The following is a 72,089-nucleotide window of genomic DNA, read 5'->3' on the forward strand; positions in this document are numbered from 1 at the left end:
CCATCAATTTTCATATTAAGCTGATAAAATCGGGTCAAAAAGCTGATCAAATCAGGGGTAGCTAAAATCGGGGCTGATAAAATCGTGTCTTCACTGTATTGAAGGTGTAAATAAAAATGTGAGAGTACAGAAAAACAGCGTAAAAGAGAAATGTGCGATAAACTAACAAATACATTTCGTGAGAATGAGTAATACAAATTAAAAATTTCATTTCAAAGTTTCAGAGGGACTTTTCGGATCATATGAAAGTGAAAGAAGCAAGAGTTTGTATGTAAAAATAAAATAAATTCCTTGTATTTTCTGTTTATGTAAAATCAATAGGTCTACGCTACAAAGTTTACATAAAATAATTAAAAAAAATGTGACGAAAAGTTGAAGTACCGCTTGAACATATTTTCTTTAACTTGGCTTCACGCGATCTTATCTTAGTACTACTCACTATAAGAGAAGAGATTGAGATAATTAGCTGGGCTTATTTGTTGAAATTTTTTGTATTGTAATGTCAGACACTGTTCTAAATATTTCCATGGGTGAACTATTACTATATTGCTTCGAAACTTCGCTGCACTTATCATGAAGACAAACAAAAAATGTTAGGAGATTAGTTCGGGACAGTTTGCGGAAAGGAAATATATGTTACAAAACTAAATGATTGATAATAAAAAGCAACTTTTTAACTTAGCAAAACAATACAGCATAAGGATCCAACAATGACGCTTTTCCACAACATGGATGGGCGTTGATGCCATAAATAACGCTACGGTGAACGTGTTGCGCATGAAAGCTTTCCTCATTAATTATTGTATATTCCGTCTTTTATTACTACTTTTACTATTGGTGTGTATGGATTTATTCTTGTGAGCACTACTTCTTCATTTACACCGACTACTGCACAGTAATCAATCGCAAAATTTATTGGAAAACCAAAACCGTACTCAAACTAACATTACATATAATTGGCGTGCTTATCTATGAATGGATCGTTGAATTCCGTTTCTACGCCCAATCTCTATTTTAGTTTATTTACAGTAAACCTTACGTTGCTTTTGGAACGCAAAAAAGGAGACAGAGAAACGCAAGTCGGAAGAAGAGAACACCTAATGAACGCTCGTCTGTTTTTTTTATTTTCTTCAAGTATCTGCATTCGTACAATATATGTATCCGATTCCAAACTGTAGCACACAATAACTTCAGCATGTCGGTATGACGATATACTGAATTTCCGTTATCTCAAAGCTGAATAAGAATAGTCGGTTCAAATGCAACCACGCCAACATGAATTAAAACATGTGCCATTTAACAGCATTCCACGTTACGTCTTTATGAACTTTTTATATTTATAATTTTTTTAGCATTCTCTTGTCTGCATTCGCCATGTATCGGTTACAAATGTTTAGTAAACTAAACAGAACTAACACTACCTCCGTTGGTCTGTTATGATTCGCCGTTTCCGCTATCGTCGCCATCGGCGAACGATTCCACCGACACTTGATCGTCATCCTCGGTGTCTAGGTCATAATCATCGTCATAGAAGTCTGTCATATCGAGCTGAAACAATTAATAGAAAATGATTAAAAATTTGATAAGCTGTTCTAAGAATGCTACCTATTGTCATGTCCTACCTAAATACAATGTTATATATCAGGATGGAATACACGTAGGAAACTGGATCATGAGGGGGGGGGGGGGGGTCACAACGACGTTCAGGCATGTGGGTTTGGACAGGGTATAGGTTCTGGATTTAAGGTCAGTAGGTGGCACATGTGCCTGAAAAGCCGTTCTTATCGGATCACAGACGTATCTGCTTTGACCTAAACACCTAGACAACTTATGAAACTCTTTGGATCCCAAGAAAGATGTATTGGGGAATGTATATTAGGGTGGCATTTATTTTCGTGGTGTTGGAATTTTTTCCATCGCACCGCCCAAAAATAAATCAGAGAATAAAAATCCAACCATATAAACACGTACGCCAACGCGAATGCAAATTTATATGGGAATCACGTGCATGCCTAATTCAAAACTTCATAACTTTTTTCGAAAAGCTTGAAAATTTTTTAAAACTTGGATACTAAAGTCAACAAGAAATCTTTTATGTATAATGGTTGCTTTTTAGTTGAAGGACAAAACCTATGGAAGGATAAAACTTATTACAAATGTACATACTAAACCACTGTTAAATATTAGAGAATATACCTACGAAAGCACAAAATTATCGATCTAAAGAAGAATTTGGAATAATTAAAAGACTAACTCTTTAATGTTTAAATAATGTGACATTCTGACAATGCTATCATATTCCAAGGATCACATGCAGCACAGCATCTTATTCAGAAATAAAAGATCCGACATCTGTATAGTTAAATTGTATAACATTCTGACATAATAATACAATTCATAAGAAATACGAATAAAACCCCACAGGGCTTCAGCATTTCCAAATCATTACACTGAGGTCGTAAAACTCGGTTAAGTTGTTTCATAGCTCTCTATTGGTTCGCCTGGACCAGCGTCAAATTCACAGCTCATAAACAAACCGATTACCGGCAGTGACATATGATGCGTAAAAATGCAATTTGTACAACTTGTTACATTCGCCCGTTTCTGTACCATGTCTCCTCTTGTTCGGCATTACAAATCGGGCGTTTTTCTCTTTCTTCTCATGCGACTTGGTAAATCCATTTCTGTTTGTGTATTTGACTGTTCTTCGTGTTCACAAACCTACAATCAGTTGCGGTTCGCCTTTGTACCTTTTTGCCGACTGCAATACACTCGGGAGTCATTAGTCCCTGTTCTTTGCAATAATCCGAACGATGAACGGTTAGAATGAAAAATTTTTCTTCGTTAGTAGAAGGTTCCTACATGATTCCATCACAAACGTAGTAAGGCAATCGTTCAAGAACGGCGTGTGCCTCATTGTGACTATGGTTGCATTGTGGATTCGTTTCGCTCACCAGCCTCATAAACATAGCTCAGATTTCTGTAAAGTGATAAAGAAATAACGAAACAGATTTGACTGCACCGTGACAAAGCATAATAGATTCACTTTTTTAGAAAAGTCGGATTGTCAAAAATGTTCGAAAATATAATTTATGGGTAATTGGGGCCCTGAATTAAATTTCCATCAAAATGAGACACTAGTTTGAAAATTGGGTGAGCAACTTCAACACGTGTCAACGGAAAAAATCTATTTTTAGAGTGGTCCTAAGCGATGATTTAGCAAAGGTTGTACTAATTAATTGAAATTAGGTGAATAGAAAGATGCATAATTCTTAAAGATGCACGCCATTTTTTTAAGTTCACTTCAAATATTTCTCAAACGTAAGCGTATTCCGCTTACGTTTGAGAAATATTTGAAGTGAAATATTTGAAGTGAACAACATATTCAAAAATAGCACAACAGAATGCCTTGGAGCATTATACTGTTCGTTTGAAACTAGGTTTGTGCAAATCGGTTCAGCCATCTCTGAGAAACTTTTGTGGGTTTAAATGACGCACACACAAACACATATTTTACATACAAAACCAGACATCGGCACCGAGAGAAATTCCGCCGCCGGTCGATAATATCCAAGTAGAACTGGGAGTATGGTGAGTCACAGTTGGGAACTACCCGAGTAGATCGTGATCAGGTTGGGAGCTGAATGACTCATGGAAACAGGAGCTAAATGGGTCATGAAATCTGCAGCTAAACGGCTCTCTGAGACGAGAGCTAAATGGCGACGTAATAGAGAGAGATGAAAAGCAAGAGAAAAGTCGAAAGCTAAATGGCTCAGAGGTCGAGGTATTTCATGGATCAAGTGAGGCTCCGAGATAGCTGCGGAAAACTTCTAATCAAAAGAAAGAGGTCCGACGAAAGCACAATGCCAGCTCCCCACGAAGAAACACCTTGATGTAGTTCCGTGGGGAAGAAGTGCTAAGAAAGAGTAAGCAGTATTTTAGTGGTTAGATACGATAGTAAGTCGTGAGTCCCAAACAATGCCAATACACTACAGGCCAGGCTTTTGAAGCTTTTTAAACCTTGCTATAAAATAGTTGGATTTATTAGAAATTTAATAGCAGCCGATAGGAATGTTGTAGCTTTCATTTAAGACTAAGTTTATGAAAATCGGTTCAGGCATCTAAGAGAAAAGTGAGTGAGATTTTTGGTCACACACAGAAGCACATACACACATACATACATGGTGGAACAAAAGGCTAAGCATCCTCCGGCTGCCTGCATAAAAGCCTGAAGACGCGTTCAGAGAGCAAGCTCTGAAACAGTCAGAGAAGCGTGTAAGGTAACATTCCGGGCGGCCATGGCAGCTTTTAACTGCACGATAGTGCTAAGCAAGCCCACCTGCTACAAGGAGCTGTACAGGGAAATAGACGCCAAGCCTTGGGGCACTGCTTATCATGTCGTTATGACCAGGATCAAGGGTCCAATGACACCAGTCGAAATGTGCGCCGTCAAACTGAAAATTATCGCGAAAGACCTTTTCCCGAAGCACGACCCAACCGCATGGCCACCTACACCATACGTTGATGCAGACGGTGGAAATGCAAATTTCCAACAACGAGCTCTTTATAGTGGCAAAAGGGCTGAAAGCGAAGAAAACTTCCGGACCGCATGGTATCCCCAACGTGGCACTGAAGACTGCGATCCTGATGACCTACGCTGAAAGTGAAGACGGACAATCGCAGAGGCAGCTTGAGTTCCGGAAAGGGATATCGACGGTGGACGCCATCCGCACAGTCATCATGAGCGCGGAGAAAGCATTGAAGCAAAAGGGAAGGGGTAAACCCTACGGCGCCGCCGTGGTAATGATAGAAGTGAAGAACGCATTCAACAGTGCTAACTGGAGGGCGATTGCTGTAGCGATGCACAGAAAGCGAGTTAGGGACTATCTGTGCAAGGTTCTGAAAAGTTACTTCCAGAACCGAGTACTGGTCTACGAAAGGAACATGGGGCAAAGGTCGATTAGGGTCACGGCGGGAGTACCTCAAGGCTCCATACTCGACCCAACGCTCTGGAATATAGTGTACAACGGAGTGTTAACATTGGAACTGCCCGGGTAGTTGAGATCGTCGGCTTTGCAGATGATGTTGTCCTGACGATAACAGGCGGGACCCTTGAGGAGGTGAAGATGTTGACGGCAGAGACAATAGGCATCGTGAAGACCTGGATGGCTGACGTCGAGTTGCAGTTGGCTTACCACAAGACGGATGTAGTGTTAGTCAGCTACCGTAAAAAAATTCAACGTGTCGAGATCAATCAATCCCATCGATGCATGCGCTGAAGTACCTGGGTGTAATGGTTAACAATCGGTTAAATTACAACAGCCGTGTCGACTATGTATGTCAGAAGGCTGTGAGGACAACTAACGCATTGACAATGATCATGCCGAATAACGGAGGAGCAAGAGGCAGTACGAGACTTCTCCTGGCGGATGTCTCATTCTCAATAGCTATGGCGTACCGGCCTGGGCTGCTGCGCTGAACTCAAAGCGGAACCGAGCGAAGTTGACAGGCACGTTTCACCTAATGGCTGTTCGTGTCGCAAGTGCATACAGAATGACACCTTCGGAGGCGGTATGGGTAATTGCTGGGATGATTCCCATCTACATCACTCTGACTGAGGATGTGGAATGCTACCAGCGGAGAAATGCACGTAATGCAAGGAGACTGGTCCGAGCAGACTCATTGGCTAAGTGGCAGCAAGAGTGGGACAACGCGAAGAAAGGAAGGTGGCCCCCCGACTTATCCCAAATGTGTGCTTGGGTACATAGGAAACATGGAGAGATTTTTTCCATTTGACGCAGTTTTTGTCCGGACATGGATGCTTCCGGAAGTAACTGCATCGGTTTGGACAGACTTCGTCATTCCTTTGCCCGGAGTGTGTGAACGTGTAAGAGACACCGGAACACGTATTCCTCGAATGCCCTAGGTTCGAAAAAGACCGAAGGGGTATGCCTGGTATAACAGTGGACAACCGGACGTCAGGCTTCACGGTAATCGCTGAACCGACCTCTACACCCTACCGGGTAGCTCGTAAGTAGGCTAGACCCACCGCCGGTGATTACACTGAGTAGACCGCGTCGAATAGATAGCAGTGGGTCGTTGGGGCACCAGTGAACCGGAAGCTACGCTCCACCCAGAGTCGCGGGACAAACTTCAGCACCTACTGGCTGGCCCGTTGAGTAGGCTAGGTCCACCGCCGGGGACTAGATCGGGGCAAAGCGGTGAGCTAAACGGCTCACGGAAATGAGCATCGGTATCCGGTAGAAATCTATCACTGGGGAATTCACAGTAGAGTATATGCGCCGCCGAGGACCATCAACCTATATCGTGACCTCTCTCTCTCTCTCTCTCTCTCTCTCTCTCTCTCTCTCTCTCTCTCTCTCTCTCTCTCTCTCTCTCTCTCTCTCTCTCGAAAAAAACTTCCGTACCGAGAAATTCTGCTGTCGGGGAACTCCGTCAGAGTAGTGTAGTTCACCGCCGGAAAAATTGGAGTAGATCTCGATGAAGCTGGCAGCAAAATGGCTCCAGGAAGTGGGTCTCGGTGTTGGGAGAAATTCCTACGTCAGGGAGCTATCGGTCGTAGTAATGTGAGTTCACCGTCGGCAACAATCCGACTGATACAGCCAAGAGCTGAATGACTCACGGAAACAGGAGCTAAACGGCTCATGGAATCAACATCTAAACGGCTCACGGAGACGAGAGCTAAAAAAGCGACATAATAGATGGAGACAAGAAGCAAGAGAAGTGTCGAGAGTTGAATCAAAGCTCAAATGTCGAGCCATTTCATGAACCAAGTGAGGCTCCGAGATAGAGCAGAAGAAAGAGGTGCGCGATGAAAGTACAGCGAGCCCTATCCCCGAAGTAATTCCTTGATGGAATTCCGTGGTGAAGAAGTGGTGAGTAAGGAGTTTTTAGTGGTTAGGCACGAACGGGAGTCGTGAGTCCCACACAGTGCCAATATACCAATTCACTACAGGCCAGGCTTTTTAAGCATTTTAAAACTTATTATAAAAAATAAAAAAACAGTTGAAGCGTTGAAGCATGAGTGCAATCACCTGTACTTCAGTGCAGATGAAGTGATAGCGGCATTAGTAAGATCGTGCGATGCAACCATGTCAAGAGAAGGTAAACCAAGGTACAGTCGCCGCCCAACCTTCTGGTGCAACTCGGCCACCTACGCGCATATTGCCACCGAGCTCGGAGAAAAATGCAGAGAGCCCACAACGTCTCTGAAAAAGCTGCTCTAAGACCAGCGTATAAGGTGGCAAGAGCAGCACTTAACAAGAAAATCAAGCTCAGTAAGAAAGCCTATAGGAACTTTACCGCAACGCCAATTCAAATCGGTGGGGCGACGCCTATAGAGTTGCCATGGCGAAGATAGGAGGACCGGATAAGTGCCCGGAGAGGATAAGAGTCATCATAGAAGCGCTATTTCCACAACATGAACCGACGGCCTGCCGTCCATACGGTTCTAAGTATGACTACAAGGAAGAAGCTCGGGTAACCAACAAGGAACTGAAAGTGGCGGCAAAAATTTTAAGAACCAAGAAGGCCTCAGGACCAGACGATATTATTAACGTGGCTCTGTAAACAGCAATCCTAACGAACTCGGATATGTCTAGCACCACGTTGCAAAAGTGTATCGACGATGGTAACTTCCCCTACATCTGAAAGTTACAAAAGCTGGTGTTGTAGCCGAAGCCAGGTAAGTCCCCCGGAGATTCTTCAGCGTACAAGCCGATATGCCTGTTAGATACAGTCGGCAAGGTGCTTGAAAGAGTAATCCTTAGCAGGCTTACAACATATATGGAGGGAGAGAATGGCCAATCACTGTGGACGCCATACGAACGGTCGTGGAAACTATGGATGATACTATGGAGTAGTTACGCTGGATGTAGAAAAACGCCTTCAATAGCGCTACAGTTGTGCTGCAATCGCCGATTCGCTGCACAGACTTAGAGCTTCCAAGTACCTCTGTAGGATTCTGAGAAGCTACTTTCAGCAACTTATCTACGAAACTGACGCCGGACAAAAGTGTGACCGTGACAGCGGGCGTTCTCCAGGGAACCATACTTGGTCCAACTCTTTTGAATGTTAGATGAAGTTGAATTACTCGCAACAGAGGTGGTAGATGCTGTGGAAGACTGGATGAGTCAGAAGCTCTCCACAAAACCGAGATAATTTTGATAAACAACCGAAAGGCAGTGCAGCAGGCGAGAATTTCGATCGAAGAATGTATCATCAACTCAAAGCGAGAAGTTAGACAACTGGGACTGGTGATAGACGACCGGCTAAGCAACAATAGCCAAGTCGACCACGCATACGGGAGGGCCGTAAAAGTTATCTCGGATTATGCCCAACAATTCGGCGATCAGTAGCAGTAAAAAGCGACTACTGGCGAATGTCTCCACATCTGTGCTCAAATACACAGGATCTGCATGGGTGACGGCACTGGAGACGAAGAGAATCACGTCTCGCTGAACAGCATGTTCAGGCTGATAGCCACGCGAGTGTCGAGCGCGTATCAAACTATCTCGTCAGAGGCAGCCTGATAGCTGGAACGGTTCACATAAACCTTCTACTCGAAGAAGATAGCAAGTGTTGTCGGGATCGAGACACGAAAAGAGTTCGTAAACGAGCCCGAACTGATACCTTAAGCAAATGCAATAGGATAACGCTGTAAACGGTAGATGGTCCCATTGACTAATTGTATGCCTGTCGGTGTGGGCGAATAGAGCGCGCAGTAAAGTGAATTTCCACATGGCGCAGTTCTTCTCTTTATAGCTGTTTCAAGAAGTATCTAAATAGGTTCGGTCACGCGAGTTCGCCGTTATGCAACACGTACGGTTATGCAGAGAAAACGTCTGAGCACGTGGTCTTTGAATGCCCGCGATTCGAGCACGGGCAAAACAAAATGAGAACCGTTGTCGGTGGGGACGTTAACATCAACAGTATTGTCCAAAGTATGTGAGTGGACAAGGAAAAATGGGACGCGGTTGACAGAACAATCGTTCAGATCATATCAGCGTTGCAACGAAGATGACGAGAAAAGCAACAATCGGCAACGTAGTAGTACATATGGCTTCGTCGTCGTCGTCGAGGCACCGATGAACCGGAAATTATACTGCAACCGGAATCGCCGGTCCGACCTAGGCACTCGACAAGTCAGTCGGCTTAAGAGAGATAAAGGAAATAAGTGAGCGCAACCGGAGTAGGCTAGATTCACCGCCACGGGAATAGACTGAGCGCACGAGTCGTCAACGATAGGTCGTCGGGGCACTTGAGAACCGGAAGTCATCCTCCCCCCGGAATCGCAGGACTGACTTCAGTACCTAAATGACCAGCATAAAGATAACGATTTCGACAGAACTTTCGTCGTGGGGAAACTTCTCTTTGGGAGTAGGATAGGCCCATTGCCGGGGATTAGTTCGAGTAGCTCGTGAAATAGCACCGGCAAATGGTCGTTGAAGCGCCTATGAACTGGAAATTACCCTCCACCCAGAATCGCAGGACCGACCTTGGCATCTGCCCGGGTAGTATTGGTTTCAGAAGATCTTCCACTGTCGGGGAGCTCTTCGTCGGAGTAGGAAAGATCCGCCATTAGGGACTATTCCAAGTACACTCCAGTTTTTTTACGCGGTTTTTTTTGCGCGGTATTTTTACGCGGATTTTGAAATTTACGCGGTTTTCATTTACGCGGTTTTAATTTACGCGGATTTTGGAATTTACGCGGTATCCATCAACGAGGTTCCCTTTATCGCGGATTCTTAAATTAAAGTGGTCTTCATTTACGCGGATTTTGAAATTTACGCGGTTTTCATGTACGCGGATTTTGAAATTTACGCGGTTTTCATTTACGCGGATTTTGAAATTTACGCGGTTTTCATTTACGCGGCCTGTATCTCCCAAGTAAAAAAAAACCTGAGTGTAGTCCGTAGCGAATCGCCGGCTTGAATCGTTAGGGCACCAGTGAACCGGACGCAATCCTCCACCCGGAATCACTGGTCAGACCACGGCACTCTGCCGGACTACATCGAAGCATTCTCGTCCGGCAACGGATGCGGGAAACATTCTTTTGGCGGGGAACTCTCCGCCGAGGCAGGCTAGCTCCATTGTCGGGGACCACGCCGAGTAGCACCGATAGCGACAAACCGCCAGTATAGGGTCGTCGGGGCACCAGTGAACCGGAAGTCACCTTCAATCTGAATCGCTGAATCGACCACGGTATCCAACTGGTCAACACAGAGAGGAGCGCATAAAAAATATCCATCATGCCGAGCAGGACTGATATAGCGGTTATAAGACCAGCGAACTAGCACGACCAGCTAGACCTGGAATCAAGCGATGCCAATTTAAGCCAATATATTCTGATTCCTTATCATTGAAGGTTCATAGTTATCTTTCCGTTCAGAGTTCCTCACTCTGGCAGAAATCGGTAGAATGGTACATGACACTCGGCACTCAAGGCCTCGGGTTAAAAGTCGATTTTCAAAGTAATTGCTATACCTTTCTATTGAGAAAGGCAGAACACATACATACACATACAGACATTTTGCGGTCTCGACGGATTGAATCGAACGGCATATGACACTCGACTGGGAAGCCGATTTTTGGAGTGATTGCACAACCTGTTTTGATATGAATAGCAAAAATATCGTCCATTTTTGGCGATACAGAGAATGTTAGTCTATTCAGTTCAGTTTCCATTTGAACAACACTTTTCTAAATTTTCATGGCACGATATTAAAAATTGGTTGAGGGACAATGATTCTTCAGTAGGCAGCAGTGTACCACAGAACTCAAAATCTCCTGGGCCAATCGTTCACAATGGGAACCGATTCCGGAATACGGAAGTCTGAACCAAACAATTTTACTAATTATTAATGGCATGCGTCATTCATCATGTGACATCAAACTCTGCGATCTATGAAGAATGTCACATTTGAAAGGATCTGGATACAGTTTCCCACTTAACGACCGGTTCCGGTAATTCAGGATTCCACTTCAAATTGCATCTACTCGGTTTTCTGTAGACTATTTAAGCTCAATTGAAATTAACATATTCTTCAGATAGAGTGAGTCGCACGAAAGATACATTCAGACATAGACGTTTTATAGATATGGGTTGCGCATTATGTATTCATCGCGTGTCCCAGATGGTTTAAAAATTAATTTAGAGTGTTTAAATATACAATTTGTTTATTTTCACGTTATACTAATGCCAGTACTGAAGCTAAGCTTTGGAAATTTAAAGAAAACGGTTTACGTTAGCCTCAAGCAGCGTCCACTGAATTTTAGTACAAATTCGGGACCGGTTGTCTGACCAGATCGTCAAATACAGTTTATGAATTCCGGATCCTTTGCAGCAGGTTTGGCCGAAATAGGCTTAGAATTTTGATAATCAGAGCCAATTTTGAACTACCATTGATGAGAAATTTTTTTTTCGAAAAGTAAAGCTACTGCTTTGACCAAAAATTTTCGCCATCTTCTTATTAGGATCATTTTAACTTTTTCTATACAACTTCGAGCTAGTCAAGTGATCATTGATAGCAAACTCAATTGGAACTTACATTTGGATCGAATCATAAGTAAATAGTAACGGAGCACTGTCCAAGTAGATATTATCTAAAGGGGTTATAAACCTTTTTATTTTTCAAAAAGTCGAAAGATTGTTTTACTATTATCTGAAAGTACAAATCTTTGAGAATATTTTCTTAATTTTTATAAAGATCTGAGTAATAGATCAAAAGTTACAGCGCTTCGAAGCTCGCTTCGTGTACCAAGAGCAGTGGAAACTTGAAATTTTAAACTCGAAATAGTGTTCTTTCCAAAAATGGATTCTCCGTGATCAGGATTGCCTAAAAACTACTCAAATTATTTTCATTTTTTTTTTTTCAATTGCTCGTAAATAATTTTTTCGTGCCATAACGATTCCTTTTTAATGCATAATTTTTTGTCTCATAGATAACAAATTTTTAATTCAATTTTTAGAGCTTAAAACATCGATTTTTTTAGGAAAAACGTTCCCGTATGTAGGAAAAATTTATTATTTATTCAAATAATCGGTCAGGTACGAGAAATACTCCTATACTAATGGATTTCTTTTTAGCTTTGGGATTTTAGTTGATCTGTTGGACTTCCATCGGGATCAAAACAAGCCTCTTAAATAAAGAAAAGGATTTGGGGAAAAGCCATAACTCCGACAATTATCAATATATTTTTATAAGCTACTTCTTGATTTTTTTCGTTGAAAAATGTACTATCAGATGTAATAAAATCACTGCTTAAAAAAAGGTGCCCGTCACAATAAATCAAAATATGTTGATGTTGGAGAGATTTTTCAGAAATCCTTAGGATATTCTTAAAGATTCGTTGGATTTGCCAGGTTTTTATTCAACGTTTTAGAATGTTCTAAAATTTTAGAGAACATGTTTGAATTATGTATAATTTCCCTGAATTTGAAGAAATTTGTGAACATTCTGCAGTTCAGAGAAATTGTTTAAATGCGAATTTGAAGTATTTTCCTAAATTCTATAGGACCTTTGAAGGCCTATCGCTGAGGTTTTCAGAAGTTCTACAAAAAAGCTATGGCTGATCTTGGTATCGTACAAATTGTTCTAAATACTAAGTTAACTATCTCCCCAATTGTGTAGGACTTTCCTGAACCTCCCAAGGCGACCCTAAAGCTTTTCTTCGTACTTGATAGATTTCCATGATTGATTTATGGCTTAATTCAAAATATTTCACTGGAGTTTGCAGGACTACGCAGAGAATTTTTCCAAATCATGCACAAGATCCCTGGAAACCCATAGAACGATCATAAAATTGGTCCCATTTTGTTTTGGCTTGTAATTTATCGAGGCAAAATGTACGTACTATCGAGGGTACGAACTATTACCTGAAGTCAAATAAGACAGCCTTTAAACTTATGATAACATATGGTTGGTGTTAAATCGGACCAAGTCGCAAAACATAAAAAAATGTGATATTGATAGCATTGGATACAGACTTTCTTCAGCTACATTCGACTTTTGCCAGATTTGAAGTATGTAACAATAAACAAGAATTGTGGTATAAAGTAGTTTCCAATTATCATGTAAAGGATGATGCGATTCAAACTTTAAACTTGTTTTTCTCAAAACCAATGAATTGTCACTTAGTCCGGTCTGACTTAACACCGACCATATTATGCTAAAATTTATTTTGAATAAAGAAAACCGTTTGACTTATTTCGATATCAGGTAGGAATTAGCTAACTAAAAAATTTGGCTAATAATTCATGTTAATTTACACGTCAGATTTATGTGCCAGCAAATAGTAACTATATGTGTAAATATGATAGGTTTTACGAGTAAATTTTTATCAGTGTACATCGCCGATTGTATACTATTCCCCTGAAAATCATTCCCCCAGAATTCCACCCCCAGAATACCATATCCCAGAATATACTATTTCCCGGAATGTACAATTTAGACCTGTGCGCCGCCGCGCCTCGCCGCCGCCGGTAATTTTTAACATACGCCGACGTCGAACAGTAGACCGGCGGCGCGCCGCTGATTCATTTTTCCCACGCCGACAATTTGCGAACTCCAAAATTGTTGACTCATAATTTTATCCACAAATCTAGGAGCATTGTCTATGGACCGAATATACGAGTTAACTGATTCATGTTTTATCACATCTTGAGCATTATTTGGGATTAGTGGTTGTCAATTGGATTACAAAATTAAAATGGTCTTGATATTTTCTCGAAAACCATCACACGACGCTGAGAATATTATTCATGGATCCATTCTTGCTTCGTGAACTGGATAGGATTCCGAGTATAGAGTAAAGTGCCTATTTTCACCATACTAAGCAGGGTGCCTCACTAATTCTTTAATTTCTCGGCCTACAATCAATGGTGTGCGTAAACATTGACATCAACAGCTTTGCTTCGTTGTTAAGAACCAATATAATAACACAAATGCGCTGAAAACAGTGAAATTATCGTGTTTGAGCGCAACGAAAACTCGAATCGAGTGTCCCTTTTGTTGCGCTACCATTTGACTCAATGCGTTGAACAAAGATGGCAGACACTGCTCTAACCAACGGCTTCGACTTCTAAGATATAGTTAATGAAATTTGCGATTTTGTGCTTGATTCCTAGTATGCTAGTCACGATTCACCAGTCGAGCTCGTGAAAAAGTGCGATTCTGAATGCCACCCTGCTCTCTGGTCTCGGAACTTCTGCGTGAGCTATTGTGTACAACTGCTAGCAACCAGTCTCATAGGCGCGAGCATTAGATACAAGGAAGCTACTAGGACCTGCAACCTTGTTATTTTCTTGTTAAGACTCAGTGTAATGTTGGTAATAAAATGAAACTTCACTAAGCACCAAAAATACATCACACAATTCATGTCCGTGAAATAATTAAGAAAACTAAAGGCAATGGAATTGGTGTAAAAAATCCGACGGTAAGCTCAACACTAAAATATCACGATACCACGAAGAGAATTTTAGTCTTTTTTAGTCGATAACGTTAATACAAATTAGTGTATCCTCAAGTTATGAACTCGAATCATGAAAATAGTAAACGTATTCAGACACAACATTAGAATATAACGCCATTTTTGTTTCTTTTTTCGTGTGAACTAGTTTTGTGAAAACACAAAATTGTTTTCAATACGAGGTTCATTGATTAAATCGTTATCTCATTTTTTTCTCAAAGAATTGTTGGGCAGAATGGAGGAGACACTGATCTTCGTCGCGAGCGGTCGACTCTCGTAGCGCTCCCTTCGCGTCGGTTAATTTTAATTATTTGCAGCACAGTTTGCTGCCTTTTGGTTATCGAAAGTGTGAATAACGGTGCAATTTAGCGATGATGCAAAGTGAAGTGGCTTATAAAAGCATTTTTCGACTGACGCGAGGTGTGACAGTTTGTGAAAATCTAGCTTCGGCAAATGAAAGGGAATCTTCCTCGCATTACGGGCCGTCGATTCCCGATGCAAGGACAGTAAAAGTGCACAGAAGACATCTAGAAGCGCAGTGTGCTTTCTAGAAATAGTGAAAAATGGTTTTTCAGAAAGTAGGATTCAATCCGAAAAGTGAAAAAAGACGGCGATAAGGAAATTTGACATATTCAAATAATTGGTGTTTTACCAGCGACTAGCGACTACCAGGTGTCGCCCCAAAATTCTTCACCTGAAAAATAGGTGGCAAACCAGCCAATCGGTGCTCAGTTAATTTCGTCCGCGTCCCTTGTCACCGGTGTCGGCGGTGCTATCTTTGAATATTCTTGGATATTCAACTGTTTTTATTGCTTTCTTATTTTATTTCAAATGAGTAGAGGTTTTGATTCTTTTATATTCGGGATTGCAGATATTTTGTCGCATGTAAATTTTGGGCGTTCGTTGATGTGATGGCACTGTAAAAAAACACGTGTCCGCCGGTCGGCTAACTTTTCTTTGGACTGAGCAAACTAATTTCTATGTTTGGGGTTTGTTTTACCAACGGGGGAACTGATCCACAGAACATTCAATGTGCTTTAGGAAAACACATGGCCTTATTTGAGTGGAATGATGACTTCAATCATGTATAATGTTTGAGAATTGACAATTCGCGAGAGGGATCAGGGACCGGTTGGCAATTATCTTCAGTTATGTCCGCACGAAGAATAAGTGTTTTTCTGTCATGTTCATTGGTTAGCGTTCAATTCTATCTCATGCCCCCACGCGAGTCTGGGTCTATTGATGACATTTGGTCCTTGGACAGGCGACGACTGGGTGCTGTTGGCCGTCTGCCGGTGGTGGCAGAGTGAGGGGGTGCGAGCGGATCTGGCCGGGAAGACAATACCGTAAAGACGAATTGTTGTTCGGGTCGATGCGTACTGAAGGTTCGCCGCATCTGTTTTGGTGATCTTGCAAGTCTAATTTCAGGTTCCGTTGTTGGTAGCAGGCCCCTGCATCGGGTTAACGATTTCCCTTCAATGTTCGATATAATCGTTCGTATACGTGTTCACAAACAGTCCAATAAGGAAAATTGGAAATACTTTCGTTGATTTATAACATCTCGAACTATCATAACTCTTTGTCTGTATAACGTGTTATCACTCGGTAGTTTGCAACCCAAAAATATATCGTAGAGAAGGAATAGCAAAATTAGTCCAAATAATGTCGCAATAAATAGTGATCCGGCCCATTACGCAGATAAGATTAGCTTTTCTAGGCAATACTCCCACGGTCGGCTGTGTGGGGTTGGAAGCGAATCCTAGAGCCTATTCCCTTTCAAACCACTAACTCCGCGACACCTATGGAAGAGTCTGATGAACCTTCTGTATAAGATTCCGCATTTTATTCAAACGATCGCCGGGTAAAATCAGCACCGACACGATAGAAACCACGAACAAATTCGTCGCGTGATTGAATATTATTAAAAAATATAAGCAGTGCTCCTTATAGACGGCTATCCGGAGTTCAAGGTGCTCATTTTGCTAATCGTATTAATACAACAAATGATAAATTTCCCAAATTCTCGGCAGCTGGCTGCCCAGAGCAATTATTACATGATAACGCTACTGACACATTTACTAACAACCCCTTCCCGTGATACATGTGGAGATGCAGAGGATTCCTCGGTCTCTAGTAGCAACATGTATCGGACTAACATTCCTTCCTTTCCCAGAAGATCTGCATTCGGACGTAGCCGGCGTCGGTATTGATCAGCATGCAGGGATCAGAATAGATTGTACAATGTGGCTCATCATGTTATTCCCAAGCATGTTGTTCCAATGAACATTTTGCAACCTAATTTGGTTCTGGTCAATAACGGAGTAGCAACTACGGGCGATCTCTTATGCTTATGCTTATGCAAAGAATTGTTGGGCAGAATGATCTTGACTTTTCGCGACGCTGGTGCACTGAAGTGGCGATGCAGAGGGTAAGATTTATGATCTCATAAATTAATCGTCGTGTGGTCGTGCCTAACTCAGAAAAGATTTTCAGTGTCAGTTGCACCAGACCGGTATCACAGATAAATAGACGTAACACGAGATGAATTTTCATCATAATTTTTGACACTTCGATAGTCTGTGTACATATAAAGTGTTTGTAATTTTGACACAGAGTTAAATGCGTTACTTATAGCGTTTTTGCTAGACCCCGAAACTGAGTAAGGTTCTAACCCCAACCGCTGTCAGTTCATATATTTTGACAGCAGTTGGGGTTAAAGCTGACTCAGTTTCGCTTCAAGCAAAAACGACATTAGTTTCCGCACCAACCCGAAAATGTTACCGCCTTTTTAATTTCATGCAAACCAAAACAAAAACAAATGGACCGGAAATGTGAAATGGATTCTTGTCGAAGTGCCCAAAGCAGAGTTTCATAGGTTACCACACGATGCCGATCGGCGAGTAAGAGCATAATAAGATGTTACTAATTTAATTGATTCGGTGTATCGAATCTAACCGGAACTGATAGAGGAATTGGCGGGGGCAGGAGCTACGAAAACTGAAGATAGGCTCAGACCATTATCAATCAGACATTTTTAGTGACCCGTTTCAACCCAACAGGAGGTAAAACACAAAGTCGTGGAATTATTATGAATGATATTAACTGTATATTTGAGTTTCGTCAGGATGCAGATCTGTATGATACCAGCACATCGAGCATACTTTGCACTCAAGATAGAAGCAAATCTTCCGTTGAAAGGAAATGTAGTGCCACGGAATCGTATGCCTTATCATCGTGGCGATTTTGTACTTACAAGAAGTAAAAGTAAACGCCAGCCTGGAAAATGAAGTAATGTAATAGGTGTCCTTACATGATCATTAAAAGTGACATTTCTGCGCAGTAATGCAGTAATGAATACTAAATAGAAACAAAAAACATTGAAACGATAACAGGAATTGATTTCCTCAAACTATTTTACCGTTGGTTAAATTCCGAAGATAGAAAACAATAAATGATTATGATGGGACGTAAATATGCAGTCGTTGCTCTGCATTCTTGAAATTTGGCCATTGCAACCATTATTCCATGAGAAGTCGTAGTATGCGACATCGACGATTTTTCTATTTCGCTCTTCAAATTTGACAACTGTAAAAATAATCCCACCTTCCACTTATTATCTTGCATTCGGCTAGCAGGGTGGGCACTTTCAGAGCTTCGGTTGAAAAAAAAAATCATTTGACATGGTAGCGAGAATCACATTTTGTGCAATGTGTTCAACAGATGTCGCTAGTATACCGTGGGCGATGACTTTTTTTTAAATTTTCTTCAAGCTGTTAGGTCTGATTGTATGTGGCTGTATTCTGCGAAGTCGGTTACAAAAGAAACCGAAAATTTGAGAAAGGAATTGCTCTGCCAAGAGTTTAGTTAGTTACATACATACGATATACGCCGGCGCGCCGCCGATAGGGTTCGACGGCGTGACGCCGCCAACGCCGACGCCGCCGACCAGAAATGTCGCTTACGCCGCCGCCGATTAAAATACATCGGCGAACATGTTTCCGCAGAATTTCATCCCCCAGAATACACCATTTCCCAGGAAGTTATTCCACAGAAAAGTTTTACGTTTGTTATTGATTCGATATTTTTAAACGTACTACTCGTTCCCACTTCTATCTGACGACATTCTTCGCTTTCGATTCGGTCACATTTGAAATGATTTGCATTGTGTTGAGACCAGAAGTTAGGATGACATTATTTATTCCGAATTAAAAATTTGCTAATTCATGCTGTGTTGAATATTGCAATAAAGATTTGGTTCTACGACTTTCCCCCAAAAACCATTCCACAGAAACTAAAATACCGAATTGTGTTCACCAAAAGAGCTGTTCTCCATTCCCTCGAAACCCTCCTGAGATGTAACCATTTCCCAGTCATTTTTGGTAAGATGGGGAAAGAACCCATATTGCTCATACATTTGCGTACGAAACAGGTCCAATACAAAAGAAGAAGAAATGCTCTTAAAACTCAACAAACTATTTGTCAAAATGTGCATTCATTTTTATTTTAATATAGATTCAAGAAAAGCTCGAATTAAAGAATCAACACCAATGATTGAATAAACCGACAGACGCAAAAATCACAAATTTACGTGCAAGAGATATTTGGCATAAAGATTCAAAGAACTGCTCATGTTTGAAAGAAGGAATCAATTCCGAGTCGACCGGTTATACGAGTGGATAGAAGGCTTGCTTGCAAGGGGCAGCCGCTTTCAACGGCACGTCATCAGCACCTTTACACCACATCATTTCCTTAAATTAGATAATGCGCAAAGCTTTGGCTTCACCACTAAAATTTAGTAAAAACAATAACTTTTCAGGGGAATGTAACGTTCTGCGGGATGATTTTCTAGAGAATGGTACATTCTGGATGATGGCTTTCTAGAAAATTGTACATTCTGGAAAATGTCTTTCTGGGGAATGGTACATTCTGGAGGATGGAATTCTGGGGAATGGCTGTCTGAGAAATGGCTTTCTGGGGAACGGTATACAATCTACATCGCCACAGTCTTATTTCCTCACAAAGTGTGCACAAAGAACGAAATACACCAATGAGAAATAGAGCACCACAAAAACACTGCGATGTGCAGATCATCCGCACAAAGAGAATCTTGAAAACGAAAAAGAGGAAGAGCTGTGCACCAAGAGATACACTATTTCTCACAAAGAGTCACCTTGAAGAGCCACTTGTTTGTGCCTCCCCTCACTGGCAGACAGGGAGGAACGCGAATCAAACCATAATTCAAAAGAAGTGTGATCGGAAGACCGTTTTTAGTATGTTTTTTGTTGCCTTTCCTGCTTCCGTACGCGGGGACCAAGATGCACACAGAAGAGCCTCTTTATTTCTACTCTTGTATGTGTGCAGCCATGAAGTAGAATGCACACATGGACGCAACACACATCGGAGTCATGAGGTTTAATGTAAAAGAGAAGAGCGGTGGTTTGCATGAAAAGTGCAAAGAGCGTTTTTTATTCTCTTTAGGTGCATCGCATCCCTGCATGGCCATATAAACACCACTGGGGCGGTCAAAACCGACCGCTGAATTGTCAAACAAACATTTTGTGAATTGCTCAATACATATTGGAACGGTTCATCCTAATCCTTCCCATTTGAAAATCTGGTCGAAATATTTCAATTCTACACCTTTTGTATACATTTCATTGAAAGAATAAAAAATACCCCAATTTACAACACCCCATACCGATAAACTTTCATCCATACTTGATGATTCATAAAATTTGAATAATTTGAATATTGATTCGGTATTCACATTTAGTCAAATTTCTTAAAGGTTTTTGATACTGCGGCATCACTGTGTGTTGGTGTAAATACCACCGGTATCCGCCTACCCCTTACACACTTGGTACAGTTATGCGTAGAACGTCAGTATGCAGTGTGGCTGAAATGAAGTGTTACCAACCCAGAAGGCTAAAACTTTTCTGCGTTTAAATATTTTTAATACGTTCAAAGGAAATGATGCCAAAGGCAGAATCCATTCACGTTGGATTGTTGGCCTTTTGTACCTTGACTATGGCCCTAACACTACCAGAAAACGTATCGCAAAAGGCCGAATGTTACCTGCTGAGGTTTTGACCCATTGACGGACAATAATAGTTTTCAGCCGACTTGGTAGTTACTCACACAATACGCACAAAGAGCGAAATACACCGAAGAAAAATGGAGCACTAAAACACTGTGATGAGCAGAACACCCGCACAACGAGAAACTTTAAAACGAAAAGTGGAAGATCTGTGCTCCAAGAGATACACAATTTTGTACTAAAGGTTACCTTGAAACGCCACTTCTTTGTAATCCATTGGCACGTATTCATGAAGATAGGAGCAATCAAGCCGCCTTTAACCATACCATGAATCGCTACGTCTACTTCGTTGAAAAAATAGTTTTGCTCATCAATATAAACTGTCGATTGAAAGCTACCTTCATCGAAGCCGAAGAACCACCGCCAAAGCCACCAAAAATGCAAGTACGGAGTACCAGCATTACGAACCAGTCACGTGAAAATTTCCCGCCGATGTTGAAACAACTAAGGTGGAAGTACTGTGGCGATCATCTCTATCTCGCTCTGGAATCATATCACATTCCTAACTTACCAATCTGAACCCTCACAAAGCTACAAATAACTAATCACACGATCGGTAGATACCAACCATGCACACACACTCTCATAACTCTCCGAGCTCTCGATCGAAGCAGTTCGTTTTCTGGTGCTGTGCATAAAGTGAACAAGAATAAATTGTCAGTGAAGGTCAACCATTGTTCGAGGCAGTCTTTGTTCGCCGGTGCCCAGGCTGGTGAAGTGAATACCAGAATAGCCGGAATCGCCGCTATATAAGCTAAGTATTTTTTTTTCTTTCATTTCCCTTTCCCCGATCGGTCTCTACTTCTGCCCTTTCCCCTGAATATAAGTTTCATCTCTCGTTTACACCACGTGTTATCCTCGTGCCTAAATGGCCGAGGGCGAAGTAACATTGGATGGGAATGATATTCCCATGGATATACCGGATAAACCCGAAATTACTCCCTCCCCTGATTCCCCCAGTCCTCCCCGTATTAAAACATACCCAGCCAGTTCGACTGGACCCTGGGTGGTGTATTTCCGGCCCAACACGAAATCGCCCAATATTCTAGAAATCTCACGGGAGCTGACTGCCAACTACCCGTCCGTGGCTCAGATAACACGTGTTCGAGCTAATAAGATACGCGTTATAGTAAATGACCTCGACCAGGCAAACCAGATTGCTCGCAGCGAGCGTTTTACGAAGCAATTCAAAGTGTATGTGCCTTGTAGAGTTGTGGAGATCGATGGGGTCGTCGCCGAACCGGGTCTAAAGTGCGAAGACCTGTTGAAGTACGGGGTTGGCTGCTTTAAGGACCCTTCACTTCAAAAGGTGAAAATTCTGGAATGCAAGCAATTGTATTCCGCAAAAACTGAAGATGATAAGACAACTTATTCTCCGTCAGACTCGATTCGGGTGACTTTCTCCGGATCTGCTCTTCCCAACTATGTCCTCCTGGATAAGGTTCGCCTACCTGTTCGCCTATTTGTACCGCGGGTAATGAACTGCAGCAATTGCAAGCAACTGGGCCACACAGCCACTTATTGTGGCAATAAAAAACGGTGCGGCAAATGCGAGGGAGAGCATGAGGATGACGCTTGCGGTGGAGAAACTGAGAAGTGTATTTACTGCGGGGGCCCTCCGCATGCTCTTAAGTCATGCCCGGCGTACAAGCAGCGCGGGGATAAAATTAAGCGCTCCCTTAAGGATCGCTCGAGGCACTCTTATGCAGAAATGCTAAAGAATGCTTCGCCATCTGTCCCTTCCGAAAATTCCTTTGCTCTTTTGGCTGGCGTTGAGCAAGAATCTGACGACCCACAAGAGGGAACATCATTGGTTAACCCAGGGGAATCCAGGAAGAGGAGAAATCTAGCCTCACCTACATTGCCTCGTAAGGGTGCCAAGGTGTCGTCCACTCAGAGTGCGCCAACCGCAATCAATAAATCCAACGGAAGTGATGCACAAAAGCCGAAGCAATTTGCTCCAGGACTTGGAAATCTTAATTCTAACAAGGAGTACCCACCACTTCCAGGGACACCAAAAACCCCAAGTGTCCCCTTTTTTCAAACAGATACTCAGTCCAGTAGCGGACTAATGAAATTTTCTGACATAGTGGACTTAATTTTCACAGCTTTCAATGTTACTGATCCTCTTAAAAGCCTTCTGATACGTTTTCTCCCTATAGTGCAAACATTTTTGAAGCAGTTGACTACTAAATGGCCCCTCCTTGCAGCGATCGTATCCTTCGATGGCTAAGTCATCGAACGAGGTCACCGATTCGATCACTGTTCTACAGTGGAACAGCAGAAGTATCCTCCCGAAAATCGATTCCTTTAAATTTTTACTAAATAGTTTAAAATGTGATGCTTTCGCATTATGTGAAACTTGGTTAACTTCCGATATAAATCTCAACTTCCACGACTTTAATATAATTCGTCTGGATCGAGAAAACCCCTATGGAGGAGTACTTTTGGGGATCAAAAAGTGCTATTCTTTCAACCGAATTAACCTCCCTTCGACACCAGGCATTGAAATTGTCGCTTGTCAAGTTTTAATCAAAGGTAAAGACCTTTGCATTGCTTCCATCTACATTCCTCCTAGAGCCTCGGTAGGGCACCGAACGCTTTGTAATATCACGGAATCCTTACCGGCACCGCGGCTAGTTCTGGGAGACTTTAACTCGCACGGTACGGTATGGGGCTGTCTTCATGATGATAATAGATCAACATTAATCCAAGATCTTTGCGATAATTTCAACATGACCATCTTAAACACGGGAGAAATGACGCGGATTCCTACACCACCAGCACGCGCAAGCGCGTTGGATTTATCTCTATGCTCGACTTCGCTACAGTTAGATTGCATGTGGAAGGTGATCCCTGATCCCCACGGTAGCGACCATTTGCCTATCGTGATTTCAATTGCTAACGGTTCAAGACCATCGGAAACAATCAATGTATCGTATGACCTCACACGGAACATTGATTGGAAGAGTTACGCGACCGCGATATCCGTTAAAATCGAATCCACTCAAGAACTTCCTCCGGAGGAAGAGTACAGGTTTTTGGCTGGCTTGATTCTCGACAGTGCGAATCAAGCTCAGACTAAACCAGTACCCAGCGCGAATACCCATGGACGGTCTCCCACCCTGTGGTGGGATAAAGAGTGCTCAGAGCTGTACGCGGAAAAGTCCACTGCATATAAGGCCTTCCGGGAAGACGGGTTACCCGCTAGCTATCTACAGTACGCGTCGTTAGAAAGGCGAATGAAGAGTCTAATGAAAGCCAAAAAACGTAGTTATTGGCGCCGGTTCGTCGACGGGTTAACGAGAGAAACAGCGATGAGCACTCTTTGGGGTACGGCTCGACGTATGCGTAACCGTAATAGTACCAACGAGAACGTGGAATATTCAAACCGTTGGATATTTGCTTTCGCCAAGAAGATCTGTCCGGACTCTGTCCCGGTACAGAAAACGTACCGCGCCGCGTCTCCTCACGATACCGCGAACGAAACACCGTTTTCGATGGTGGAGTTCTCACTTGCTCTCTTATCATGCAACAATAACGCCCCAGGGTTAGACAGAATCAAATTCAACTTGCTGAAGAATCTACCTGACACTGCAAAAAGGCGCTTGTTGAATTTATTTAACAAGTTTCTTGAGGGTAACATTGTCCCTCATGACTGGAGGCAAGTGAAGGTCATCGCCATCCAAAAACCAGGAAAACCAGCCTCCGACCACAACTCATATCGGCCGATTGCAATGCTGTCCTGTATTCGGAAGTTGTTCGAGAAAATGATCTTGTTTCGCCTCGACAATTGGGTTGAAGCAAATGGCTTACTGTCAGATACACAATTTGGCTTCCGCAAAGGCAAAGGGACGAACGATTGCCTTGCGTTGCTTTCTACAGAAATCCAAATGGCCTATGCTAACAAAGAGCAGATGGCATCAGTCTTCTTGGATATTAAGGGGGCTTTTGACTCAGTTTCTATCAACATTCTGTCAGAGAAGCTGCACCAGCATGGTCTTTCGCCAATTTTAAATAACTTTTTGCTAAACCTGTTGTCTGAAAAGCACATGCACTTTTCGCATGGCGATTTAACAACATCGCGATTTAGCTACATGGGTCTTCCCCAGGGCTCATGTCTAAGTCCCCTGCTCTACAATTTCTACGTGAATGACATTGACGATTGTCTTGCCAATTCATGCACGCTAAGGCAACTTGCAGACGACGGCGTGGTCTCTGTTACAGGGCCCAAAGCTGCCGACTTGCAAGGACCATTACAAAATACCTTGGACAATTTGTCTGCTTGGGCTCTTCAGCTGGGTATTGAGTTCTCCACGGAGAAAACTGAGTTGGTTGTTTTTTCTAGGAAGCGTGAGCCGGCGCAACTCCAGCTTCTATTGATGGGTGCAACGATCAACCAGGTTTTCACATTTAAATATCTCGGGGTCTGGTTCGACTCTAAAGGTACCTGGGGATGTCACATTAGGTATCTGAAACAGAAATGCCAACAAAGGATCAATTTTCTCCGAACAATAACTGGAACATGGTGGGGTGCTCACCCAGGAGACCTGATCAGGTTATACCAAACAACGATATTGTCGGTGATGGAGTACGGGAGTTTCTGTTTCCGCTCCGCTGCGAACATACACTTCATCAAACTGGAGAGAATCCAGTATCGTTGCTTGCGCATTGCCTTGGGTTGCATGCACTCGACCCATACGATGAGTCTCGAAGTGCTGGCGGGCGTTCTTCCGCTAAAAAATCGATTTTGGGAACTCTCATATCGATTGCTCATCCGATGCGACATTCTGAACCCGTTGGTAATTGAAAACTTCGAGAGGCTCGTCGAGCTTAATTCTCAAACCCGTTTTATGTCCTTGTACTTCGACTACATGGCACAGAGCATCAATCCTTCTTCGTACAATCCCAACCGTGTCCGTTTCCTAGATACTTCTGATTCTACTGTATTCTTCGACACATCCATGAAGGAAGAGATTCGTGGAATCCCGGACCATATACGCCCGCAGGTGATCCCCAATATATTTTATAATAAATTCCGAGAAGTCGACTGCGACAAAATGTTTTACACTGACGGATCAAATCTCGATGGGTCCACTGGCTTCGGTATCTTCAACAATACTATCACCGCTTCATTCAAGCTCAATGATCCCGCTTCAGTTTACGTCGCAGAGTTAGCTGCAATTCAGTACGCCCTTGGGATCATCGACACTCTGCCCACAGATCACTACTTCATCATTTCGGACAGCCTCAGCTCCATCGAGGCTCTTCGTGCGATGAAGCCCAAAAAGCAATTCCCATATTTCCTGGGGAAGATACGGGAGTCCTTGTGTACGTTATCTGAAAAATCTTATCAAATTACCTTTGTTTGGGTCCCCTCTCATTGCTCTATCCCGGGAAATGAAAAGGCCGACTCATTAGCAAATGTGGGCGCATTAAATGGTGACATATACGAAAGACCAATCTGCTTCAACGAATTTTTTAGTATTTGTCGTCAGAGGACACTCAACAGTTGGCAAACCTCGTGGAGCAATGGTGAACTTGGACGATGGCTACATTCCATTATCCCAAAGGTATCAACGAAGCCTTGGTTCAGGGGGATGGATGTGGGTCGGGATTTTATTCGTGTAATGTCCCGACTTATGTCCAACCACTACACCTTGGATGCGCATCTGCGGCGTATTGGGCTTGCGGAGAGTAGTCTGTGCGCTTGTGACGAGGGCTATCACGACATCGAGCACGTTGTCTGGGTATGCGCCGGGTACTTGGACGCCAGGTCTCAGTTAAAGGATTCCCTTCGGGCCCGAGGTAGACCACCCAATGTCCCAGTCCGAGATATACTGGCAAATCGTGATTTCCCCTATATGTCCCTTATTTATACTTTCATAAAAACGACAAATATCCCCATTTAGCCCCTCTCTTTTTATTTCTCGTTTTAGAAGCTTTCTCTTGCCTTGTGGGACCGATCAGCTCCAGACTGCAACTATGTAACCGCCGTCGCACTTACCACTACGGAAACTGAAGCGAGAGCGACTCAAGGTCCGATGACTTTTGAAGGATTCCCCGCGGGTCCGAAGAATACCATCCGCCAATCCGACCTACTAGACTGAGGCGGTAATCTTTCGCTGATCTCCCGTTTGAGCGAAAGTTGCAAGTTTTGCTCTTCTCTCCCGGTCACCATCTACGCTTTCTCTCCCCTGTCCTTGATACAACTGCTTCTACAGCCCCCCTCTGAATATCTTGACCAAGCATAAGTCTCCGCTAAAAAAGTTCAAATTTGTATTCTGTATTCCTAGTTTTAAGATAGTTGTAATTTTACCTCTTTGTTAAAACTATTGTCCCCCATCTTGTAAATAGAATTGTATCCCTAGTCTTAAAACACCTGCGAATTTTCTCATAAATATTTGTTCCCCCTTTTGTGTACCAAACTATATTGTTAGTTTTAAGATAACTGTAAATATTTCCTAAAAATTATTACTATTGAATTCCTTGTTTTAAAATTTTTTCATAAAAAAAAATCTTTCGCCCCCTCTCTTGTATATAGAATCTTATTTCTAGTCTTAAGATAGATGTAAAATTTTTCTTTTTTAAAAAAATATTTCAACATTGTAACCTCCTAGTTTTAAAATATACAAAATGTAAAAACAAAAGAATTTGGCACCGCCAAGCTAACGCATTTTTGCCTATCAAATAAACGAAATGAATAAAAAAAAACCATGCACACACACTCATACCACGTAATAGTTATACCACCATCTGTATATAATCTGTACATAATAATGTAGTGATAAACTGACCACAGAAAATAACGTAAGCGTATCTTCTCCTGCGCAAGCATTTTCCGAAAATTTTCACAAAGCACTATTACGATTACGAATAACTGTTTTCTTCTATTTATCTGAGTCGTCAATGCTTTTGATTGATTGTCAACAATAGAAAACTATCTTCACTGTAAACTTGACGTGGCTCACGGGTGTGCAGGGCTGAAGCTGGTAACACTTCGTATCAACCATCTTAAACAACTAATAAACAAATAAAAAATTGACTAACCTGGGGTTCTTGACCGCTCGGTTTCGTTTTTGATTTGATACAGTATTCTTCCAGTGTAGTCGGTACAACGATTCCCTCCTTCTCTGCCTCTGCTTTAGCGGCCTGTGCCTGTTTCCTACAAACAAATATCGATATAGTCAAACGGTTTCCGGATATATTACTCTTGTTGCATCGAAAATCTACCTTATAATATTAGGGTACTCATTATCCTTGCCCTGTGAATCCCGCCATCTCCGGTACATAACCGAAGCATCGACATTTGCTGGAGAAAAGGTGTTTGGCTCGTTCAATAAAGAGATCACTGACAGTAGAATGGTTCTAACGTTTTGCGTCGGATTCCACCGTTCACAGGGAAGTTCACCGCTCTGCGGATCGTCTACTGGTGGGTGTAGAATCGAGATGCACAGATCGCCATTCTAGGAGATACGATTATGATTTGATGTTAGTATGGCAAAAGCTACGAAAAATATCTACATTACCTCATACACATTTGGATGCCATACTTTTGTTAAAAATCGTATAGAAGGAGGAGAGTACGGATAGTCGGGAGGGAATTTCATGTGCGCCTAAAAATAAACAAACAATTAATTTATTAATCAAGTAAATTTAGGGAAAAAATAAAATAATTCATCTTAATAATACGTTTGAAAACTTGTACATCAATTTAAAAGATGTTTAAAATAGGTTGTTTGCTTATGCTTATGCTAAGAATTTTTTACAAAGTATTTGATTTTGCATGTCTCGGTAGCTTTACAGTCATCATTATATCTGTAGACATCTAGTGTATAGGATATGAGCCAGTATAAATAAAATAATAAATCAATATTGTACTTTTGGCGTAACAAATAATTCGATATTCCTACAAATGTCCTCAACCTCTATCCTATTTTTGTCTTGATGCAATACAATCAAACAGAAGAACGATTTTAGGTAAGCAGCCCTTGGTTGTTGTGACATACAATCTAGCTTCAGTTTTTGGAAGGAAACATATGAGAACAGACGCAAAACAACATCGTTGCGCAAAAGCTCCAGTCACGACATAGTGCTCGACATTTTTAACCGTTATGTATCCGACGCGGTACCCGGGTACCTTTTTGGGTTTCAAATAATGAAATTCCCATGTTTTATCCATAGCTGAAAATCGAAACTTTGCGACATTTTAGAACTTCACTAAGTCAAGATTTTGGGTTAATAATATTGTTGATATAGTAAGGGGGGAGTGAGGCGGGGCTCCTGAATTTTTTTTACTACGTAACAGGCCGACGTGGGTACCCGGGTACCCACAAAAGTGAAATATCAATAACTACGGTAATTTCTAACCGATTTTGATACTTTTTGGTGTTTTGGATTCGGGAACTCATCCATTTTTAGAATTGGTAAAAATGAACCGGGTTACTTCATTCGCTTCCCGGAAATCCGGATCTCCGGAAGCATGTTCCAGTGCTGGGATACTATTTGTGAATTTCAATGGAATACTAGCAATATGGGTATCAAAATTCTTGGAATTGCATCAGTAGGCTATATCTCGTGGTTTTTTAACCATTTAGTGGTTTGACCCCGGAACGGACATTCGGGAGCAGGTTCCCGTGGGGTCGTGAGTGGCCATTCCATTCCAGTTCCATTTTTTAAACTGCCATAGGGTCCCGTAACAACAAATAACAGACTTCCGAGACAATTTGAAGAGTTTCCATACTCATATTGCTAGGACGTTATTAAAATTTACAAATCATACCCTAGTACTGGAACATTGCTCCGAAAAATCCGGATTACCAAGAACCAGATCCATTCATCCGGTTCAACTTTACAGAATCAAAAAGTGGACGAGTTCCTGAATCCAAAACATCTAAATGTGTCCAAATCGGTTAAAGGAAGCCATAAAAAATGAGCATTTCAAATTGTGGTTACCCGGATACCCACGTTGGCCTGTTAAAGGTGTTTTTTTCGTTGGGCACATAACAGTTAAATTAATTCAATAAACATTTTTAAACTAGTTTTAAGAAACTTCGTTCTTGTGTTACAGTAAGAGTTTCGTCCGCCGGGTGCAGAATCAGAACAATTTCTGCACAGAACGCAGCCGTGAGGAGATGCACGGTCCTCAAAACGGAAGAGCTCCTGTTGGCGGTAGATGAGGCTTCAGAGAAACTGATAACCTCCCAACATCACCAGTTGAACTTCATAGTCTAGAATACGCCAGTTGAATGGGGCCCAGTCTTCGCCGAACGTTGAAGTTCTAGGCAAGCATGGACTGAAAAAGTTCCTGTGGGTGACCCAAGACGCAACATCTCACGGCGGACTTCTGATTATAGCAAGCCTACAGCAACGGTAACGATGGCAGTACGGCTCACAAGCAATACGCAAAAGCACCCTACCGTATGCGGCTTACGCAAGGAAAGGATCGAAAAACCCCTGAAGGCGAACCGGCAAGAACCGAAGCAAATGCTAGCCCAAAAAAGGCCACTGGAACGTCGAACAGTCTTAGTTCTGATCAATTTACCTAATTGAAGAAAATCTTCAAAATCAACTCTTTTTGGGATTACTACAGACACAACAAAAACTTCGGAAAATCTATTAAAAATAAATTTCTTTTTGTAGAATCCGATGCTCTGGATATAAATTAAAAGTCAAAGTAGTTTTATGACCACATTTTAACACAACCTTAAAATATTTTATTTTGTAATAGACAGCAATTTTTGAACCTCACTTCATTACTCACTTTACGGAGACAGCGTAAGAATGATCCAAATCCGCCGACAGTGTTTCAAACAGAAATATATGCCATTCTAGAATGCAGTTACGTATGTCTGAAAAGAAAATAACGGTACCCAAATATCTGCATTTTCTTATATAGTCGGGCTGCGCTCAACGCATCAAGGGCTCCTACATGTCGTTCAAAACTAGTACATTCCCATTCTTGGACTCCGACAATTAGCGGAGAAAAACCATGTTAATTTATACTGGGTTCCATGACATAGTGACGTTGCAGGGAACAAAAAAAGCCGATGAGCTAGCAAGAAGAGAGTCTTCCACTAATTTTATCGGCCCAGAACCATTCTGTGGATTCTCATCGAGTGCCCTCAAAATGGAATTGAAAAAGTGGGAAATCACAGCTATAAAGAACAAATGGCATACCACACCTGGGCTACGACAATCAAAGAAATTTATCTCACCCAACGAGAAAAAAGTCTGGAGCTGCTTAGACTAAACAAAAAAGAACTATGTATCATGACAGGACTACTTACCAGACACTGTCCGAGTAAATATCATCTTAAAAAAAATCGTAAGCTTACAAACGATACATGCCGCGTCTGCGGATCTGAAGTTAAACATCAGAGCATCTGCTCTGCGAATGCTTTGCATTGGTACAACGCAGACTAAGAGTTCTCGGTAAAGAAACATTGGAGCCTTTTGATATTTGGATTGAAAATCTCAAGCAGGTAATAAACTTCATACGAAGTGGTGTGCCTAACTGGAAAGAGTGTGTATCTCAATAATGATAATCACTCATGAATATGTCATAGTAGATAGTACGCTTAGATTAAAGAAGGATCATACCAGAATAGATCTAAATACTGGTCGCAGTGGTTCGTCTCCAACAAAAAAAGTTTAATTTGCTATATTGATATGATATAATAAAAATTTTCATATATAAAATAAAATATATTCTGTGATCACTGGTCGTTTCTATTACCTTTTCGAAATTTCATTCGCAAACGTCATTGAACATATAATTAAGTTAGGTTATGTAAGTTGACCAAAAGTAACAAAACTACGACTTCATATTCAGATTGAGTATGTCCAAATCTATTCGCTGTCTCTTTCTAACTATTGAACTCCGTATTTTTGTTTATAGTATAACTATTACAAAATGAAATATTTTTCGGTTATTTTGAAATGTGATCATAAAACTACTTTATGACTTTTACTTTATAATTCAGAGCATCGAAGTCTATGAAAAAACATTTATTTTTAATAGATTTTCTGAAGTTTTTGTCGTGTCTGTATTAATATCAAAAAGCGTTGATTTTGAAGATTTTCTTCAATTAGGTAAATTGATCAGAACTCAGACGATTTTCGTCTATTTTGCTCGAACTTTGCGTGAAAGAAGACGCTTACAGCTACAAATAAAGCTATTGTTGATCGAAATCCATTGAGAACTTTTGAAATGGCAGCATTTTGAATTTTGAAAAATGTCAAATTTTCGTAAAAAAGGAGCATTTTATTTTGTTTACGCATGGTTTTTTCGAATTTGACAGTATTCAATATGCCTTTTCAGATTTCCAAATATTTGTTAGGTGTTTGTAGTGCCTTTTAATAATAGATTTGATACAGTTTGCAAATTCGAAAAATTCAGAAAATTTTTTTAACACAGACTACAAAAAAAATCAAATTTATGGAGAAATCTTAAAAACAGGAGCACGGCGGGAAAAACTATGGTCATCTTTGAACTCAGCGCACCCGATTTACCCGCGATGGTTTAACCACAGATAACAGACATTTAGGCTAGAACAAAATTTCTTCAAAAACCTGTGTAAACTTTCAAATTGATAACCGTTGGAAATCCGTGTTTCACTATTGCCATCTACGCAACTGTTTGCTACACGTGTTTGACAGCTGCACTTCAGCTGCATTGCATCGATCACTGCGCCACCTACAAACGTTTGCCAAACGTGTTTCAAAAGTTTGATTTATTCGGAATTTCAGTAGCGGGTATTTACACACGTTTCGAATCGAGCCTAAACGTCTGTTATCTGTGGTTTAACTTATCATGTTTTATCTTTTTAAATTGGGAAGAAGAGTGTAAAAGAGAACACGCTGCAAAAAAAATTAAATAGGGTGAAGTGCCTATTTTCACCATTCTAAGGAGGGCGCCTCACAGCTTTCCTTCGTTGTTAAGTACCAAGATAACATACATGCGCTGAAAACAGTGAAATTCTCGTGTTTGAGCGCAACGAAAACACGAATCGAGTACCCCTATTGTTGCGCTACCATTTGACTCAATGCGTTAAACAAAGATGGCAGACACTGCTCTAACCAACGGCTTCAAATGGGTAGCGTGAAAATAGAAACAGAGCGACAATGGGCTCATCAAATTTTAAATATGTCTCGCCAACTTACGACTATACGCTCAGTCTAGTCATTCGTGGAATAGCTTTGAACTCGCCCTAAATAACAAAAATTCTGAAATTTAAAAACTTCACATAGGGTAATGAGCTTAGCCATATGAAGCCATTGGTTAGAGAGGCGTTATATATCTTTGTTTACCGTATTGGTCCAAATGGCAAAGCGATTTTTGTTGTCATAATGGTTCATAATAAGAAAGCAAAGATATTGCCAATTCATACGCATTGCATCAATTGTATTCCAAGTAATTAATGAAATGGTGAGGCACCCTCTCTAATACGACTAAAATAGACTCTTCACTCTAATGCGCTCGAAAACTCAATATCGCTTACAACATGTTAGAAACAGAATGTAATGCAATACAAACACATTGAAGAATGTATTACACAGTACTTGAAGTGCAGAACTGGAGACAGCGCCATATGTATAATACAAATGCGAAAAAAAAAAAAGATTCCGAAAACTAGCCCCAGACTCCCCCAAGTATTATTAAATGAAGGACATCCATATTCTAACAGCAGCATTCACCCAAAGTTTTAAAACATACTTGCTTTCAGCTAAAATTGCACATAATGCTAGTTTCGTTACGATAAATAATCATTAAAGACTGAAATTTTTTTCGCTCGAGTGCCCAACACCGCCTTTAGGCGGGCAAAGTGTTTTACCAAAAAAGCAAAACTTCCGAATCATTCCACTAAACCAATTCACATCTACAGTGAAATGCTAGTAACCGGCTACTCAAAAATATTTTTATTAGTTATTGAAATTTCAACAAAAAGTTAAAATTTGTTTAATGAAGAATACCACTGAGCACAAAATAGTTTTTTCCACGTTTTCCTCGAATTTTCAACTTTGAGCTTTAATTGCCTTTGACAGAAAGCTACGAATATTCAAACAATGCGTGTGTATGAAAGGTGTAAGTGTTGAGAAAAAAAGTAGTTTTATTTAGATTTTTATATAGACCGCCTAGAGGCAGTGGTGGGAACTTGAGGGTTAATTTCCGGCGCACCAAGAAAAAAACTTGTTTCGCTGTGTTCATCATAACTCAATATCTAAAGACAAATCGAATTTAATATTTTGCACAGTATTTGTTCACTCCTCTTTACGATTTTCAAATTCTTTCACTAAACATTGTAGTAATAATAATTCTATAAGTTCTCGTAGTTGGGGTAATGATGAGAAGAACTGTACAAAATTACAAAACGAATGGTCCAATATATTTTTAGTTTGACACCGTCTTTTCAGGTGGAAATGCACTCCCCCAATTGTCAATATTTTGCAATGAAAATTTAGGAAAATATTATTCAAATTATTACAGTATCCTTGACCTGACAAATGATACAACCACCAGGGTAACGTTCATGATAAATAAATTACAATTACATATTTGACAGATAGCGCCAATTTTCCTCTCTCCTTAAATACCTTACCCCCTTAACAGTTGCATTCATTACAGTATTGGTACGTAAATGAGCCAAAACATTCAATTGCGAATGGTGAAACAAGGCGGCAACACTGCGTACACACAGAATCGACACAGCAATTTTGATAAATAACTTACGAAAGCAAACACGCATAGCACTACACAAAACAGATCGCTGTCGCGACACAAGGTGAGAGGAAGCGAGAACGGTTGCAACAACAGCGCCAAGGTTATTGTTGCCATAATTCGTTTCCAAAAATTAGTAAATCTGTAGACAGGCGGTAGCATTCCGTGTGTACTTGTATTTAGTCATTTACAAATAAAAGCAAACATTGAACGGATGAGCCTCGACGATTGCCAAGGTGAAACAAAACATGTCAAGCAACTGCTGTAAAGTTGGCGATTCAACTAGGTGAATTGAACTGTACGGGAAGAAACGGGATTATTTTTAGGAACCGAGCAGGATTGTTCGCATTCATGACTATGTGCGACTTGGTTATTTTTTAACAGGAAGTTGAGAAAGTAGGAAGCTAGATCATCGAAACAAACGACTGTTGCACCGACGTCATATGTAGCACCGCATAAACACAAGAATTTCAATGTGATAACGAAAATCTACCGAATATAGCTCACCTTAAAATAGCCGCCCTGATAGAGCGTATCTGGCGGTCCAAAAATTGCAACTTCCCACTCGAAGAGATTATCTTCGTTCAGCAACTTTACACGGAAGCCTTCGACTGGTTCCTCCTGAAGGCTCTTGTACTCCAGAGATAGAGCACGAACTGCGGAACTGGACGGCTGCGAAGTCATATCTGTTGTTACTAAACTCGTTCACTTCCTACAAATCGGCCGAGATATTTCCAATGATTCACTGCAGAATATCTATCTTCTGTAACGAATAACAAAGAATACACGTGATTAATTAGGATACTGTTTTCAGGCGTTTGTTGCAACGATTTTGGCCTAATTTCACAAATATAGCACAAAGAAAAATAACCCTTGCCTCAATTCTTAACTCAGTATACGAAGTGGAAAAACAACCTACAGAAAAATGCCAAATGAGACAAGACCAAAACGCTGCGTACTTTCAGCAGCGTAGAAGGTGAAGTGAAGTACGGTGTCCGAATATGCGCGTTAATCGCAAAAAATATTGACAGTTCTTTTCCGAGTTTATTTTTGTGACTGCCGCATCGTTGCTGCAATTCTGTTAAACCCTTTATGACGCCGTGGAATTTAAACAAGACATTAGAACATACTATATACAAAAATGTAGGGGAGTGTCTCCGGTTGTTGGCCACCCACGAATTTTGACGTGTTCGTTTTGCTAGTGCTTTGAAACTTTGTACAGCGTCTTATCTTAACATAAGCTAGTTTTTTAGTTAATTTTAAACTGTAAATATCTATCCGCATTTTCTTTGCAGAGCGCAGTGCTGAAAAATTATCCCAAAAGTAATTTTTCAAATTTTAGTGATTATTTTTCCCGTAAAATCATCAAAGGACGGTTAGTAAACTCCGATGTGGAGTTGTAGTTTATTGAACAGAAACGATTTTTGTGAAATCTCTGAAAAAATGATGTCATTGGTTAAGGGTCATAATTCCGGCTATGCGTTATTTTTTGTACCCGGTTTTGAGCTACCTTGAAAAGCCACTACATGACATTCTTTATATTGTATTAATTTATTTAGGCCCAAGTGCGGTAGCTCAACGAGGCAGATTTTTCTTTGTTTGGAGGTTCTTGTTTGGTTCTTATTCTAATGGGTCTCCACATATTGTATCCGTCTTCTTCGGCAGTCGCTTTATTGTTGTTGCTAGCTGTTTGATTATGACTATGAAGGTTTTAGTTGGATTAATTGGACTCCACAGTTTCTTCTTCGAAAAGGTTTCTGACGTGTGGCGTCCTCGTGTGGAACAGGCGCGTAGGAATCTACCCTCGGTGCGTGACCAGTGTCGTCTGTTCATATGGGACTTCTTCGTTTGATACCAATGTGATGGCTTGGTCGGACTCATTCTCACAACAGGAACACGCGGGAAAAAGTTCCTCTAAGCATGATTTGCAACGTAGTCTACATGTCCGAATCTTTCCATGTTCTCTTATCACGCCGTACCCGGAGCCAAATCATGTAAGCGAACTTCTATAGTGTCATGTTCTGTGTATTCGAAGATGCTGTATTTAGCGTTGCCGCACTTGGGGATGTGTTACATGTTGTTCCGTGGAACGAATTAATTTTCACTTCTGACACTTTTAGTAATTGTTGCACTTCACATTGACACTCATCACTATTTCGCACCTTAAAAAAGGCTTGTGGAATGGGCAATACTGCCGCGATACGCATAACAGTCCCACCTGCATAGGAAAACCCATAGCAAATGGGATTGTTATGCGGATCACGGCAGAATAGGGTGGGACAAAAAATAGAATTCTACTCCGATTAACTTTTTGGGTACCATTTGGGTCCTAGAACCTAGTGTAAATTCTTAGCTTGATCAGTGAAACTATATTTTTGCGCCCACTCTTTTAAGTTTACAAAGTTTGTATGGAGAAATTGACTTTTACAAAATAGTGCTTCATAAAAATAAACCGATGCGAAATTTGTATAGGAAATTTATCAAGGAAACAAAATTTCGAAAACCGCAAAACGATTTGACGATTGTGAAAAAAGTTATTGAGCCAAAATCGATTGGTGCTCTGACGGTTGGAAAAATATTTATTTTTTCTAGTACCACAATGCATTTGGCTGTCCAATTATACTAAAATTTGTTTTGACTTTCTCTTACAGTTTCTAAATCAATGATCTGAACTGTTTGGGCACTTCCCAAGAGTTTTGAGGGACAAAATTGGAGAAAATTAAACATTCTGTATACACTGAAGTCTTTTTTTATGCGGTTTTTTTTATGCGGATTTTTTTATGCGACTTTTTTTATGCGGATTTTCAAAGTTATGCGGTTTTTTTATGCGGATTTTCAAAGTTATGCGGTTTTTTTTATGCGGATTTTCAAAGTTATGCGGTTTTTTTAATGCGGATTTCCAAAGTTATGCGGTTTTTTATGCGAATTTTCAAAGTTATGCGATTCTTTTTATGCAGCTTCCTTTTAATTTCTAGGGCATCATCTGAAGCGACTTTTATCGAAAGATAGATCCTCGTGAATGCACATGCTTAAACAAAAGACATTAAATGTTTTTATTTTAGGTTATAAATTACTAGTCTTTGGGTTAAGGATATGAGAAGTATTCTTGATGCAGTGAAAATAAAAACAGAAAATGACTGAATACCTTTTTACCTTTCTCATAATAAAACTTATGCAATCGGTCGGAATTTCAACTTTTTAACCGAGGCCCGCAGAGCCGAATATCTTATACCATTCGACTCAGTTCGGCGAGATCGGAAAAAAAGTCTCTGAGCGTGTATTTTTTTTTTACTTGGTGATAAAGCTTTTACGCTGACCCGGCACACGTTCAGTAGTTAGATCATGCTACCGATTTCGTCCATCATGTGCCAGAGTGAGGGACTCTGAACAGAGAAGATAACTCTCTATTCCTCTAAACTCCACCAAAAAGTCCGACATTTGCCTGATCCCCCGTATTCCATTTGAAATGACTACTTTGGGAGGAGGCGTGTTAATGCACTTCACTTGATTCCAGGTCTAGCTGGTCGTGCTAGATTTCGCTTGTCTCGTAACCGCCATATCAGTCCTGCACGGCATGATATTCTACATGCCTTCCTCTCTACGTTGACCAGTTGGATGCCGTGGTCGATCTGGCGATTCCGGTTGGAGGGTGGCTTCCGGTTCACTGGTGCCCCAACGACCAGGGTCTGTCGCGTTCGGTTCTAATCGGCGTAGCTCCCGACGGTGGAGCTAGCCTACCTCGGCGGAGAGTTCCCTGACGAAAGAATGTCTCCTGTAACCGTTGACGGACACGTTATTCTTCCTTAGATGCAGTCCGGCAGAATGCCGAGGTCAGTCCAGCGATTCCCGGTGGAGGATTGCGTCCGGTTCACTGGCGCCCCGATGATTCAAGCCGGCGATTCGCTACGGACTACTCGGAATAGTCCCCGACGGTGGATTTTTCCTACTCCGACGAAAAGTTCCCCGGCAGTGGAAGATCTTCCGAAACCGATACTACCCGGGCAGATGCAGAGGTCGGCCCTGCGATTCGGGGTGGAGTACTTCCAGTTGTTAGGCGCCCCGACGAGCATCTGCCGGCGCTACTTCCCGATCTATTCGAATTAGTCCCCGGCGGGGGCCAAGTCTACTCCGATGGAGAAATTTCCCGACGTTGAAATTTCTCTCGAAATCGTTATCTCGATGCTGGTCGGTTAGGTGCCGAGGTCAGTCTTGCGATTCCAAGGAGTCACGGTTCCGACAGCATAAGTCATTCAGTGACTTTACGCTTGTCTGGACATGCCGCAGACTCAGGTGATTCGCATTTAATGCCAAAAGATCCTGACTCCTGCGTTGCAGAAGAAAAAGAGCTAAGTAGCCGGGAAACTCTAAGCTTGCTTAATATTGAAAAATATTTCACATCTTATGTGTTTTTTTTATGCGGATTTTTAAAGTTATGCGGTTTTATTTTATGCGGATTTTCAAAGTTATGCGGTTTTTTTTATGCGGATTTTCAAAGTTATGCGGTTTTTTTTATGCGGATTTTTTTTATGCGGTACGTATCCCCCGCATAAAAAAAAAACTTCAGTGTATAATTCGACCGTCAGCAGCACTGCCCATAAACGCATAAGAGTCCCATGTGGATTTTTTGTCGAAAATGAGTTATCCGTTGGATTGTATTCTGTATCACCACTGAATCACACTGCACAAATAAGATTACCGGGTTTGTTCAGAAAATATCGAAAAAAATACCGAAACATGGTTGTCCCATCCATTTGGCTCAATGGATGGGACAATCTTGAACAGCGTTTTTCTCGGATTGCTGTTGTTCAACATGGGACTCTTATGCTGTTATGGGCAGTGCAGCAGTGGTGCTATGACAATTGAAATTTTCATCAATCTTCTGGGCATCGGTTGATTTTTGCTTAACAACTTTTTCCACAATCGTCAAATCGTTTTGCGGTCCTCGAGACTTTGTTTCCGTCATAAATTTCCTATAAAAAATCACATCGATTTATTTTTAGGAAGCACTGGATGATTTATTTTGTAAAAGTCGATTTCCCCATACAAAATCCTATGTAAAATTTAAACCATGGGCGCAAAAATATAGTTTTACCGATCGAGCTTAGAATTTGCACAGTTATTCTAGGACCCAAATGGAACCCAAAAAGTTGCTCGGAGCGAAATTTTATTTTTTTCATATGATCCTGTCCCACTATAATGGGCAGCGACGGATCTATAGACATAATTGAATTTTACTTGCGAGGAGCGATTTTTCACTTCTGCTCAGTTGAAGACGTGAAGACAAACTAATATATGATATTTGTATCACTGAATATAATATTTTTACCACTCAAGTTCATCGTTAGTTTTAATAAAATAAATTTTGCTCATGTCAAACAGCAAAAAACAATAAACGCCAACAGAACCGCCGACAAGCAAGCAAACAAAATGTTATCGCAGAAAAGTTCTTTTTCCTTGATTGCCTTGTACAAAGCTCATCAAAATGCGATTCCTATATCAATGTACTGTGAATCTACATTGGTTCGAATTCATGCTTTTACAGTCCTGAAATGTAGTCACAGAAAATTTATTACGTATTGTAGGAATTGTATAGCAATTTTCTCTGACAATCAGTAAGTCCGAGGCGTATTGGGCTCGGATACTGAGAGTGTCGAGTAACAACGTGTTTGTAACCTGGCAGTTGAAATCTGTTTATCTATAGGAAATGTCGAAGTACGAAGCGTACGAATTGGCGTTGGACACCCTAGATTCTCTCAATCCAGTTCTGGTAGCACGGATTTCAAACATCAGGACAATATGGAAGTATAGAGAGAACCAACGGGTAATAAAGCGATTTGAGACACTCATTCCTTATTCATAATCCGGAAAGCCACGAGAAGTTTGTTTGACAATTCAGCGGTGGAGTTTGTGAACAAGTTTTATCTGCTCTACTTAAGTAACGCCAAAAAAAAAAATCAGCTGAACAGAAACGTCTCATGGATTGCCTAATGTATGTAGGTGGTTTGAGCATTAGTTCCAAATCCATGACGACTCGAAAGTCTTCGGCATGAGACTGTTATGGAATGCTCGAGTTAAACGAGTGGTAGTTGAACTGGACCGGATGAGGCTTCCGCGGACTGAGCACTTGTTCAGCTTTAAAAGCGTTCTGTTTATATTATACCAGCTAAATATATTTACAAATGGACCAGTAAAAACGAAAAATTATGTTCGCGTGTTATATCTGTTAGTCTATGATTCTGGAGGGATGCAGGACGTAGCAAGGAGTAGCGCAGATTGACAGCCTATCGAGATAGAAACGAAGTCGGCGTAAAAGTTGCCATGAATACAAAGTTTGTCGAGCTTGCGATATCATTGATGATTTTGTCGAAGCTCGCTGATACAGCGAAGACCCGTTCTTATCAGCCCCTTTGGTGTAGTTTTGGTTGACAAAATTGGAACAATGACAAAACCATTTCAGTTATTTTAGCTACTAAACCGAAGCTGTTCAAATATATAACATCAATCCGTGGACATAGCCACATAATCCTGACGGGCTGACGAAATCGGGTCGAAAAGCTGACAAAATTGGGAGCTGATAAAAACGGGTTTTCAATGTAAATCCAAGCATTGGTTTACAATCCGTCGCGAAACTATCGAATTTCCTGAACGAGAACAGGTTGGTCGTTGCTGATCGTTTGACTGTCAGCCGCTAGTCATCTACGATGTAGTACTATCAGTGGAAAAAATAAGATCTAGAGCAATAGTTTTAGTCGAATAGTTTTCATACAGCCTTCAAACATGAGATTCCCCGATAATTATCGGTTTCGTTGCATTCTTCTAGAATGGAAACGTGTGGGCTGCTTTCCAGCAGGAAGGAAATATTGCAGTGATGAGGAATATCTAGTTCGAAGACTCGTCAAAGTGGTTCTAGAATTACTGTGTAATTTGAAGTTGCTGACTTCAAATATGAGATCTGAAAATAAAATTTGCAATGTGGCGTATTCAAAATGGCGAATTAGGAGTTGCAAAAAAACTTGTGAATATTTTTTTTCGAGAGTTTTCCTACTAGAACTGTAGAGCTAAAGTCTCGATAGGGCCCTCCGTCAGAATCACTCACTACAATTGCAGACGAGACGCGGGTGTAGGGACTTCACGATCGCGTGTATCATCGCGAAGGGCTCGAGCGTTTTTGTGTTAACCTACTCGATCACGTGGGCGTTTGTAAGTCACGTGTTCTAGCGTGTAACTTCGCGTGTTTAATTCGATTTTATAACCGTATGTCCATTCGAATACTCCCGTGTGTTCTTGGATGATCGCGCGCGGTCCATGAATTTGATACCTTATTTTCGGTGTACAATTCAGATGCTAGAAGAATGAGTTCTTCCATATCACTAGAGTTCCCGGTCATATAGCCAGGAACGTGTTGTCCAATGAATATGAGCGTCATTTTTTGATTGGTCCAACTGAAGGCATGGGGCTAGGCTGGTAGAACGGATGGTAGATTCCCGGACTGTAGCCACCGATGCCAGATTTACAGTCATAACTGTGTTTAATATACTTTAGATAGTCTTCTACAGACAGAGCACGACGCACGACATCTAGTCTTTTAGAAGCCATAGTGCTTAGCAAAATTGTATCAATCCTAAAGTGTTTCTCGAACAATACCGGCGCCGGCCAGGCCCGAACGTAGATCGCGGAAAGAAAGGAATGTAAGTCCGATACTTTTGCTAGAGGCCGTATATACTACGCACTCCACAAGTATCACGGGAAGAGGATATTTCTTAGTAAGTATAGAAGTTGGATTCTACTTCTTCATGGTCGACGCCAGAGAGGTGCCTCCACTATCTGGACTAGATATCGATCCATCAACTCATAGACCGGGGGGAACCAACGGCTTTACTTCCCTTCCGAAGGAAGACGTGACCACAGATTTTTTCACCTCAGAAATATCTCAACGACCTCGGCTGGGATTGAACCCAGACCAACTAGAATGAGTGTCTGTCACGCTTACCACTCAACCACCGGCGCCGTTCATAGTTCTTAGCAAAAGTGTATGTACTAGAATAACTGTATTCGAATGTCATTTCTTCAAAATAGTATGCTATTTCAAACTATTTTTATAGCAGTATTGTAATGTAACTAGGGTTTTCACAGACTTTCATAGACATTCTAACTATTCTTATAATTTCACCAAATCATGTGGCTCCCTTACTGTGGCTCGGAGAGTAACGCTAGGTAACAGAGCTTGTATTGCCCAAAGGCATGTTCAGATGTGTTTCAGTTTACAACTTCTATAATCTAAAACTGATGATTTTAAAACTAGAACTTACTGTCCACAACAGCAGTTTTAGTGGGTGTTCTGATTAGTTTGAAATTCATGTCTCGTCATGTCTTCAGTGCTACTGGGTTCAAATTCATTTTCCCCAGTCTATCGGGTCTAAGTGTGTGCTGAATACTATCAGAGCAAGTTCAGTAGCGTTTTATTTTACGTAGAAGTTCCAAAGTAACACTAGGACAGAAACACCAACAGAGCGTTTTTTAATAATTTTGAAACATTTTTGTTTTAAAAATCAAAACTGGGGTGTGCCGCCGTACTATTTGTTGCTTAATGTAAAACATGTTTAGAACTGTGTTTTAAATACATTTAGGTCAGATAGGCTGGGAAAAAATAATTTTGAGTTCAGTAACGCTGAAGATTTTATGACGTGAATTTTAAATTAAATAGAACATCAACTAAAACTGCTGCTGGGAAGAGTAAGTTCTAGTATTTTTAATTTTATATAATAGAACTGTCGAAGTTATGGATATATAAATGACTCTCCTGGACATACCCTAAGTAGGAACACTCCTGAACATGCCATAACTAGTTAAAATAAACCTCTAAATTTAAATCTAAGAACAAAATTGTTCAAAGTTTTAAAACATAATGCTCTGCTAGGGATGTGACTAAGACTTAAAGAGTAAACGTAGAAGCAGCCGAGTTATTGACTGAGGAGAAAGTAAACAAAGAGAGACTCTTATTTGCACTTAGGCCATTTTTACGTGTTTATTTAGATTTAACATGTAGGGGACGGTGAAAAGTTGTGAACATAGTTTTGATTTCGGGGCATGACTACCATAAACATTGCTCGATTTTCAATATTTGAACTGGCATTTGTAAAGGACACCTTAATACATCCAAAGGTGTAATCAATTTAAAATAATCGTTATCTTGTTTGAGATGTGGCACAGATTGCGTGAAAAGCGTGGAATCAGCATTTTTTAGTTTGATGGGGAGTTGTAAACCATCGCAAAAAGTAGGAGAAATGGGACATTTTTGTGACTTATTTCTATTAGGTCTATAGGAGATAAGTTTTAAGATATTCATAAACTAATGATGAGATAGAAAAGTGATCTGATTTCCAATGAACAGGTGACATGATTCACGCCAAGCCACCTGAATTCATGGATGTGGCACGGGGCGATTAAGAACATGATTTAAGGCAACATTTGCCAATAAGAAAGTGACGCCGACATTAGCAGCATTGTTTTGTGTATTTAATTAAAGGCTTTAACCTCATGGGTCATTCGCCTTAGTAGAAATATTTAGCAGTAGTTAACACATTTTTATAATTTAAAGCTAAGCGGTTATTGACAGTGTTTACAACTTCCCATGTTTCACAACTCCCTACCGTCCCCTACACTGCCCATAACAGCATAAGAGTCCCATGTTGAAAAACAGCAAGCCGAGAAAAACGCTGTTCAAGATTGTCCCATCCATTGAGCCAAATGGATGGGACAACCATGTTTCGGTATTTTTTTCGATATTTTCTGAACAAACCCGGTAATCTTATTTGTGCTGTGTGATTCAGTGGTGATACAGAATACAATCCAACGGATAACTCATTTTCGACAAAAATCCACATGGGACTCTTATGCGTTTATGGGCAGTACACGCAAACGAAAAACAACCTAAAATGGAGTACTTTTGACTCAATCTCGAGGTATCATGCAGGAAACTAAAATTAGGTAAACCATGTTGAAGGTAGTCTCCATTTAACTACGGCAAAAATCATAACACAACCTTGAGTTCAATTTACTTAAATTTAAGTTGATTTTACCTAATTTTGAGTATACCCCAAACAACTCAAAAGTACCTTACTGCACGGAAGACCTCGACTGAGTAGAATCTCTGGTTTTGTTTTTGACAACACTACTAAGTGCGAAAGCGATGCGCAACTCAAAAGTACTTAAATTTAAGTTAAAAGAACTTATTCTGTAGGTTATTTAATTTTTGCGTGTATAATTCACTCTGCTCACTCTCCCCTTCATAATCACTCTATCATCAAAGAAATTGAAACGGGACCACCATCGAGCAAAACACGCTGTGTTCTTCTTCTTCTTCTTTTTGATTGAGCTGTCCTATAGCTCGTAAGGGCCAGTTGCGTCGACTATATGCCCCACGCTGTATTACAACATCGTGGTACTTTCCGAACACCAGCACGATTGGAATGACATTTGCTGCGCTCTTTGTTTACTTGGCTGATCAGCTGTTCTTTAGAAAACCTGTGAACAACTGATTGGCAACAGTAAACAAAGAGCGCAGCAAATGTCATTCCGGTCGAGCAGAAGCTTGGAAAGTACTGCTATGTAATGCAGCGTGTACTGTTTCATAGAATATTGCAGGAAAATCTGGACTTAGAAATCTTTGATTTCAAATTATAACACCTTGTGATTGTCACTTTCAAATTTCGAGTCTCTTTCAAATTTAAACACTCTGTGATTGTCACTTTTTTCTTTGATTGTCTTTATGCAATGTTTTATATTGAAGCGTAAGTATTCCACTTCAAATTGTCAATTCACCGAGTTTGTTTACTAGATTTTAAAAATTGTAGCGATTCAAGCAAAGTCACATGAACTGTGGAGAAATCAAGCATTTGCTACTTCCACATCAAGTTTTCAGAACTGTCAAATTATGAAGTTGAAAAGTGTCATACGATACAACCACTTATTATACTGCACATAAAAGCATAAGAGTCCCATATTGAAAAACAGCAAGCCGAGAAAAACACTATTGAAGATTTACACTCATTGAGCCTTATGGATGGGACAACCATGTTTTGGTATTTTTTCGGTATTTTCATAACAAACCTGGTAATCTTATTTGTTCATTGCGGTGGTGATACAGAATTCGTCAGAAATCCATATGGGACTCTTATGCTTTTATGGGCAGTATAGGTACAGCCAAATTCACACCTTTCCGATCCAATTCAATAACGGTTCAAGTATCGTACACGGACACCAAAATTCTTTCATAATGTATTATATTTTATATACGAACTGTATGAGAATGTGTCCGGTACTGATCCGTCACTGAGACGGATCACATAGGTATAAATAGTTCTTTAAAATTGTGCAAAAAACTACATATTGAAGCACCGCTAGCAATAAAAACAATGGCGGACATCTTACCTGGTGGCCTCTACGAACAAAATCAGTGCCTGAAGGTGTGGATGTTGATAGTAAATTTACAATAAAATACCGAAGGTTGAACAAAATTGAAGGTTTTTGGAGAATTGCCACGATTTTCCGCTTTACAACAACGACCGAACCAATGCCCTAATGAACAAAAAAGTATTTTGGCACTTGGAAAATATATTTCCCCGTCGATTAATAATTTAACACGTTCACGAACAAAATAACTAGTATAATATACGACCAAGTTCTCATACTTGTAAACACGCAAAATTTAAACACTTTTTAATTAAATTTAACTTGCTCTTATGCCTGGAATAATCCGACCACGAAAGTTTTGCGAATGGCTGCGCTGTTACGAAAACTTCGCTGCGACGAAACTTACTTTATTTTGACAACAAAAGAAGAAAATTTAATTTTCACGACCTCACACTGCATCCAATGTACTTCATGAAACAGGTATAGACTTCTTCAAATCTGCAACAGTATTGGTGTAAGCACGTTTTCAACAAAATTTAAAACCCCTGGGAGGCATCCAGGGATCCCAAGTGATTATTTCAATGCATTCGGAGGGAGCGAAACAATGTCTTCAGAATCAAATGAAAATATTTTGAGGAATGATTTGTATTCAACTTACCATGCATCTACCGATCAATTAACAATCATTTTAACTTTCAATGTTCATTAAAAAATAAAATTAATAGATAAATCTAATAGATGTCCGTTAACTGCTACACGCAGAACTTCATGCATCGATAGCATACTTTTCTATCTGCCTCTCGTTTCTTCGGTCTATCCACTCAAATTAAATGTTTTAAAGTAATTCATCTGAGCATTCCAACTCGACAATATTTCAGTTATTTCAGTTCAAATTTTTATATATTAAAGCCCGCCCCTCCTCTCCCCTCACTACGCCCTATTGCTAAACTACCTACGCCCTGAAATTGAGCCAAGGATTTTGAAAAATTCATCCAAACATACCTCCAGTAAAGTTCAGTCGGAAATGAGCCGGAATTCCGGCTGGTTCCAGTTAGTATTCTACCTCCAGTGACACAACCGATTCTAGTAAGAATCGGTTGTGTCACTGGAGTCGGAATACTACCTGGAACCAGCCGGAATTCCGGCTGAACTTAACTGGGCCAATGTGGAAATCTAAATATTGTACAGCTCCCACAAAATCGAATTGCACAGTACGAAAGTGTGATGAATCAAAAATGTGATCAAAAGTACTTTTACCCGGTCAAACCATTCGGAATTTGATTCGGGATCCTTACTGGAATCATAATGAATTCCACCTCAACTGCAACAACCGATTGAGTCGGAATCGGTTGTTGCATTTGAGTTGGAAAACGTAATGCCTCTATTCAGAAATCCGAACCGGTTCCGGAATGAGTTTAACCGAAGACTACATATTAAGAAGACTGCCCAGGTAACCAACAAGCATTAGTGTATGCAGTAAAGTAGCGAAAAATTTGCATTCCGGATGCTTCTTGCAGTATGCTGGCATTCGTTATGCATAACTGTTGTTAATCAGCATTTGAAAAACTGTTTAAACACTTCTTGCCAGTAAGCGGCATTCTGAATGCACAACAGTAGTAAAAAAGCATTTTCATAGCACAGCAGTAATGTAGCCGTATATTTTGCCAAAAGCGACCTTTAAATAGCATTTAAAACGACTTAAGTGCTTATCAAGTAGCCGTTAAGACGCATTCAGCATGCTTATTGGTTACCTGGGTGATATCTCTTTTCTTCCCCCATGCAAACGACAAGCGACAGAGGTTACATCGCCTCTATTGGAGGAAGGTAGGAAGCTTCATGTAAAAGTGTATATGTGAGTGTTAGACCTTTCCACATTTTGAAAAAGTTTTGAAATATACATGGGTCAGCTCAATTTTTTGTTCTAGGTGTGAATTTAAGAACTTTCGCCAAAAATGGCTTAATTTGGGCATGATTTAGAGATGTCTCCAATCAAAAATCGTGTTTTTGCTATGTTTCCATGGTAACATCACTTACACTCTGATTTAATAGGCCCTACATGTCCACATATCATCAAAGCTTGTTCCTTACACATATCTTAACATGTTTTAACAGGTGAACATAGCTCTAATCTCAGTAGAAAATTTGTTAACTGGATTTTCATATAGAAAAGTATATCAAAACCAAGGAAAATTAGTAGTAGTGAGTGTGCATCACTATGGGAAGTACCACCTTTACCCGCAAGTGGCGTTGGTGTTACTGTCTCCAGATTCTGGACAGAGTTGCCAGTCTTCTTGATACGCAGTCTTCGGTTCAGAGTTACAAATAGTCGAAGCTCTTTTTTGACGGCTGAAAATGAACCTGATGCGACTCGCGGTGAATAGAAAAAATATTCATTCAAATATTCATGTTATTCATTCAGTTGAATATCGTACAATATATTCATTTCACTAATTATCAAGGAAAATGTTTTCAAATGCCGGTAAAGCATATGAAACAACAATCATCATCGCTTACCTTGTGCCAGGGCCTACTTTGATTCATTTGATTCGTTGCTGTACGGTCGCTTCGTGTAATAATCGGAGACGAATGAAAATCTGCATGGATGAATGGGCGGATTGTTCGTTTGACGTTTTCAGCTGCGTCACTGAATATTGAAAATGAATGTGGCTGAATATGATCAATTTTCATTCAATGAATTTGAATATTTTTAACTCTGCTTCGGTTTAACCGAGTACCCACTGAGACGTCCAAAAAATTGTTTCAAAATCGTTCAACACGGGCCCAACGATGGACGTTTGTTGAACAGTTATTTGGACGTTGTTCAAATTGGACCAACGATCGTCCTTCATTGGACGATTTTGAAACCAACCGTTCTTAGAGGGTACACAGTTAAGCTCAGCCGGAAATGAACTGGAATTCTGGCTGGTGCCAGTTCGTATACGAACTGGAACCAACCAGATTACAGTTCATTTCCGGATGAACTTTACTGGGTAGTAGCTGGTAGGTTAGCATGGCTGCCATTCCAGCTGTTTTTATAATATATTTAAACGAAAAAGTTAATTTTTTGTCGATTTCATATCATTTCATTTGGCAACGGTGAAATCACACTTTATAAAGAACAGTTGCGCAAAGACTGAAGCAAATCTACACGCAGAAGAATCAGGCCTTTTTGAATCAACAAAACGTTTAGTTGAATCAAAAACGTGGCGAATGACTGTTTCAAACTGAAATGGGCGTTTTTCGAAAGCATGTATTTGGTTTAGTTCAACAAATACTTCTGTTTGCATTTTAAATAGAAACATTGTTGAATCAAAATAAAATTTGTTAGATCTAACTGATCCCTTTGTTAAAAACCAACAGAATCTTTGTTTAATTTCAACTAAATTTGAGTTGTTCTCTCCTTTGGTTAATACAAGCGATTTGTTTTTGTTTCTTCAAACTTGTTTGTTCGGTTAAACTTATCATGATTTTGTTGTTTCAAGCGAAATATTTGTTAAAACTACTGAAAAGCCAACAAATGAATTAGTTGGTAATTTCAACCAACAGTATTGATTGAATCAAACCTGAATCTTGTTTGTCACTATATCAAACGGGAAAATTGTTATTTAAAACCAAAATTTGTTCATTTTTACTAATTTTTTTTCTGCGTGTACCTATAGAACACTCAAAATGTCTACCTATCGGACACGAACAAAGAGAATAGGGAAAGAGACGAATAGTGTGAAGCCAAAAATACCTTATTGAGCAGACCAATCGTGCAATGTAAATAAACATTACTCATGCCTGAGTTGGAGGAGATAAGTATTGTAAATCTATCAAAAAAGAAATTTGAATTTTCGTCAGAATTTAGTGCAATCGTGATTGGAAGGTGCATTCTAGAGTCTATGTATGAGTAAAAACAAGCTTTAGAATTATTTCATCTCTTTGTTTCAAAATGCACATCGTTTGATAAACAAATCCAACGATCGACAAAAGGTTTGTTTTCAAAATATAATAGGAGTCATTTAAAGTGCTGCCTTTGGAAACGGTTGCCAAATACTAGTGTTGAAATCATCGTAAAGGAAGTGTTGCCGTTTTGACTGATTTTCACTCTGCGTCTCTTTCACTATTCTCTTTGGACACGAAGAATAACAATGCTCGAATGTGTGGGGAGTATCGTTATTATGTGATTATAGTTATGAGAAAAAAATCAATGATGTAATATTAACATTATTTCAAACCAGGAATATTTCGCTTAAAGATATAATTATTAAAAAATATATGTGCACTGATATTTAAATTTGGCACTATTTCAAACACCGGAACAGCTCTGGGTAGTGTTAATAATCTTCCATCGACAGTGGAAATATGAAGGTATTGCTCATAGTTAAAGTGCAGCTAAAATTTTTGACAAATTTGTGTATGCATTCCACTTATATATATGTACTTATTCGAAATCATCTTACGCTGAAAATTCGACTGTTTTTGTCACTCCCTAATCAGACGGCAAGCGGTAAAAATCAATACATTTCGTTCTTAGTTGCGGATCAGTTGGGAGCCGGAAAAGCTTATATTCTTTACACGATGTTATTTATCGTACTGATTTTTACAAAATAAAACTAAACACTTAATTTTAAATTTTTAAGTGCTCAAAATTAGCTTCTAACTGAAGCATTCGGGTGAAGTCATTTGAAATTGAGTTCTACAAGAAGACGACACGAATGAACTCATGATGAATGAAGTTCATGTTTGACAATTCTCGGTGGTTTGTTTACTTTGTCAGTTGCGTGAGTGCGAGTGCAACGGGTGCTCATCTGTTACATTCGAACTCACGTAACTTCCATGTAAACAAACCACCGAGAATTGTCAAACGAAGTTCATCCGGTTCATTTGTAGGGTTATGTCGGTTGGTGTAAAACCTAATTTAACTAAAAATAAAAGGTTGCCAAAACTTAAAAAAGACCAATGATTGATCCAATGTTGCCAATCCTCTTTACGCAACTCTACCATTAAAAACTCTGGGTGAAATAAGTGTGATAGCGAAGTGTATCAAAAATCCAACTTTCAAATAATAAGCAATATATATGATGTTATTTTGGTACGCTATTGGTACACCCGCAGTGTCGGCAGAAAAAAATCATTTTTGGCATTTAATTCGATCTATCGAAGTTTGAACAACTAGAACTTTTTTAGAGACTCTCTAATATCATATATTCTTCAGCAAAGTTGTTCAGCGTATCCTGGACTACACTTCTATATATCTGTTGGCATATTGCAGGAAGAATTGTAGTTTATAGAATTGAAAAAGCAAAAAAGTAGGTTTTCCCAAGCTAATTTCCATACAAATTTCAAACGCAATGCGCTACGCCGCACAGAAGCGTAACCAACTTCAAATCCTGGCCAAAATAGACAACATATTGTGTTTTTATTTGTCCATATTTTCAGCTTAAATTGTTCTTCGAAACATACTCTAACGTTTTGCTTAAAATGAAAAGCGTTTTCGTTTGATAATTTTTGTATGCAATTGTTTGAAATCAGAATTTTTTTTACACATTTTATTAGCTTGAAAGCAATTATCCTTAATTTTTTTAGATTGCTCTAAAACTAATTACCCAAAGTCAATATATAAATCAAAATCGTGCTTTTCATAGCAAACTCCAGCAACTACAATTGGCGAATCAAAGCGTGATTGACTCACAGATGGCAAGTATGTAAAAATGATGATGGGAAATTTGACATCCGTCAAACTACGGTGATTTTTTTTTGGTATTTACGAAACCTCTAATATCTTCAACACGGAATCCAAAACGACAAGAAAAACGTTAGGCAAGTTATAGAAATCTATCAAAGATATAACTGCAAAAATCTGACGTTACTTAAATAGTTTTCTGTTTAAATAACCGCTGACATTGGTTATTTTTCAGAAAAGAAAAAAATGTGTTGTTCACGCGTGCCTGAGCTATTTTGGTGCATCCGGAAGTTTTACCACCATTTTCATAATTCCCTATCCAGTGTTTCATAAATGAAAGCAGCTATTGCACTTTTCCGGTAAGCGCCGAAATTATATGTTCAGCTCATTTCACATCGGCGGATATTATTTCAAGTAAGAAAAGCTGCGAAAACCGCATATCCTTCCTTTATTGGACGGACGGATTCTCCGACGTAATGCAGGACGTTCATGGTCGCAATATGACAAAAATAACATAACCTTTTATAATTCAGAGTAGGTTTTGCAATACTTCAAAACTACATGAGCTATAACTTTACCAAATTGCGCATTGTATCTATAAAAGCACATGTGTTTCGATTGGAAATGCATTCTAAACTCTGACGTCGAGACGAGCAGTCTACCAGCAGAACAGAAGTCCACCCGCAGAGCAGAGCAGCAGTCCACCAGCAGAACAGAAGTCCACCCGCAGAGCAGAGCAGCAGTCCACTAGCAGAGCAGTAGCCTACCAGCAGAGTAGCGGTCTATCAGCAAAGCAGAAATAACAACCGTTGCCTAGCAGCAGCAACGAGAGGTTCGAACGCGCTTATAAAACCAAGGGTCCTTTTGGTTTTGGACTCATTCGATACTCGGACGTCAAGGAAAGCAGTCCACCAGTAGAGCAGCAGTCCACCAGTAGAGCAGCAGTCCACTAGCAGAGCAGCAGTCCACCTGTAGAGCAGCAGTCCACCAGTAGAGCAGCAGTCCACTAGCAGAGCAGCAGTCCACCAGTAGAGCAGCAGTCCACCAGTAGAGCAGCAGTCCACTAGCAGAGCAGCAGTCCACCTGTAGAGCAGCAGTCCACCAGTAGAGCAGCAGTCCACTAGCAGAGCAGCAGTCCACCAGTAGAGCAGCAGTCCACTAGCAGAGCAGCAGTCCACCAGTAGAGCAGCAGTCCACTAGCAGAGCAGCAGTCCACCGGCAGAGCAGGAGCTTACCAGCAGAGCAACGGTGCAGCGGTCTACCAGCAATAACAACCGTTGCCTAGCAGCAACGTGCTAACAAAAGCAGGTGGCTTTTTCGGACATCATAACGAGCAGCCAACCATGGAGCCCAATTATGTTCAAGCACCAAGCGAAAATCACGAGATGATATGGATATCACGTCAAAGTGTTCACATTTATGCGAGATGATATTGTTTGACATTTGAATTGACAACTAGATTGTCATCCATGTCATACTGAACTACATTCTTAAAATTGTAAAAAATGAGGCATCAAACGGAAGGAATAATTGCATCGAACATTTTATTGAATGCTGATATAATTAATACAGTGAATAAAGTGCTTTTGTGCGTGTTACATGAAAACGAATACGACAAAGTGTTTACTGAGTATCTTGATGCAATGGCGTGTTGTTGAATTAAATGCGAGATTCCCATGGGATACGAAAAATATGGACAAGAGCCCACAAAAGGTTTTGTGTATACTACATGTTTGTATTATGTTGTTCATTTTCAGAAAAGAGCTAGCAAATTTTGGGAAGATGTATAAAACAATGGGAAACCTTTCCGGCCACTGTCAAATACTGACGTGTAGAACGTAAATAACACTCTTGTCGTAGATTGAGGCGATTGAAAATTTTGAGGGCAACAATGTCCAGGCCCAGGTATTCAATCAAGCACAGTTCGTCCGCGGTACTCCCAGACATCAAGCTGTTCGGTCGCTGGATACCCACATTTCGGACATTTCCGTATCGGATTATATCGCAGTGAAGGAGAAGCACACCAAGAATCACGTCAAAAAACTGGAAGCTGTCCGAGTCGAAATAATGCATCTGCTAACCGAGGAAAATCCGCTGCAAATTGCGGTGCCATCCATAATCAACTTGGGATCACGTAAATATTCGACCCGTATTGGTCGTGCCGGTACTGTGCGTCGTCAGGCCGTTGATGTTTCCACACTGCGTTGCGTGAACCAGGCTATCTGGCTTCTGTGCACCGGTGCCCGTGAGGCTGCATTCCGCAAAATCTAGACTATTGCCGAATGATTGGCTGATGAGTTGAATAATGCTGCTGAGGGTTCGTCCAACTGGTACCAAATCACGAAGAAGAACGAACTGGATCTTGTCGCCAAGTCTAACCGATAAACCGTTACGGCAAGGCACATGTGTGACAGCCGGGCGATTCTTCCGATATTCTTGTCGTTTTACGACCTGTTTCTGCTCGCGTAAATTTAATAACCCTCAAAATTAACAATATTCACAACAATGGTTCTGTTGTGCGCTAAAATGTGAATAAAAAAGGCAATCCTTTTAGAAGTTTTAAACTTTTGAATATACGAATATTAAAAAATACGATTTAGGATTTTTGTCACTAAGTACCCCAGTAACCATAAGCGTTAAGTCCCTCACTCGAACATATGCGATAAAACCTAGACAGCAAAAGCTGCAAACTTGCCGTGAGGGACAAGGCAAGGTACCTTTGTTCGAGACTTGCTAAAGTTAATTTTCAAAAAACATTATTCATATCATGTTAGAACGATATATCATTGTAAATATCAAATAACCGTGGAAAATCAAAATAATTGATCCATATAAGATATTAGCATTGTATTGTATTGAAGGTTGGCCTCTATGGCAGCGAACTTTGTGCACTATTGTTCAAATCCAATACAATTTTGAATTTAACCCTTGGCTACACCAATACACTGGGTTCGGCTAACCCAATGGCGCTACCTAAAAGAAAAGCCTGTTGTTCTTTTTACTCTTCTTAATTTTCTCGACTAGGCCCTGTATCAAATCTAAAGACAAAAGGCGTTGATAGTTGTCAGATTCCATTTGTGTGTTTTTAACAATTGCTGAAAATAATTGTAGCTCAAAGATCGCACCTCAACCAAGAAATTACAATGCTTGCTGCATTAAAGTTTAATTTTTATTCACTCCTCACTTATCAATACACGATATATCGTCGTTCAGGACTTTTATTCTATTTGCATTAAATGATTTGTATGAAAAGTAGCCAGCACATATACAGCAACACTGTTTTCCATCCCGTTTGTAAATATTATGAACGATCAATCGGAAGCTGGTTCAATATTAGTCTAGTTCGCGGGTTTGGATCGCTAATAATCAATTAAAGCAGCTTTTGCCACATTGGCCACCTATGACGGTTCATGATGCTTCCGGTAACTCGCCAAATTCCTACTACTCGCAGTGGCTAATTCCCTAGCAATGAACAAAGCTCCAGGGCCGGATGGAGTTCCAAACAGCGCTCTCAAGGCAGCGATCATAGCGAACCCGAACATGTTCAGGCTAGCTATGCAGAGATGCCTTGACGAGTACCGCTTCCCCGATAGATGGGAAAGGCAGAAATTGGTGTTGTTGCCGAAGCCCGGGAAGCCGCTAGGCGACCCATCGGCGTACAGACCAATCTGTCTGATCGGCACGACTGGCAAATTGCTTGAGAGGATTATCCTCAACAGGCTAACCCCATACGCAGAAGGTACGGATGGCCTGTCAAGCAACCAGTTTGGCTTTCGGAAGGGTAAGTCCACGGCGGACGCTATCAACTCAGTGATAAAGACTGCCGAGATAGCGATCCAACGAAAAAGGCGAGGCATTCGATACTGTGCGTTAGTAACACTTGACGTGAAGAACGCATTCAACAGCGCAAGCTGGGATGCCATAGCGCTCTCGTTACACCGGCTTAGCCAACCGGTGGGTCTGTACTGGATCCTGGAAAGCTACTTCCAGAACCGCGTACCGCTATACGAGACCGATGCAGAAAAGGGTTCCGATTACCGCCAGAGTCCCGCAGGGCTCGATCCTAGGCCCGGTGCTATGGAACCTCATGTATGACGGGGTTCTAAGACTGAAGTTCCCTCCTGGGGTCAAGGTCGTCGGTTTTGCCGATGACGTAACCTTGGAGGTCTATGGGGAGTCAATCCCCGAGGTAGAACTAACTGTAGAACACACGATCAACACGGTCGAGGAATGGATGAGCGCGAGAGGCCTGGAGCTCGCTCAGCATAAGACGGAGGTAGTTATCGTCAACAACCGCAAGTTGGCACAACATGCAGTTATTCATGTGGGAGAAGTCGTGATCACCTCACAGCGGAGTCTGAAATCTCTCGGAGTCATTATAGACGACAAGCTGACATTCGGCAGCCACGTCGACTATACATGCAAGAGAGCATCGACTGCTGTTGCGGCACTATCGAGGATGATGTCCAACAGCTCAAAGGTGTGCGCCAGTAGACGTAGTTTACTGGCAGGCGTTGCCGTATCTATCCTCAGGTACGGCGGCCCGTCATGGTCAAGAGCACTGAGGGTAACCAGTTACCTACGGAAATTGGAGAGCACCTACTGCGTGATGTGCCTCAGAGTGATATCTGCCTACCTCATGATATCACACGATGCATCCTGCGTGATAGAGAGCATGATGCCAGTCGGGCTGGTCATCCGGGAAGATGAGTAGTGCTTCGAGCTACGTGGAAATAGAGGAGCCCGCGAGCGCACCAGGGTGACCTCGGTCGCCAGATGGCAGTGTGAGTGGGATAACTCCTCGAAAGGTAGGGGAACCCACCGGCTGATACCTAACATATAGAGCTGGGTGGGCAGACCCCATGGGGAAGTTCATTTCCATCTGACACAATTCATGTCAGGCCATGGCTGTTTCCGACAGTACCTCCACAGGTTCGGGCACGCGAAGGTCCCCGCCTGCCCTGACTGCCCAGGTGTAGATGAAACTGCCGAACACATACTGTTCGTATGTCCTCGTTTCGACGTCGAAAGAAGAGCAATGCTTGACGTCTGCGGCTGGGACACAACCCCTGATACCCTTATTCAGCGGATATGTCAATCGTTGGAGAAGTGGAACGCAGTCTCGATTGCAACCACCCAGATTGCCTGTAGTCTACAGGGAATTTGACGCACGGAGCAACAGACGACGGGCACGACTAACTAGTGATTGGTTAGTTGGAGCGAAATTAGGCCGAGCGCAGAAAAGTGAGTGAATGGTCTGTTCATGCTGAGGCAGGTTTGGCGCAGCGACAGGCAACCACGCAAGGGGTAAACCCAGCCACCCCGAAGCAAGGCAGAAGAGCGAGTGTATAGGCGTATATGTGGACTGCCTCATGCCAAGATGGGAGGGTCGTACCGTAGTATGTTGGGACTTAGCTATCGATGCCTCGTGGCGTGGCAGAGGAGTGAAAGGGTGAGCATCCAAGTCAGCCTCACATGGTATGGGTGAGACGAGCACAAAAGTAAACCTAGCAAGGAATGAGTAAGGTGAGCACACAAGTCAGCCTCGCAAGGAACGAAAAAGGTGAGCACAAAAGTCAGCCTCATGTGGAGTGTTAGAGAGTGAATCAAGGTGCGATACAGAGAGCACCCAAGTAAGCCTCATACAGCACGTATCAACGCGTGAGCGAGAGTGAATGAATACATCAAGTACAGCCATCCCCCCGAAGTAATACCGAGAGGTAGTCCCTGAGGGGAACAATGGCGAAGCCCAATGGAGTTTAGTCGGTATTAATGGCTGCGTCACCATTAGAGCCCGACACACCCCCAGTACACCCCGTGTGGTAGCTTGGCATCTACTAATAGCACGTGTACTGGGCTAGTACGTAAATGTATTCTCCATTGTATAAAAGAAGAAAAAAAGAAATCATTGCTTTATTAGACATCTTTATTATTATTATTGCCATTATTGGTTCCGTACTATTCTAAGACAGTGCGGGTGTGGTGAAAGACGTCAAATTCTACTGAAACATTTTCGGGTTATTTTGAGACTTCAAAAAGAGCAGAAGTCACTTTTGGGGACATGTGCGTTGACGGTCTCATATGTGATCATGGTGTATCATTTTACGCAACCGCAGATCGTACACCAAAAAAAATTTGACAGCTTCTTCATCGACTTCCTGCCCAGCATCCTTGTACGAGTTTTAACACTATGTGCTGCTTGTCGCTCCGGTTCGTTGCCTTAAGAAATGTGTATATTTTGTAATGTTTCAATGCCTTAGTAAAAAACTTGAATCGAAATGTTGGATCGACGCTTGAATTGGTTTAATACCATCTTGTCCTTGCAACGACTAATGCTTTTTGGATATCTTATCGAAATGTACAATTCCAAACTTCTACCGATCCAATTTTGCACACACAGGTGCAAACAATTCAGATCTACTAGTTTATGCATGACTTTGTATTCACTTAATTGCGGGGCCCTTAAAATCCCGGGGTTCTGGCCTAGTCTAGTGTGCCCATGTGTACAGACGGTACTTATAGATCGAATAACATAAATTCATTATTAAAAAAAAAAAATAGTATATCCCTCTCGACTCTGATCAATACTATAATTCTTTACCATCTTGGACCAGGAAAAATTACATGTTCTGAAATTTTAGGTCTTGTACTTCGTCAATAATAGGTCTTCCTCATAATATAGATAATCGCGGTACCGCTGACCAATTACAATGTTTAAAAATAAACTCATGCTTCGAGATAAAAGTCGTACTTTCATTTTGATTAATATTCTCGTATGTACAAACGTACTTCTGAGGAAGGGTAACATCAGTGACAACCGACAACCACGCTGGAAACGACGACCACCACTATTATTATCTTTTCCCCTAGATTGTCTACCAGAATTCTTAACAGCGTCAAGGCAGTCAGTATAGTCATGTCAAATCAATCAAAACTTGAAAATTTTTCGGGATGAAAGTGCAGTATTTTTCGTATACTTCCATAATCATCGGGCTGTTTGTCCTACTCCATCGGGCTAATTGTCCTACTCACGATCGAGCCAGATACGTAAAAAGTACATGTTTAGCTTGCGGTCAGCCAAATGGAGCACACGGTGACCTAGAAGAATAGATTTCTGCACCGGGGATTGCTTATAAGTTTAGGACGATTCTGTCATCAATATCACCAGTACTGAAACCGAAAATGCTTCATAGTGCAAAAAAAATCATAAAAATCTTCCTTTGACTTTATAGTACATGTTGTTGATTTGTTTATTTGCTAAAACCAGGTCAACGCTTGCCGCGACCAAAATTATTTTCAAAATGACATTAAAAATGAGTGACTGAATGAGTTCCATGCCGTTATCCGTGTTGCTAGTCACTACTTTTGACAATTTGACTTGATTTCGTTCATAATATCCCGGATATCACGGAAGAATGATGATATAAAATGACATTTCGTTATATGGGATATCAAGTGATATGGTACGTAATATCACCGGATATCACGAAAATCCGCATATCACTTGATATCAGTGCTAATGTGAACATAGTATTACCATCACTTTTATATTCCATATCAAAATAATTTGTATTTACCTGTAAAAATATCGTTTAGAAATTCACTTCCTCTATAAAAATTAACCCATCATCCTTTTTGCAATTGCAGGCCTGACAGACAGGTGTCTCACAACACGTTTTAGTCTTTCGATACAGTCGAGTGTGTTGTTGTAACATATCAGTGAAGGTGTTTATCCCAGCAAGGGCTGGAATATAAACATTATAAAAATTATAAACGTTCAATTGTGTCAGACAGTGCAGTGTAGTGCGGTTCCAAACAGTTTTCTTACCTGAAAGACGGCTTTGTTTAGACGAGTTATACCAGCTCTCTACTGCGTGACGGTCACGCAGGTGACGGATAAAAGAAACGAAGGATCAATTCATCTACCAGCTCGTCAGGAACCAACTGGTGAAGTGTTTCGTTTTTTACTTTTCTTATCGATATTTTTTTTATTTTTATCGTTCTTGATTTTTTACAAATAAGTTAAATAGTGCGGTAGAGCGTGTTGCTCCCGCAACAAAATGGAACAAACAGAAGGATCACCCTCCGAAGACGAATCTTATGGGGAAGAGGAACGTGTATCTGATTCGGAGACAGATGATGTTATAGTCGATCCACTTCCCCCACTTTCCCCCAATGACTCACAGCCCCACCGAGTCAAGGTTTACCAGGATGAATCTGCTGGTCCTTGAGTGGTATACTTTCGGCCCAAAAATAAACCGTTAAACAGCATAACTGTGCACAGGAGCTGACAAAACGTTACTCGGCCGTAAACTACATTGCGCGTAGTCGTTACTGACTTGAAACAGGCCAATGGTCGATGATCTGATGAATGATGGTGTTGACCGCTTTAAGGACCCTAACCTTCAATCAGTTAAGATTTTGGAGTGCAAGCAATTGCACTCAAAGTCCATCGAAGATGGGAATTGCTATCCATCAGACTCGTTTCGCGTAACCTTCGCCGGACCTGCACTTCCGAGCTACGTTGTAGTGGGAGGAGCTCGTCTACCTGTGCGTCTGTTTGTTCTGCGGGTCATGAATTGTTCCAATTGCAAGCAGCTAGGTCACACGGCCACCTACTGTAGCAATAAGTAACGGTGCGGTAAATGTAGGGAACGCCATGCGGATGATTCTTGCAGTAGGCCCGCTGAGAAGTGTGTTTACTGTGGGGAGAATCCGCATGAACTTTTGACATGCCCAACGTACAAACTTCGCGCGGATAAACTGAAGCGATCCGCCAAAGATCGCTCCAGACGCTCTTACGCAGAAATGCTTAAAACAGCTGTTCCACTTATCTCCGAGAACCCAATCGCTCTCTTACCAACTGACGATAACGCCTCTAAAGACCCTTGCGAGGGGCATTCTTTGGCTCTGCTTGGAAACTCTAGGAAAAGACCTAATCAAAACTCACCTGAGCTTCCTCATAAGGGTCCTAGGTTGTCCCAAACAAGGGTACAAAATAAAAATAAAAACTGGAATTGCTGCCACAAATCCGAAGATAATACCTCCTGGTTTTGGGAAATTGAGATACAACCAGGAGTTCCCAGCACTTCCCGGGGCACCAAAAATCCCAAGTGCTCCCATTTTACAGTCAGAAACTCAACCTAAGACGGGATTCCTTAAATTCTCTGACATTGTGGACTGGATATTCACAGCTTTCAACATTACCGATCCTCTGAGAAGCTTGCTGGTTGCTATTCTACCAACAGTAAGAACATTTTTGAAACAGTTGACTGAACAATGGCCCCTCCTTGCAGCGATCGTATCCTTCGATGACTAACTTATTAAACGGAATCACGGATCTTATCACTGTTTTACAGTGGAACTGCAGAAGTATTATCCCCAAAATTGATTCATTAAAACACTTGCTAGATTACAATAATTGTGATGCCTTTTCCCTATGTGAAACATGGTTTGCTTCTAATATTAACCCATAACTTCCACGTTTTTAACATTATCCGCTTGGATCGAGAAGACTCATATGGAGGGGTACTTTTAGGGATCAAAAAGTGCTACTCCTTCAATCGAATCAATCTCCCTTCGACGCTAGGCATTGAAGTTGTCGCTTGTCAAACAACAATCAAAGGCAAAGATCTATTCATTGCTTCTATTTACATTCCTCGTAGGGCCATGATGGGATATCGAAGACTCTCCAACGTGATTGAACACCTTCCCTCGCCCCGCCTACTTCTTGGAGACTTTAACTCTCATGGTACAGAGTGGGGATGTCTGTACGACGATAACACTAGTTTACAGCATTTCTGAACTAAATAGGCTGGTAGTAATTTTCAATGTAAAATCGTGTGCTGAATCTGTAAAAGAAGTCCAAAAAATTCACAGTAGAACAGTTTTCGAGTTACAGTAAAAATGAATTTCACCTATAAAATTAAAAATACCTTCAGTAAAATCCAAATATCCGGTTGTAGTGCATCGACATGAAATATAATTATGTTGAATTAAAGGCAATTAAATGCACTTTCGATTGTTAGAACATTTTGTTTTAGTGCGACTACTGGTTATTTACGAATCTATTGAACTTTTTCTTGATTTTTCGTCATTTTTTGAAGAAAAATGACGTTTGGTCAATATTTTGGGCAAGATAATGCAATCCTAAAAACATATTTTTATGGGAAATTAAAGCCTACTAATAAGCAATGAAAATAATCAGTTATTAGTCTAAATAGGATGGAAATTGTGAAAGTTATTCAATTTTCGTAGAATGGAGATTTTTGAGTTTCTCTGGGTCAATTTATTGAACCGTCTCGATTCCAGTTTTTTCTGGGCTGTGTTTCAGAATATATGAGGGACTCTCTGTCAGAATTCTGCTAAACAAGTGGAAGAATTTTGAGAAAATTTAATGTGGGGTAATATTCGAACTCGTTTATCCAAATGATTCAAGAATTCTCAAAACAGGCTCAGGGGAGTAATGTCATCAAAAATTTGGGATTAAAAAATACGCATAATGTTCAAATGTGTCATACAGAATCGCATATTTTCAAGAAACGTTGTAAACTGCACGCTCCACAACGCCTGGATACACACATCGGAAGCTTATGACGGTGCAAAATGTTAAATTCGGACACTAGCTTCACGAATGATGACTTATCCACCTATTTCGTCACGTTTTGTTCTACCAAATACCAATATGTTAATACGGAATGCTCTGATGATTTTTCGAGGACACTTATTCGGTGCTATTTATAGCAACTGAACAAGCCGGGTATTTGAGGCGAACCATGGACAAATGCATTGGTGATTTCCAGGGAGCCACCTTCCAGTCACGCTCCAAAAACATATTTTCCACGATTTCATACCTCCAGCGAAAGCAACTCTTCGCCAAAAAATAGACGACGCCTTGCAGATTGTCTTTTGATCACTCTAGCGACTTTCTCTCCTGCGCGCTACATGCCTTTCCGATGTAAGCATGCGTGTACAATCCGTGCAGTTCGTTGTTCATGCTTCAGCACCATTTTTTTATTTTCTTTTCTTCATCTCAGTATTTAGTAATAAGTATGTAATAGTAGTTTGGCAGAAATTATATTTAGTCATCTTCGACTGATCTGTGATCGACGCCAATTTCGACGACTTCCATGAAGCCAAGAAGCATGTGATTATAATTTCGTTTCTTCGTACACTGTATCGTATCGTATTTTCGAAGGCATCTCCATGTTTCGATTTATCTGTTAATCTGATTACCATCCCGCAAGTAGTATTGTCATAAGGCAATGGTCCGTCATTTCACTTCTCGTAACCCGCTGTGGTAATCACTTACAAAATATTCTGTCAATGGGCGTTGTTTGCTAAACGAAATACGAAAGAGTAGCGATATTGAGCCGCGTTATATATCGATAATTATCACAGTCATATGCCATATGCGGCCATCCAATCCTTCATCAATTACCACGATCGCGTGATGGATCACTTCGTGCCGCTTTGCAACTCCTATTACACTTCCTCTAACATGCTAGTCCATAATTCTCAAGCCTTGTGCGCCCTGTCATCTTTTTCAGCGACGTTCTCACTACACTGTTCCTACATATAACCAGTGCGAGGAATAAGCTCCTAGTCTGATTTTTCTCATCCGTTGCTCGTTGGCAATCCACATCGAACCAGTTTTTACGTGTGTTATCCGATAGCCGTGTGACTGCTGAACTTATCGCCTTATAAACTTGCCACGTTGTGATCAGGCAATCTCTTGTTGGTCGTTCCTCAAAACTTTTTGTCCTTAGAGCGAAATAAGAAATTCAAACATATATTTTTTGGTATTTAATATATTTATTCATATATATTTTTCAGTTTCCTAAAGTATTCATCGGAATCTTTTCAGATGTTGCAGAAGCGTTTTTTGTTTCTTTGAATGAAACTTCCAACTTCAATATATGGGTTATATGCTAAGGCAAATAACCCAATAGTTATGGTAGCAGATATCATCACAATTTATTGTTTTTTCGGTTTTTTAAAGATGCATCTCAAAAATCCAATTCTAGAACTTTTTTTCCTTTTAATGATGTTAATGAACGTTATGAAAATTTAGAGCCATATAGTACTCAATACAGATCAGAAAACGCTTTTAATCCACCTAACAGTGTGATGAGACATTTCTTATAACTCTTATCACTCTCTTCGGATATTATATCGTTTGAGAACATTTAAAACTTGATGCTTCGCAATGTTTTTGATAACACTTACTACATGGGATAGTGGCAGGACTCAGAGAATCGCTCAAATCAGCATAGGACAACATCAGTGCTAGAAATCTCAAACCAAATCAATGGGAAAGCGAAAAAATGGCCCATAAAATACACATACAAACGAATTATTGCTAATGCTCTGTCAATAAAATATTTAAATTCCTCAAGCAATGCATTGTGGTGGGAAAACTGAATTTTTCTAAAGGGGTTATATATTGTACCTAGGGTTGTGGTACCGGTAATACCGGTACCGAAAATCCCGGGAATACCGACCCATTTTGGTACCGCAATACCGGTACTGAACAAAAGCCAATGCCGGTATTTTCGGTACTATACAATTTTTTATGACAAATATGTTAACTCTGCAGGGGGATCTGGTTCAAAATATCGGTCTGCAAGATAACGTTTAATTATATTAATTTTCGTTCTAGATAAATCATTGAGATATCAATGAATGAGGTGGGGCCATCATCATAATAATTTTATAAGTTAAAGTTTTATTAGCGACATTCTGATTGGTTTCCATTATTCACTAATCTATAAAATAACAAACAGTGATTTAGTAGCTAACAGTTTTAAACTTGGTGAACTGCTTCAAATGGGGCGATTTTTAATTATTGGTGATATGAAAATTCAGCAAAACTCCATAGTTTACAGGAAAGCAAGGAGTCTTGATATGCATTAGAGAATAGTAGGCAAACGACATAAAGGTCGAAATCAATTTTCAGAAAAGAAAGAGAGGAAATGCGATTAACCTGCTCGAATTTACTGCCATTCTCGCTTTGATTTACTGTTGTTAATAGGGTTTCATACATTTACCATCTGTTCAAGTCGACAAAAGTCGCACCACTTAGCAGTTATTGATTTGAAAGTGGCCTAGATTTCGAAATAAAAGAAGGTGCCCTATATGAAAAATATCTTCTGTGAAATGAGTCTTGCCATTCCGAAGCAATTAAAAACAATATACATGTTTTTTGATCAGCGCAAATCAATCATCTGATAATAAGATCATCAGTTTGAGCATTCAATTTCAGTTTGAAGCTTTTTTCGATTTTTTTAAAGAAATATTCGAGTACCGGTACTTTACCGGTACTACCGGTACTGAGGGCTTCAGTACCGTAGTACCGTTTCTCGCCAAAAAGGGTCGATACTGCGAACCCTAATTGTACTGAGCCAAATAAATCGATTTTTTTTAATCGATTTGAAGTTTATACTTTAGTCAAATTTCCAACGCGACTGAGAACTAAGAAATCAACACTTTTTCTTGAGAAAAGCGATACTACCATTGACACCATTCAAAGAAAATCAACAGTGAATATTTCCAGACTTGGTTTTATTTCCTATTTAAGAACTATTGTGTTTTTTACATCTTAGATTGCATGATTCAGTGATCGAAACCTAAAACTTCATAAAGTATTTGAAATTATTAAATTAAAATTTGTTTTTGCTATTGAAATTGACAAAATGATAGTATTGCCCCTTTGGCGATTGTTTACTTTTTCGGTTCCACCTATCAGCATTAAAGCACAGAGAACAGACATCCATCTTCAGCATTCAACTTGTGTAAAATCTCTAACGGTTTCGATGGTAGTTTGGATATCTAAACCAGGTGCGCTACTGTCGTCATGTTTTTTTGTGGCTGAGTGCGACAGAATTGACAGCGGTTATTCCTCTACCCCTTCAAACCAGTCCCGAACCGATTCGGACTTCCAGCATGAATTCCAGCTCAAATGCGTCAACCGATAGAGTCGGAATCGGTTGTTTTCTTTGAGCTAGATTCCATGCTGAATCCATCCAGGATTTCGAACCGGTTCCGAAATCGATTTGACGGATAGTTGGGATAGGTTGGTGTGGCGGCGCTAGTGTTTTTAGTATATTAATTCAAATGTTTACACACGTTTTTTAAATATTTTTGTTCGATCATGGATGTCTGTTCTCTGTGATTAAAGTATCGCCCTTACGTTTTTTCCAATAACTACCGTTTTACACCACCGATTTCGCCCGGGTTTTTTCAATAGCAATGATTGTTACTATTTACAGCTGGTATCAGCTTGATAATCCCAAAAAAATGCGAAAAAACAGTTTTGCCTCTAAACTGCTAGCAAAAAAAGCATCGCCCTGTTTGTTTGCATAGAGCGTGGAGGGCGAAACTTTAAATAAGCAAACAAAAATACAGTTTCGCCCGTTGTATTTTTTGCTGTAGTTTAAGAAAGCAATATCGTAGAATCCAAATTTTTAGGTAAATTTGTTGCGTTTCAAAGCCCTCATTCGCATGTATGAAAAAAGCCTTATGTTTACATTTGTAAGTATCGCCCTTTTCACAAAAAAGCGTTCAAATGACATCGCAGCTCCTGATATCACGCTATCTCTGAAGTGCATAGTTCCAAATTTTACTTCGACATCGACTTTTTCTGAAGGTGACTTCCCACTAGTATCCTTGATTTGAATTAGTATCGCTAAATCTAATGCCAAAGAACAAATGAAAACCTTTCGAAAACGAACCGTTTAGGAAAATCATTATTACTGGAATTTTCATTTTCACGAAACTTTTCAATAACCTTCCGTCACTTGCGTTAATGCACTGGGTACACAGTGCTCTGAAAATCTAGCGGAATCGTCTTAGGGCACCAGCGGGTCTAATTCAGAGCTATCTGCGCGGCGAATTAAATCTGTAAAGAATACTAAAAATTAATTTCTATTCCATAAGATCGTGCTCACCGCAAGCCATGAAAAATATACTACGTTGTGAAGCGATTGTCACTATTTAATAAAAAATCACGGTTAAATAAAAAATAAAACTATTAAAAAATTTCAAATTGTTTATAATTTTCACAAACTTATTAGGAAAAATTGTTTAATAAGCTTTCGTAATATGTATTGTATAGGAAAAAAGCTGAAAATTTCAGTATTTTCTCTCTGCAACATATAAACCCTTAAGTATACCAATTAATTGGTATACGAATTGGAATAGGTTCGCCAAATTTTGGAAGAAGTCAATAAAATAACCCCTTGAAAACTACCTAAAAATTGTTGTAGTTCGACGCAATAAAAATATCCTCAAAAATGAAATGTATCTATTAATGTGAAACACAGTGAATAATACATACAATAAAGACCAATTTTAATCAGTCTCATGGTGTATTTTGGGCTGACAAAATGGGGACATTGACTAAATCGGGCATTTTTTTTTTCTTTATAATAAACTGAAGCTGTTAAAATATTCTTCCCGTCCCTTGATGTAGTCTGATAACTATTTCTGATTATGATGAACTTTTTATTTTTGCATATTTCCATCTTCGCGATAAGGAAAACATGCTCAAGAAAAGATTTACTCGAATTCAGTCTTGTTCGTCTGCTAGAGCCCATCAAACATATGTTCATATTTGGCTGTAAAATCGGGGTTTCAATGTATTATAATAGATATTCAGCATTCGAATAAGTTTCTTGTGAACGACTGTAGAACGACTTTGTTTTTATTTACTTGAAGTCATCGGCGTAGCCAGAAATTCGGTTTGGTGGGGGTTTGGTGAAAATCGATCTTACTGTCCAAACGACATAATCCCGAAACCGTAATTTTTGAAGTTTTAAAATTATGCAGAATTAATTTTTCAGAAAATAGTAACAGAGTTCGTGTCTTTAGCGAATTTGTTGAGACTTTATTGTAGTCATGAATATTAACCTGAGAAAATTCACCATAAATACTTCTTGGACGAAATACCGTCAAAAATATTTTATCAAATGATGCGCTGTTTAACGTTTGTAAAACTCATCGAAGATACTAAACCTCCGAAATTGGTGGTTTAAAAATGATGTTAAATTACTGTTTTTGAACATTTGACCTATACATATAATTGGTCATACAACAAAAATCAAATGCTCATCAAAATCAATCAGGACCTGCTAGAGTCGAATGGAAATCGTCATTTTTCATAAATTTCTCTCTACATTCGGAAAGTGTTATCCTCGTTATTAATCATATTACCGTTTTGGTTTCAACTTGACGCATTCCCAAAATAAAAACCTGTTTTAATCCACCTAGTGGTACAATTGTGCTTTTCTCATTTGTCCAGACTACGATTCCATGGCTGGTTATGTTCAATACAATGGTGGGAATGAATATTACATGTTCAGTACGATTTGCACATACGTACAATGGATCGACAGCCACGATCTTGAGATACTATGTGATACTGAAACATCGCTTGAAACCAGCGGCGGATCATGGAGAAAGATCCGGGAGATCCAGGTCCTGCCGAAAATTTTCAACTTGTTAAGAAATTTTAAACTAGTTTTAATTTTAAAGTAGCAACCCCTCACTGCATACTCCCTCCGGGCGGGTATGATTGACGATTTTTAGAGTGATTGCATAACCTTTCTATATGAGAAAGGCAAAAATGTACCAAAGTCCAAAGAAGTCAATTTTTGTCAAACATCTCAATGTTTCATGCATTTTAAAATCATTTGGCATCAAAAATACAAATTTGATTTTGAAAATTTTTCATTTCAGTTTATATGAGAATTTGCTGTGTGATTGCACTCTTCAACTCGTAACTCCGGAACCGGAAGTCCAATCAATAAAAAAAATTCAATAGAAACCGATGGGAAGATTGTACCTTTCATTTGAGACTAACTTTGTGCAAATCGGCCCAGCCATTTCTGAGAAACAGAGGTCACATTTTTTTCCACATACACACATACATACACACACAGACATTTTCCGATCTCGACGAACTGAGTCGATTGGCATTTGACACTCGACCCTCCGGGTCGGGATCAGATTGACGAGTTTTAGAGTGAATGAGAAAGGCAAAAACATTTTTAGCAAATGTTGAGAGTTATGCATTTTTGGTGAGCAGTTCTATGTTTCATAAACATTAAATCAATTTTAACTTCGTTTCCTATTAAATAAAGACCCTTATTACAGTACATCTCTACAAAAGCGAGCTCAATTTGAAAAGAATTCTGAGGGTTATGATTGATTACAGAACTTTGGAATTTTCTATTGGAATGTTTTCATGCAGGATTTTGATATTGATGCTATTAGACAACTGTGAAATCAAGACCAATAGATCAGTTACATATCTGGACCCCATTCCGATAATTTACCAAAAATCCTCATGATGTTTACAACAACAGGTTATCAATGTACGGATCAGATAATTGTTATTGTAATATTGAATTAAATCAGTCAGCATCAATAAATTTTCAACTTCAATCCAATATTTTTTTTGGGTGCGGTGGGGGGGGGGGGGTTGTATGGTGTTAAACCCCAAAACCTTCTCTTGTCTACGCCGTTGCTTGGAGTTATTTATTTCGCTTTTCTTTTTCCGATATGTTTCAGATCGATCCGATGGTCATGAGTTAGAAAAATTGCAGTCAGAAGGTTCGCACAAATGAACATTTTTGCACTGATAAGTTATCAAGTTCCTTCCAGACAACTTGGAAGTGTTCGGTGATTATTTCTAGCGGTTGTAGATAGAAAAATGAAACACAAAATTCGATTTATCGAAATAATGTTTGGCTTATTTCAATGAATTATTACTATATTGAACAATAAATAGGCGACAAAGAGTAATCCACAAACAACAAGCCATAACTTTTAAAGTATTCAAAATAGATATTTGAAGTCTTCAGTAAAGTTATTCGCAAACGTAAGAGCTACAAATTTGCTGAAGACATCATTTCGATATAATCACTTCCAAGAAAATTTGTGAAAATATCTCACTCATAGGGGGATTAATCAGCAAAGGCACAATACCAAAAAAGGACATATTGCCTCCATTAAAGTTTCCGAAGATACTATTGACCTAAAATAAGCCGTTTTGGCGTTAATAATAGATTACATGTTTTTGGTCATATTTCTGGCAATGGGAAATGATAAAAATCTTTCGTCCCCATTTAATGTTAAATATCTCTTTTGATAGTCCGATTTCAACAATCTATAGCTTGTTCGAAAGGTATTCGTTAAAGCTGTCTAAAAACATATAAATTGTTAATCTATATTGTCAATTTCGGCAGATAATTCAAAAAAACTGCAAAAAAATGCCTTTTTTACGCATTCAAACATTCATATCTTGGAAAATAAACATCAGAATCAAAAACAAATTAATAGCGTTCTTACTGTTTTTTAGTTCTTTCATTTAAAATTGGTTTGGATAAGATCGGTTCAGCCATTGCTGAGTAACACGAATGAGAATTTGTCCGTTACATACACACACAGACATTGTCCCAAATCGTCGAGCTAAGTCGAGTGGTATATATGAGTGATTTCTATACATTTCTTTTATAAGAAATGTAAAACTAGAAGCGACAGGGACATTAGGAACTGGCTTAAAACCTTACGGTCTAATCTTTTATCTTCTGCTGGTAGGAGTCGGGCTTAGGCAAAGTTACTATGAATTACTCAAATCTATCAACAATTGTCTCTGTTTACTATGAGAACCTATGCTCCCTAGTAACAATTGAGGTTTTATTGAATTTTTATAGCAACTCATAAGATTGCACTTGTAGCATGCTATAAACAATTGTTACTTGGGCTTCTTTGCTATCTGTATATTCCACTTTCATAACTAAAATACTTAGAACTTTTCCTACTTAGTAATCTCTAGCTAATTTAATATCGTTAAAAGGAAAAACCTGTTTTAATCCACCTAGAGGTGCAATTGTGCCTTTCTCATTTCTCCAAACTATGATTTAATAGCTGGTTCGTACAATATAACTTTATGGAAATGTCTTTCATTCTTATTACACTTGGTAAGTATATATAAGAGCACCTTTTTGCATTCATCGCGGTATCGGTTTGAATCGGAGTTTTCTATGTGATCGACCTCCACAACCCGTAACTCCGGTGCTGGAAGTCGGATGGAGATGGAATTTAATATCAGTTTCTGGGGACGCAACACCTTTCATTTGAGACTAAGTTGAGCAAATCTAGCCATTTTCGAGAAACCAATATAACCGTTATTCTGAATTTGGATGCTTCCGGATCCGTCGATGGTGGCCAGTGTGGCCAAAGAGACTTTGAATGACTGTTGGGGACCTAGATCTACAAATTCAACAGTTGTGTTTACATTTTGGAAAAAAATCACCTTTTTACATTCATCGCAGAATTCATTAGAATCGGGATTTGCTGCGTGATCGTACGTATCACCCTGTAATTCAGGAACCAGAACTCGGATCCACACAAAATTCAACAGCAGCTGATGGACCTTTCATTTAAAATTAAGTTTGTCAAAATCGGTTCAGAAAATTCCGAGAAACCGATTTGGAAAAATCAACAAATTTTGTTTTGTAACCATACTCTTCAACTCGTAATTCGGAACAAGATGTCGGTTGAAGATGAAATTCAATGGCAACCTATGGGAATATTATACCTTTCATTTGAATCTTAGTTTGTAAAAATCGGTTCAGCCATCTCCAAGAAACCGATGTGGACATTTTGTTAACAAATCCGCACATACACACACATACATACACACATACACATACACACATACATACACACAGATATTTTGCGATCTCGGCGAACTAAGTCGAATGTTATATGAGACTCGGCCCTCCGGGCCTCGGTTAGAAAGTCGGGTTTTGGAGCAATTTCATAACCTTTCTATATAAGAAAGGCAAAAGAATAATATTTAATTAGCTTAATAAGCATGAGTTCAATGTTATCTTCATGTGATTATAATTTGCAAAGGTTGGTGGAATGCGTTTGAACGTGTAGGGAATGGGGGTTTAGTAGAGTGGGTGTGGAGGATGCGTCAGAAATCCTTCATCTTATTTCGGTATACGGGGTGGATGAAGGAAATCTGGGCGTGAGGGTGATCCAAGAAGAGGGGAGTTATGAAGAAGGGAGGTGTAAGGGCAAGGTGGGGAGGGGGGGAAGGGGCGGCTACGCAATACTCAACTGCATATTTTGCCTTCCATTTGAGACTTGGTTTGAGAAAATCGGTTCAGTCATCACCGATGAACCGATGTGACTTTAATTGTGTAATATGCCCGGAATTCCAGACTTCCGGAATCGTCGATAGTGGACAATATATTCAAAGAATGTTTGATTGGCAATCAGTGATCTAGATCTACGATTAGAAGTAATTTGGTGACCATTTCAATAGTTTTTAGCCTCTGAGGTATTACGATTGTACCGATTTATATGGGAAATTCCAGTGTATCCTTACAAACACCCCTGTAACTCCGGAAGCAAGAGTCAGAACCGAATGAAATTCAGCAGCAGTCAATGGCATTACTGTATCTTTCATTTGAAATTAAGTTCGTAAAAATCGGTAAAGAATTCGTTGTGGAATGGGTGTGATATTAGCTTAGGAACTTGGCGGGTTCCCCGAGGGCGTCATGAACCGTCATAGGTGGCCAATGTGGTCAAAGCTGCTTTGATTGATCATTAGTGATCCAGACCCGCAAACTAGAGTAATGTTACATCAATTTTAATATGTTTTACATCATTTGAACATTATGGTG

The 72,089-nt window shown here is 40.2% G+C and overlaps 1 protein-coding gene and 1 pseudogene across 2 annotated transcripts; one reads left to right on the top strand and one right to left on the bottom strand.

Annotated features, from left to right (window-relative positions):
• Window positions 1-264: 264 nt before the first annotated feature.
• LOC131682595 (ubiquitin-conjugating enzyme E2 R2) lies at window positions 265-46,157 on the bottom strand. Of its 2 annotated transcripts, none has more exons than XM_058964201.1 (6): window positions 45,738-46,157; window positions 34,815-35,070; window positions 28,117-28,203; window positions 27,821-28,053; window positions 27,638-27,752; window positions 265-1,548 (listed from the first exon to the last, which is right to left on the bottom strand). In XM_058964201.1, exons 2-6 carry the CDS (start codon window positions 34,989-34,991, stop codon window positions 1,435-1,437), a joined length of 726 nt encoding a protein of 241 aa, XP_058820184.1. In that variant the 5' UTR covers window positions 34,992-35,070; window positions 45,738-46,157; the 3' UTR covers window positions 265-1,434. The 2 variants fall into 2 exon arrangements, with proteins under 2 accessions (XP_058820184.1, XP_058820186.1); XM_058964203.1 differs by lacking the exon at window positions 45,738-46,157 and adding an exon at window positions 35,227-35,246.
• A 7,020-nt stretch (window positions 46,158-53,177) lies between these two features.
• Window positions 53,178-53,922, top strand: LOC131682596 (small ribosomal subunit protein uS7-like; annotated as a pseudogene).
• Window positions 53,923-72,089: the final 18,167 nt, after the last annotated feature.

The sequence above is a fragment of the Topomyia yanbarensis genome, chromosome 2, assembly GCF_030247195.1.
Source record: "Topomyia yanbarensis strain Yona2022 chromosome 2, ASM3024719v1, whole genome shotgun sequence".
Classification (NCBI taxonomy): domain Eukaryota; kingdom Metazoa; phylum Arthropoda; class Insecta; order Diptera; family Culicidae; genus Topomyia; species Topomyia yanbarensis.

Coding starts and splice junctions, on each gene's coding strand:
- LOC131682595 (XM_058964201.1), bottom strand. CDS start 34,991: ATGACTTCGCAGCCGTCCAGTTCCGCAGTTCGTGCTCTATCTCTGGAG. Junction 28,054..28,116: donor GGCATCCAAATGTGTATGAG/GTAATGTAGATA, acceptor CGTATCTCCTAG/AATGGCGATCTGTGCATCTC. Junction 27,753..27,820: donor GAGTACCCTAATATTATAAG/GTAGATTTTCGA, acceptor ATTTGTTTGTAG/GAAACAGGCACAGGCCGCTA.